Here is a 72,089-nt window from a genome sequence, read left to right on the forward strand (position 1 = left end):
TTACTCTATTCATTTTTATCGTACACCCACCTACCTTTTAACATATATATCTTACTTTATCTATATTTTATTATACTCACCCAACTTAGCTTTTTGCACACTATCTCTTTTTTTTCTTAATATTCGTGTAAATAATAATTGTAAAAATCATTATGAAATGAAGGTAGTATAAAGTATTTATCTGGCTTTCATCGAATCTTCAAACAATAGTTCAAAATATGACGTGCCATCTATCTATACCTAGTCTATAAAAAGGATAACCATACATGATTAGATGACACGTGTCACCTCCTTCTTTCATCCATGCATTATTTATTTATTTTTTTATTAGATGACATGTGTCACCTCATTATTTCATCCATGAATTTTAAATTTTTTATAAATTATTTTTTTTCAATTTTTTATGTTGTTGTTTGTTACACGAAGCGTTTCACAATTCAACACATCTTCCACTTCATCTTCCTCATCCAACATCAATTCATCATTGAATTCATATTCATTATTCAACCTCTACTACTTCATCTCCCTCTTTTAACACTTAATATTAATTCACTATATATTTCCTCCGATTTTTAATACTTGCAACGTTTGGACTTTTTACACTGTTCACATATTCTACTTTGACTATTATTGGTTATTTATAAGTAAGATAAAATATAATCATGTAAGATCTTGTTAGATTCATCTCAATGTGTACTTTCAAAATATTAATTTTTATAATTTTTGCTTAAAGAGAATTAAAGATATTAATTATCAAAGTTGTGCATTGACATGCGTGAAAATAACAAACATTGCAAGTATTAAAAATCGGAGGAAGTAATTTAAATATTTTTTCAACTTAGAAATTTGATCACCTCTATATAAATCATATACTCTAAGTAAAATCACAAGCCCTAAATAAAATTAACACTTTAAAAACGGCGTAACAAACACTATATAATTGCTCGTTCTTTGAACGGGTTCCAAAGCTAGTTAAGAATAATTTGGCGAACGCTAGACAACTATTAGAAGATGAGATCATGATCTAGTTCTAGTTCTAGGATGTTTACCCGACATGTTACAAGCAAGCTGCCTATTGATACAAAGTTTGATATAAGTGTTTTGTAAGAGTAGTAATTGAGTACGTTGTTAGAATATACTACGTACTTAATAATCCATATGTGAGTGTTGGTCCTAGTTGTTCCACGTTGAAGACATAGAGTGCGAACTAAAATAAAGGATTGGACGACTAGCTATTTCATCTATTGCCGATCAATTGATTTTAGGATGGAATCATGTCAGAGTTGTAGTATTTAGCCATATATATGAGTTTGTGATACGTATGTTTTTATGCATGATTTCATTTGAAATTTACATTTCATAAACAAATGTATGTAAAATATTTTTCCATATATAACCAAAGCCGGCCTCTCTTATACGAAGTATATATATCTCTCCGTCTCTTTTAAACTTTTCTTTGCCATGTGATAGTTAGCTTGATGTTTGTGTACTAAAATTTTTTCCACGTGAGAGAACGATGGAGGAAGATGCATGTTTGAAAGGGGAGATCGAGGAGATGTCGAGAGATTGCAAAACGAGCCATATTACGTCCTACATAGTGACCAAACAGCGATTGTTCCGGAGGAGGTCATTAAGGGAGAAAAATAATCGAAATATAACTAAGGGAGTGTCGGGTAAGGAACCAAACAAAGTGAAACTAGTTGGAATTGTGTTTTTTTCTTACAGAATGCATGCTTTTTACGGAAAACGCTTTCCGCCAAATCAAACAGAGCCTAATTAAGGCTACAACCGCTTTATTTTAACAGAATACACTTTTTCAAAAAATAATTTTCCCATTTTCCTTTGTTTGGTTCGTTAAGGTTGGAAAACAACTTTTACAAGGTATGTAGAAAACAAATTTTCTTTTACAAGGTATGTACTACGTATATGATATTTATTTGACACGGAGACGATAATTCTTTTATTCCTTATTCATCATAACAAAGTAAATTAAGATCGAAGTTAGGGTTGGTCTATGATTAATAAACCACAAGCAGACAAGCATATGCAACTTCAATTTCATATATGACATACATACAACAACATAAAATTTATTTCATTGCAAATAACAATATAATATCTCTTAATTATATCCTTAATTAATAAAAGAAATTAAACAACCCGGCCTATTCCCCAAACACAAAAAAGAAAATTAAAACACTAAGGCAAGGTACATTTGCTTGCATGTCAATATAAACCAAAACCAAAACCAAAACCAAAAGAAATGAGCACATGCAACCTTCTAAACATGCAACGTAAGTACTTTAATTTAAATTTACAATCTAGTAAATTAATCTTAATTTAGGTATGCTGTGTAGCATGAAACCTTTTAATAAAAGCAGAAGCCTTCCAATCAATACCAGGTTCAGCCACCCAAATGAAACCACCTTGATCATCACCATCAACCATTCTCGACCGTGTTATACTCATCGCTTCATCCCCGGACTCATCTGTACTCATCATCTCATGATGACCTCGTCCCATCCAACGACCTCGAAATATGTTTATGAAGAAGAACAAGCAAGAATACTTACCCCTCCCATGCCTATTCTTTCCCATCTATCTCTTCTATCTATCTATAAGAGATCTCTCTCTCTCTCTCTCTATATATATATATATATATTTGATGAGATGTTAAATTAATTAGCCCTTAATATACATACACAAGCTAAGAAAGGAAGGAACATTTTGGGTTTTGGTCCTACTGTCTACTACTCTTATATAAAGAGAGGCTAAGCTCTTGTTACTTTATTGTTAGGGTGTAAGGAGATTATTGTTAATTACTTTTTTAATTAATTAATGTTAATTGGATGCCCTTAAGCTAAGTTTTAGCAGTGGAATCTTTTTTCTTGTTCACAAAGCTATTCATTTGGACCGATAACTCAAAGGAAAGATATAATTAAAGATCAATTTGTCGAGGGTTAGCCCACATGCACCCGGCCCAATTTCAACGTGGGTTTAGTCGACGTGTTACCTCCCTTTATCCATCACTTCATATTGTTTCTTCATACCAATTGTCTGTTGTTTCAGTGATAATTGGGGCTGAATTTAGTAGGGAGAATCCCGTGTTCGAACCCCCGCAACAACAATTAGACCAGATCAGTACATAATATAAATCAGAAAATTAGACAAGATCACGTGAAGAGAACAAGACCTAAGTTATAGTCAGGTCCAACCAAGTTCAATAACTTTACACTATCAAATTTATTCTCTTGTATGTAATCAGATATGATCCAAGCTAATGGTCCAAGTGCATGAGTACGTAATGCCCGAGGTTGTGATATATCAGGGCCGGATCCAGGAATTTACAAATGGGGGTCCAAAAAATTTCTTAATTTGCTTTATAATTTCTCGTATTTGCTCATTTTAGGGAGTTAAAGTTAAAAGGTAAGTAGTTAAAATATTATAACACTATAATAAATATGTGAAAGATTTAGGAACTTTTATTTTTGGGTTTCATAACAATAAAACACAACACCTAATCCAAATTACAGGGTTAACTTGGTGCGATTTCAAATAAAATGGGAAAAAAAATAGTATATACGACAAGTTTTCATACTTTGAAGGAGATTTTGTATTACAATTGTCGGTGAACAAATTGCACACAACGACGCTAACAAAAAAAATAGGAATATCATTTTCAATGTATGGGGCATTACGTTATTATATAATTAAGCCTCTTAAAAGTTCAAAAAAAAAACATGCAACTATAAGTCTATAAAAATAGAGTATAACCACTCTTCGAACCTTCTATCGTCTCAACAATCGGAGCAATTGGGGGAGTACTATTCATCAACGACGTCGTAGCTGCAATTGCCCGTTGTGCAGATTGAGGTACTGGGTTCTTTCGTGGCCTACCTCTCTTTCCTATTTCAATGGAGAAAGTGCAGTTTAGCCAACACCGCTAAACGTGCGCCTGGAGAGGAAAGGTCGAAAGTTCGACTCAGTGTCGCCGCCACATTCTGAAGCTCCGGTCAGTTCTACGAGTGTAAGTAGTGCTCCGATAAGGCCAGTTATGGCGTCTAGAAGACTGATTATGAATGAATCGCCGATTCTTGAGGTTTCTCAACAACAACCAGCATCTCAACATGAAGGGAATCGTCTTGCCGCAAAGGGTATGAAATTGTCGTTTATATCTCCTTTGATTAAGAATGGTAATGTTACTGCCTGTTTGCAACAAGTAGATGTTGATTGTGAATCTGATAAATGGGCTATGGCCATAATTTTGTATATTGTTGGGGAGTCACCGACAATTAAATACATTGCTAATTTTCTGAACAAACATTGGAAATTTTGTGAACAACCTGAATTTTTTTTATCATGTAGAAGGCTATTTTGTGGTGAGATTTCAGGAGATGGAGGAAAGAAATTTGGTGTTATACTCCGGTCCTTACACAATTGCTAACAGGCCAGTAATTGTAAAAGCTTGGTTGTCTAATTTCAACTTCCATAATGAAATCCTGAAAGTAGTTCCTCTTTGAATTCAATTACCAAATCTTCCATTGAATTTTTGGGGCAGTGCCTCTCTTAGTAGAATTGGAAGTATAATTGGGAACCCTTTGTTTGCAGACGAGTGTACTACTAAGCAATCACAGATTTCTTTTGCTAGAATTTTGGTGGAGGTTGATGTTACAAAACTGTTGAACCACTGCATTCTAGTGGAAGGTCCTGATGGACAAACCATTGAACAATCTGTCCAATATGACTGGGAACCTCCTTTTTTGATAAATGTCAAAAGGCAGGGCATAAATGTGAAGAGAGAAATGGTCCTAAGCCTCAGAGATCGAAGAAGGTTTGGGTTAGGAAGCAAGGTAATCAAGCTACTCAAGGGGCTACTCATAAGCCAACTCCAGCTACTCAAGAGGCTGCTCATAAGCCTACTCAATAGACTGCAGCATACACACAGATTGACTTAAAAGAGTAATAGGTAAAATAGTACACCCTTTGCAGGGTGCCTTTTGTCCAGAGCGTTTAATCCAAGACAATATCCTTTTGGCTCATGAATTATTTCATTCATTCAAAAATAAAGTAGGCTTATTGGGTTGGATATCCATAAAGTTAGATATGGAAAAAGCATGTGATAGATTATAATGGAACTTTATTTTCATTACTCTAGCAAAGTTAGGTTTTGACCACAAATGGATCAATTGGGTCCGAAAAATGCATTACTACAGTCTCCTTTTCAGTTCTTACTAATGGGTGCCCAGGAGAACAATTTTTTCCAACATCGAGAAAAAATTGTTTAGCACGATCTCCAGAAAGTTGCTTTGACGGCTCCAAATTAATTGGAGTTTCTCCAGGTAATTTGAAAATGAGAATCCATTTTTTAACGTGTGCAGATGACACAATGATTTTCGCAAAAGCTTCGCTAGAAAGTTGCGTTCTTATTAGACAAATTCTAGATAAGTATTTCTCAATGTCTAGCCAATTAGTTAAATATCATAAGTTCGCCTTCCAATGCACCAAAAACATTACGGATATTCAAATCCAAGAATTTGAATCCATTCTAAACATGAATCACTCAGATTCATTAGGAAACTACCTAGGGTGTCCAATCATTGACAAAAGTGTCACTGAAGAGACATTTGCCGACATCTCTCGAAAAATAGATTCTCAACTTTCTAAGTGGAAAGCTAATTCACTATCTCAAACAGGGAGGTCAGTGCTAATCTAACCAACCTTAGCTACTAAAGCTAATTTTCAAATGCAAAGCTTTTCTCTTCCTAGTCAAATAAATAAATCCCTTGATAAATCCTATAGAAACTTCTTTTGGAATAAAGATCCAACTAGTAAAGCTCCCAACTTAATAGTTTGGGATCGCATTTGCAAACCAAAATGTTATAGAGGTCTTGGTTTTAGAAAATCGGAGGCGAACAATATAGCAATGCAAATGAAACTTTTATGGAAAATCTTAATTGACCCACAAAATCATTGGGTTCAACTAGTATTTAAGAAATATTTGAAAGATCGATAAATGTATTTTTGAGTACATCCCTTCTAATTGTGTGTCGTGGCGATGGAAAATATTAATGAAACTTCGTCCTTTGATTCGAAAAGGACTAAGATGGCAAGTGGGGAATGTGGCTAAAATTCTTTTTTGGCATGACAATTGGGTTTTCCCTTATCCACTCTCAAATCTAATTGCAACTCCTTCCAATGCGGATCAAGTTAAAGTTATAGAATTTATTACGTTAGACAAGCAATGGTATATACCCAAGCTCAAAGAAATAATCCCTCTCCATGTTGTAGAGTCCATCACTTCAATCCCCATTCCTAGTAATGATATAGAAGATAAATTGTTTTGGGCTAATGCTGAATTTTCTACAAAATCCGGAGTTTGGTTAGCACAAGGTTTGGGACCTTTAGCCCCTCCAAACGTAAGTTATAGATGGATTTGAAATCTCGACGTTCCTCCAAAAATAAAAAAATTTCTTTGGAAAGTTTGTAACAACGGTCTTCCTTCTAAAGAACGTTTGAATAAAAGTCATGTTTTTGTTCCACTTGAACGCCCCCTTTGTAACCATCATCGAGAAGACACCTTACATTTATTGTTTTCTTGCCCCTTCACAATGAACCTATTTGCGATTTCGGATAAAGAAGAGAAATGGCCAAAGCCAGTTGCGTTTGTACCTTCATTAGACTTGGTTGATAACTTAAACCATTGTAAAGCTACTCTAGGGGTAGATCCCCTTGCAAAAATATCATTTGTATGGTGGACCGTATAGTTCATCCGTAATAGTATATGTTTTAGAAATGAAATTTTCACTCTTAGTCAAGGGGAAAAACTAATTTAAGAAACTTTACAAAGACTGGTCAACTACAAAATTTGTGGATCTAGATAATTCTGTGTCAACTATCCCTCCTTTGAAGTCTAAGTTAAAAGACAAACGTGACTTAAATAAAGAAATCTTTTGGCAACTTCCTTCATCTCCCGATCACTTCAAATTAAATTTTGACGGTTCCCTCCTCTCAAATGGGAACTCAGCTTTGGGTTTTGTTATTCGAAATCATCTTGGCACCCTTCATCTAGCGGGAGCCAATTTTTTTGGCTCTGATCCGGAAATTTTGTTAGCGGAAGCTTTGGCTCTTCGAGAAGGGATCAAAGGAGCGCTCTTTCTCGGGATCAAACACCTTGTAGTTGAAGGCGATAATCTTTGCGTCATCAACACTATTAAGCAACAATGGAAGATTCCTTGGACGATTTTCAACATCATTGCCGATGTGGAGAAGGAAGTTTCGAAGTTTGAGTCGATCTCTTTTCACCAGTGTTTCCGGGAGGCAAATCAGGCGGTAGACTTTATGGCTAATAATGGCCATAACTACCCTACCATGATTTATTGGTTTAACTCTTGTAATGATTTGTTCTCTTCCAACATCCGAAAGGATGAGTTAGGTTGGTGCTATATAAGGCACTAATCTAGTTTTTGTTCCTTATAAAAAACTAGTTGTTGGACCGCGCGCTAACGCGCGCGGTCCCCCAAGATATCGGAATTAATTACCGTATAAGAAAAATTTATACGGGAAAAAATCGAGGGAATTAGGTAGTCCAAAAACAGCTACAAGGGATAGCATTCCGTATTCCAATATCGGGTACATTATAGGAGTTCAAATAGCAGGTTAATGCAAGCTAGATAGTACATTATAGGAGTTCATGCTAGAAAAACAACATTACATATTCCTGAAATCGGCATTGCAAAGCAGAACATAAAGAACTCGGCATAGTGCTCGAGTCATAATATGTACAAGAGTAGTTATGTTCATGTTACAAAATATTTAAGGGGTATTTGTTGAGAACACCGCACTACGAGCTTGTTCCCTTCAAAAACCTTTAGGTAATGAGCCTACATACCCACCTTCTATACTATTGCAACAGAAACTAATTATGTTGGCTAAGAAGTGTAGGAGCCATAACCATTTAACCTTTGAAAATGTTTATCCACTATTTTTTTCATAATAAAAAATTAATCAAAAAATGTTAAAAGTTATTTCATACAAAAAACAATGAGTAAAAATGATCTCGGTATACAATAACTTTATTGTACATCTTATGCGTGTAAGACTTTTTGTATGCCAATACTAATGTAACATTAATTAGTGAGTACCACAACCATGCATAAGTAATGTTTTATTTATTTATTTATTTTTATTATATTTTATTTTGACATGGGATAAGAAACAGGAAAAATAAAAAGCACTAAATAACAAAAACTAAAAAATATGAAAACAAATAAACGAGCGACGCCGCACAAAAGCATAAACGGAGTAAGGGCAAGACGAATAACGAGCAGAGAAGCAGAGGCAAAAGGAAAGGAAAACCAGAGGAGAGAGGAATGGAATAAATTAGGAGAAAGAAACAAATTTCTTAGGAATCAGAAAACAGAAAAGTTAGAAAGTAAAAAAAATAAATGTGGAAATATGTAAGCAACAAGGTTTGAACCTTGGTTGATTGAACAAGCATTATAGAGCGTGCAAAGGGAAGGAATGCAAAAAATTTCCTTAAAAATAGTGAATTTCATGTACTTGTGACTCAAAATACTATTACTATGCATAGTGTTCAAAATGTGAGTATTTGAAAGGTTAGAGATAAAATAAACGGTTTTTTCATGAAATGCCCCTGAGGTTTGCAAGAATGCACCAAATACCCTCGCGTGTTTTGAATCACATAATATACCCCTATTTTTCCGTACTGTTCATGAGATGCACTTGGAGTTAACGGACGTTAGTACTCCGTTAGCTGCAATTTACCACTTTGCCCTTAATTCATGTTTTCCAACATAAATTCAAAACAAAAAAAAATTCTCAACTTCTTCTCTTTCTCTCTTTCTCTCTCCTCTCCCCTATTCTTCCTTCTGCTCTCTGGTTGCCCGCGTCGGCCATCTCCGCTCTCTGATCGCCGACGGAGGCCGATCTCCGATCTCTAGTTTCCGGCGATCCTAACTCACGATTTTGAAGTAAATGGTTCGATTTCCATCAAATTGCAAGGATTTCATCTGCCGTAACTAAAGGTCGCCGGATTTGTTTGTGCGTTCTTTGGCATTTTGATCGAAGAATTGACCGGATTTTGATCGGAGGTTGGTCGGTGCTTTGGTTGCTAATACCGGTAGCCACAGAGTAAAATTTAATTTACACTAAAAAAAGCCCCTGAAATTGAAAATTAAAAAACTGGGAAACATCGATAATCAGTAATCAACTAATCACCAATCCAAAAAAACCCTCACATAATTCCCAACTCCACAATCCACAAACACAACAACAATGGATTCAGAAGCAGCACGAAATGCAAAGGAGTGTTTAGACCTAGTATTTGAGATGTAAAACATCTTGAACACTCAACTTGATCGTCACACAATCTCTCTCCTAATCGCCCTTTCTGAATTGGGGTTCAACCCCGAAGCGCTTGCTGCTCTTGTCAAGGAGCTTCCTGCTGGAACGGTTTCATCTTCTTAACGAGGGTTTTTATGCTTCTCTCCTTTTTATACATTTTTCTTTTAAAATTATTGTAATTATGAAATCGACTTTTGATGAAATGCATGAATTTTATTGGTATCTTTGTTGAGTTTCTGTGTCTGAAATTGTTCTTATATTAATGGGTCTTCTTTTATTCAAAATTATGTTGTGTAGCTAGGAGTATTTGTACCTTTCAATATGCTAACATTTTACCCCTTATTATAGTTTTTGGGTGCAAATTTGCCTTAATGTTGCTTCAATTTTGAATGTTCTTGGATGTGGGTTTTAATTGAGAGGGGTTTAATTTTAAAGGGTGTATTGTACTATTGTTAAATCCTTTGGTTGCTTTATATGTATATAATTGATCGTTACCGAAGTTTGTACTTTTGGCGCTTATTATGTCATGGCAGCAGCGTCTGGATGCAAAGCAGAGGCAAACAATAGGTTTCCTTGCTTGGTCGATCTGGTATAGGAGAAATAAATGGTTGTTTGAGAAGGTGGAGGTTCCTAATGGGGTCTTTATGGAGAATGTAAGGAGGTATGTTGTTGATTATGGGGAGTACTCAGCTTGTATTTATGGTGGAACAAAGTGCAGCTCCACATCTAGTAGCAATGTGTGGATCCCCCCTCCCGAAGGTGCCCTCAAAATTAATCTTGATGCATCAATTTCAGATGCAAGCTTTGTTGGGATGGGGTAGTGGCCGAATGAGGGATGGTACAATCCTCTTTGCTGCTTCCCGTCGTGTCCGTGCTCATTGAAACCCTTTTGTCGCTGAATGCGAGGCTGCCCTCCTAGGACTAAAGAAGGCGAGGGACCATGGTTACCGGAACGTGATTCTCGAGTCAGATTGTCTGACCCTCATTAGCAAGATGCAGAATGGTGTTTTTATGCTTTCTTTAGTTGATAGTATCTTAGAAGATATAGCTTCTGTTTGTCGTAGTTTTGATTTCCTTGTTTGGTCTCATTTTCGTAGAGATCACAATAGTGACTATAATTAATGAGGCTAAGAATTATGTTTTTCTTGATGTCTTTGAACTTCAAATTATTGAGCAGACTATGAATGGCAAGCATTGCTATGATTGATGTCTAATTTTATAGTCGTTAGATTCAATTCCTATAATTTGGGTATTTGGTGCAAATAAGTTTACAAATAGGTGTATATTGTGCAATAAGTTTATAAATAGGGCCATGTGGTGAATTATAAACATGACTTAACGGAGGACTAACGGAAGGTCGGATTAGGGGTATTTGGTTCGCAATTTGGATGGTGCAGGCGTGTGCACGTAGCTCTAGGTGCACCGGGATTAAAACGACCAACATTAAACACAAAACGCGCGTTTTCATTAAATTTCCAGAAAAAAGAACAATGCCCTTGAACAAAAGAACACCCCTGAACAAAAGAACATTAAAGGCTCTGTTCTTTTCAGTTATGTTTATCGCGTTTTTATTTGATTTTTGTTATTTTTGCGATATATATTCTTCTGGGTTTTATGTTTTGAATTCAAACTGTGAAGAGGAGAGAGAAAGTCTAGGTTTTCTAAAATGGGTTTTAGAGAGAGAAATTAATGAAAATCCCCAAAAATTCGTTGATTTTTCTGCTTCAACATCAAATTAAATTGATTCTTCTTCTTCAAATCTGAATTCTACAGCTGATAATCAGATTTTGGGAGGTAAATTTTCAATTTTGTAATAACAAATGGCATGTTTTGATGATTTTGATTTTGTAATAGTTGTGTTTTTGATGATTTTGACTATTTTGATTTTGTAATAATCGTGTTTTGATGAATTTGATGATTTTAATGAATCAAATTATGTAATAACACGCTGATTTCGTTAAAATCGTTGATTTTGAAGATTTTGTTATGTAATTACGATTTTTTCCAGAAAAGAACAGTTTTACGTATTAAAAGAACATATGCTCGAATGAAAAGAACAGTTACATTATGCTCGTATTAAAAGAACAGTTTCATTATAGTAGAAAAATAGACCATTTGCGTTTCATAATTTGTTCTTTTATTTTATTGTGTTCTTCTTTTTTATTATTTTCAATTTTATTTGCATTTCATAACTTGTTCTTTTTATTTTATTGTGTTATTTTTCTTGTTACTTTTTATTTATCCTTTGTTATTTTGATTGCGTTCTTTTTCTTGTTTTTATACATATTAACCTATTATTTTTTCAGATATTATGAATAATGTGCTTGATAATTCATAACAGAATGATGAAAATGATGATTCCGAATCATATGTTATTGTGGGACAAAGTACTTGACTTGTTCTTTTAGTCTCTATATTTGTTCTTTAAGACTTTTCATTTGTTCTTTTCATAATACTCTGTTAAAAGAACAAAATAAAAACACGTGCACGGTTCTCATTATGCACTCCTTTAACAATTTTTCTTTTCTCCTTCTCTGTTCTTCAATTCTTTGATTTTACTTCCTATTTGTTCATTTTCTATTTTTCAGCAACTATATATATAATAATTGTACTTATGAGTCATAACCATTAGTCATTTTAGAAATACATTTTAGAGAGAGAGAGAGAGGGGAGAGGATTTATATTCTCTCAACATAAGAGAGATTTTTCGAGAGAGAAAGAGTGAGATGGTAAATGAAAGAGTAAAAAAAATACATTTTCTCCTTATTCTCTCTCTAAAATTCCTTCTGAATGTTTCTCGTTTGTTGAAAATGAGTGAATTAAGAAAAACACTAGTTCAATGTTGATGCTCCTGATAAATGTTGATCAAGTGTTTAAGGTACGTTTCCTTGTTTTTTCATCTAATGTTCTTTTCGGATTGTTATGTTCTTTTTCACAACTTTATTTTTACTGTGTCATCAACATAGTTTGTTCTTTTATATCAACGTACATAGATTGTTAAAAAAGAACATATAATGGTTTGAAAAGAACAAATAACACTTAAAAAAGAACATAGTCTGATTCGTGGTAAAAGAACACATATACTTTTTTTTAAAAATATAGATTTAGTTTTAAGTGCATCAAAAAATCGTCGTTTTGTCTTTTTAATTAGAACATAAAATCGTTTGAATAGAACAAATAACACTTAATAAAAGAACATAGATCTTATGTGTGGGATAAAAACAAAAATACATTTAAATAAAAATATAGATCTAGTTTTAAGTGCATCAAAGTATCGTCGTTTTCGTCTTTTTAATTAGAACACTAATTGGTTTGATAAGAACAAATACAACTAATAAAAGAACATAGATTTGTTGTTCTTTTCGTCCCTTTCATTCTGTTCTTTTGTTTGATAAGGAAAAAGAAATATGATGTTCTTTTTTCATGTGTTCTGTTCTTTTTTCTTTTTTTATTGTGGTTTTTTTTTTTGAGTTTTTGTTATTTTATTTTTCTTCTAATTTTGTTCTTTGTGTTTTGTAAAAAAGTTGTTGTTCTTTTTTATAATTATTTTGTGTTCTTTTTAATTTTTTTACAGTTTTTTAATATTTAATAATATTATCGATAATATGTATTTTTTTTTTGTTTTTCTATTGCATTTTTCACACGATGTTCTTTTTGAAAAATAGTTGTTCTTTTTATAGTTATCAGGAGAGAGAATATGTTATTTTTATTTTTGTACATTTTCTTTAGTTTTTTGACATTAGTGTTCTTTTCAGGTTTAGTTAATGTTCTTTTTGTTTACTCTAGTTCTTTCTGTTTAGTTTTTTATGTTCTTTTTCGTTTTTTTGTTTTTTGCGTTTTCTTTTAATGTTTTTGCGTTTTGGTGCAGGTGCACGTAGATCTACGTGCAGGCCCCTGCACCATCCACGCGTTGGTATTTGGTTCAAACTTAGGCAAAAATAGGGGTATATTATGTGATTCAAAAGACGCGAGTGTATTTGGTGCATTCTTGCAAACTTAGAACACTCTCACGTCTGTCAGGTCAGAGTCATTTACTTTCTCTCTCATACCATAGCGATTCAACCGGAGTTCAAACTACATTCGCAAATGTCAGTAATCCTTTAACTAATCTAATGTCATCTGTTTATTATTCGAAATTTAATTATTGATTGTCAATCGAATGAATAAATATACTCATATCTGCATCATCAAATCTATATATTTCCTGAAATTTGATCGAATCAGGGTTTAATCTATCTATTTCCTCTAATGTGGTCGAATTAGGGTTTTAATAGAAGAAAAGATGAATGGCGAATTGCCCAATGTGAAGACGTGGGTGATATTATATCCAGTATACATCAATTCGAAGAAAACAATTGCCGAAGGCCGCCGAATTTGCACTACCAAAGCTTGCGAAAATCCTACTTGCGATGAAATTGGTGATTGCTGCAAATTTCTCAATCTTCCTTACCATAAAGAGGTTTGATTTTATTTGTAATTTTGATCGCCGTCTTCAATTTTGCTTTTAATTTCGTCTGAATTTTATATTGATTCCGTTAATTTCGTTGAATTTCTCAATGTCCCCTATCTTTAAAGAGGTTTTCAATTTGTAGGCTGAGAAGGCGTATCCAAGAGACTTTATGCAGAGAGGGAGGGTGAGAGTATTGCTAAAACAAGAAGATGGGAGTTTGTGTAATCCTGAGATTTCGTCGAGTAAGAATTTCTTCATTGTGCCTTTTTTTTGGTTGCTTATTGTGGTGCTGTGTAGCATGTGTTGCAATTTTTTGGAATTGGAATTTATTATATTTATTGGCCTCTTGTTTTGTTGAGACATCAATTGAGCAGACGAGCAGTTTTAAGGCTGTATGCTATTGATGGCCATGATGGGCACAATCTGCTGGGAAATTTTGTTGTCGGTATATGAATTCAATGACTTGATTTATCTAGGACTAGTTGAATTTTGGAAGGGGTGTGAGATTGATTGATTTGTCGGTATACACGATAATGGTGATTGTTCGTGTGAAACACTGAACTTATTTGAAGGATGGGTTTTGCAAGGACAGCTAGTGATCTATTGAGCCTGTGACTTCATGTGTAGATACATCTGACTTATAAGGGCTTAGCCATTTAGTCTCTTTTCAAGTTGATGTTTTTAGTTGGTAATATTAGTGGGTTTACTAGTACTTGTGAAGTTATGATTCCTCTATGAAGGACACATGTCTTGGTCTTGAACACACACTAGTCAAATGCGGCTACAGGCAATACTCATCATGATGCTGATGGGAAACATCTTCAACATCCCAGTAATATTTAGTCCAGATTGGGTTCAGGAAGATCTACAAGCACGCAAGACGCAACCTTACCCCAAAATAGTCAAAACTATTAGGGAGCCTGTTTCAAAAAGAGTAATTGAAAATATTTTAGAAGAACAAACTAATAACTAATAAAGGCTTAAAATTTGAAACATCTTCAGCAAAAAACCACAACAACAATATCAACGATAATAAACGCAACCACAATCTTGCTCGCAATCATATAGTATGTCAAGTCTAGTACGGCATGAATAGTAAGCACAAAATAAGGAGAAAGAATAAATAGGATTACCTACTAATCAACACCCCTGAATCTCCTCCAAGAACTTCAATAAATCAGATCCTTCCTTATTTTTGATCCAATCCTTAGGTCTACCCCTTGTCTTTCAATTACTATAAAGATCTTCTGGCACGGTGAGAGTAACATCTATTGAAGAAAAGATGTGATAGACAAGACTAAGATGGTTTGTGCATGTTAAATGAAGGCACCCAGTTATAAGGTGTGATCATCAAATGCATAATCTTTGTCTTTCCTATGAGTTTAAGCTCCCTTAATTAGCCAACGCTCTTCTTCGTAGAGAAGAATAGTTGGCCTAATTTCTGCCCGCAAAATTTCCTTTAGGAAATTTTGCAAAAACTCTTTGTGGCCATGCTCCAAGTACCTTGTCAAAGAGCACAATGTCCTCCTCCTCCTACCATTATTTTGAATAAGCAACCCGTAATTTTGGTAGTGATCTACTTTCAGATTTACCGCTGTTCAATTCTAATTTCAAGGTCTGAATTTTCTCACCCTCCACAAAATTTATGCTTCTATATATATATATATATATATATATATATATTTCATTTTACTCCACTTGAATTTGAAACCTTTTTATAAAAAAATTTCTCTAGAGTTCTAAATTATCATTGACATCTTCTTTGGTTCCATAATGATCAACCACTTTGTCACTTGCAAACAACATACACCAGGGTACATTCCGTTGTTTGTCTTAGTAAGCTTGTCCGTACGTATGGCGTAAAGGAATGAATTAAAAGTAGATTCTAGATGAAGCCCTATGTTTTTTGATACGAATGAGCCACAAGGGCAACACAAATTACAATGGGGAGAAGAGGGGATTCAAACTTGTGACCTATCGTATATAAGCCCTCAACCTTAACCACTAGGCCAAGAAATCATCGGTGAAGCCCTGTGTTAATAGCAATGGACTTGTGTCTCCACTTGATGTTCTCACTCTAGTCTTGATTATAAATTCATATCTTCAATAGCTTGAGTTATGCAATTTGAAGTCCCGTTTCTTTTGGAGACCTCCTTAGTATTTCCTTGGTAATCATTCATAGACTTATATATCTTTCCCAAAACAATTGAAATCATATGTAGACCCTTTCTGCCTATCTCCTTGTTACTCCATTGAGCATTTCCACACCTGTATAGCTGCCATTGCAGATCTTCCCGACATGAAAGAAAAAATGATTTTCCAAGATAACCATCTCTCTCCTTCGTCCTTATTTTCCTCTTGGTCACCCTTTCCCGTAATTTCATGGTAGGGTTGTGTATTTTCAACCCCTATAGTTGTACAAATTTGATTATCCCCTTTGTTCTACTAGCATCTTAGTGGACTTGAGGGTGGCATCAAGCAACTTTGTTAACCAAATAAAGCCCTTTCCACCTTAAACACTTCCATAATTCTTTAAGTATCTCGTTCAGCCCCACTGCTTTGCCAGTATCACTCGCTAACTCTCTTTAACTTTGCTGTTTGTAATACCCGGGCAGAGCTGTATTTTGGTTCTTCGTCAATGCATTGAGCTCTCTTACATATTCATTGTCACTAGAACCATTCAGCAGCTGTGAGAAGTACCTTTGTAGTCATTCCTTGATGTGATCATTTCCACAAGGACCCATTCTTCATCCTCAATACACCTCACTTGTTTGGTTGTTCCAAGCCTCAAAATTTAAGCTTCCTTATCCTTAGCTTCTGCCACTGCTCTCTTCGCCTTTTTGTTGGCCATCTTACATCTTTCCTTGTTTGAATGTTTCCCGCCTTTTTCTCTTCTTACCTAAGACCTCTTTATTAGTCATTGAGCTCCCCCTGATACTCCCAATTTTTTTTACTGCTGTTCTTTTATGAGTTTCAACTTTCTCCTGCATTTGGTGAAATTATATGGTATTGTAGGAAATTTCGAATGTCTGTTCCATCCTCAGTGCGACAGTTTTGTTTTAGATTCAACCTAGCACTAGATTCAGTGCTCCCGTTCCGCCATTCTGAGTGTGAGCCGGCTTAAGTTTGTTGGTGCCTGGGCTTTTGGCTAGTATGATTTATGGTTTTTACCTCTATTGGCAAACATCAAGCAACGCATTCGTTTTATGTTCTATATACCTGAATTCCATCTTATAGCACTGGGCAGAGAATAACTGATTTGTCAGATGAAGTTTGAAGGCACGTGTTTTGGTTCCAAATCAATAATCTTACTGTGAGCACTTCATGTGGATTCAAGAGCAAAGAATGAAGTTGTTGGGCGCTTAATAGCATCTGTATTCCGATTCCCTCTTATGCAGTTGTGAGTTATGACCAGCTTGACTTTTTGAGGTTGACATAGTCTTGAAGATAGGGGACCACAATTTTCTATTCTTGAGATTGGGAGTTTTGGGGTAGGCTTTTTGATACCACGTCGTATTTTTCCATGTTTGTAATGCCTAATTTTCTGACGACTCCTTACTCCTTAGGCCAGAAGGCCAGATAAATCTCTCAAATATGCCAATGAAGCCCGTGGCGCTGATTTGTTGGTGGTTATTGATGTTGGACGTGTCACTAAAGCACATAGATGTTGATATTTTACTTTTATTTTTTCAAGAGGACCACATTAACTTTTTTCTTTTTTCTCAAAAGTACCCACATTTTGGTCTGTGTACCTTCTGCTAAATTTCAAACATAGATGTCCAGTAACCTTTTAGCCTCCATCAATTCGAGGTGTTGTTAGTATTAGATTAGGCTTTTAATCTACTCTTTACTACACCATGAACTAGTTGATGGTGATATCTTCTAACCAGTGATCAAAGAAAATCTCTCAACTAATGTAATACATTAATCTCTACACTCGTGCATGTTATGGCCTTAGGGTTGTTAAGAAATGTGTAACCGTGGCTAATCCGTAGACATATATTGCTCAAATAAAAATTTAAGAGAGAAAAACTGGCTCAGGACTCAAGGGAAATTCTAAAGGACCAAACGCTCGTCGTTGACAAAGGACCGCCTTGGTTACAGGAACAAGGTGGACGTGGAGCTTTGCATGTAGGAGATGGAATGAGATATGATTTTGGTTTGGTTTTTAGAGAGACTGTTGGTTGTGTGGGCATGTAAGGTTCAGTTAGGGTAGGATGAACTGAGGAAGAGGATAATTCTGGTGTATTTTTGTGGTGGAACCTTCTTTGTTTGATTGCCTATAATTGGGGTTATTTACATTTAAACAGCAACAAACTATCCAGTATAGATCTCAGCAACGAGAGGGCATTATATTCATTTCTTTGGGAGAAAAATAAATAAAGAAAGAGGTTATTTTTGTAGGATACTGTCTCTTATGTGTGTTGGTTTAGAATTATGTGCAGAAAACAAATGTAGATGAGAACAACAAAACGTATTTTAAAATTATTATTTGAAAGATTTTGTAAGTTGGAAAGATAATGGAAAGTATATAAATATGTAAGTGATCTATTTGAAAATATGTAAAGAGAAACCACCATTTAAAAGTGCAAATTTATGAGAAACCACCTTATAAAAGAATTCTTGTGAGAAGAGACCTGTTTCTAAATATGTTTTGTCGAAAACCACCTTATGTCGAAGTCCGAAATTTGGTTCTATTTTCCGGTGTTGACTACCCACGTGGGCCACAAGTGACCTACTACCCGCCTATTTCTTTCGTTTTCCTGTCATTTTTCCAATCCACTCTCATTCTACAACCCATCTTCTTCCCATCATTGCGTCCTCTAATATATAATGGTTGACTTCTAATCATCATTACTCCTTCAATCTTCCCTAACTGATTTTTGGATGGACAGAATCAAGATTTCCAGAATTGCAACTATGGCCACACATACTTGAAAGTTGCCTCTGCACTTTCTGTTATCAATTGCTAGCGACGGAAATTGACATTTTGGGGAGCGATATTTTGTTGAATAACTTGGGATTGACGGGAGATGAGTAAAAGCGAGAAGAAGATTTCACATAACTTCATCTTCATTGTTTTTTCTTAAACTTGAGTTTTCTCTCTTGTACCCACCAGTCAAACCACGAACGCAACAAGAAGCATAGAGGAGGGAAAATTTAGAGTGAAAATTAATTAATTATAATTAAATTAAGTTAAAATAAATTATAAATTAATGTAAATGGGACTTTAAATTAATTAACTGAATTGAAAAAAACGATGAAGATTGCATTTTTGTTCTGTCCCGGATTAGTTTTTGCACTTTCTGTTTTCATGTGTCCCAGATTAGTTTTTACACTTCTGTTTTTGGAAAGACTCCACAATTATTTTAATACCTATCTCTTCCCATTACCAAAAAGTTAGGATCTCACACTCTCTCACAAGCAATTAAAAAAATATTCAACTATCTTCTATCACATCTGTTTTTCAATAAAATAATACCCACTATCTCCTTTTACATCTACTTTTTCAATAAAATAATATTTGATAACCAAACAACAACGTATCTCCTAAAAATGTGTGCTTTGATAATTGTAAAAACTAATCTGAGAGTTTTTATTTGCATCTACATCATTATATGTGACCAGCTCTTTCACTTTTCTCCTCAGTTTTGTGGTTAATCGAAGTTTCTTGCAACACTTTTGAGGTTTGAGTAACTAATCCAAGTGTTGTTGTGTAGAATTGGGGAATAACAGAAAGCTACAGAGAAGTGAGAATGTAAAATGGAGGAAAAAGGGGGGAAAAGTAAAATAAATAAGTGGAAGAAGGGTCACGTGCGGCCCACGTGGGTGGGCAATGCCGGAAAGTGAAGTCAAACGCCGCAAACTGGCTTAAGTTGGTCGTTGACAAAATAAATTAGAAATAGGTTTCTTCTTACAAGATTTGTTTTATAAGGTGGTTTCTCACAAATCTGACATTTTAAAAGGTGGTTTTTGACAAATTTTCCTAAAGAGAAAGAAAGTAAAAGTTGGTTAATCTTATATAGTAATTTTGGAACAACAAAGTGAAAGAACAAAACTTATTTTGGATTCGTAAAAGAAAATAGTTCCATATATTTTATATTTACAACACTTCAAACGAGTAATTTGTTCCATATATTTTATGGCTATTTGGAGCAAGGTAAGGAAAAAAGAATGAGGGATGTTATTCTCTTTTGTTCTAATACTCATATGTGCAAATGTATGAGGCAAAATGATAGCTGACTGTGTTGTGAGAAAAAAGAACTCTGCCACCATGATATATTTTACTCTTTCATGCTTTATAGTTTATATTTCCTCCGATTCAAAATAGTTTGGAACACTTTGGTTTTTGCACTATTCACATAATATACTTTGTTTATTTTTTTAGGAAAAGTTGTTTTAAACAATCCAACCTTTCGACGATTTTCCGTTAATAATCCAACTTTTAGATTATTATCTAATAATCTAACATTTACATCCCATTAACTTTCAATGAACCTAAATGACTGGGAACATGCCAAGAAGGTCAACTTTAATCCCCCCCCCCTCTCTCCTCCCCCCCACCCTTCTCTGATCTCTCCTCTCACCCCCTCTAAGCCCCACCAAGAAACCACCACCAGTCCGCCACCATCAAATCAGCTATCATGGCACCTAATTCACCCAAAACCACAACTGAGAGGGTAATTAGAAGAGCATAAAGTCAAAGTTTTTCCATTTTGGGTCGATGATAAACCAAGGTTTTGAGCGGTATAGAAAAGGGTCTTTGAGGAAGAAAGAGAAAGATGAATATAAGCGTCGAAATCCAACTGGGAAGATGAATAGAAAAGTCAAAAATGGGTTGGGAATGATCCCTTTGGTTCTGTTTGTTTTGTTGTTTTTTTGGGAATTGTATATGACTTTCTAGATTAATTGAAGAAATTAGGGAAGAATGAGTAGATAATTTCTTGTAAACTTGTTTGGTTTGATCATGGTTGGTAAGTTGTGATCATGGCTGTGGAGAAAAGTGGACAAAACTATTCAATTTACATTAATTGAAGATTGACGACTACGATGATGATGATGTTGAGCTGGGATGATGAAATGAAGAGGATGGATCAGCAAATTAGGAATATGATGATGTAGGCCTCCATTTTTTCCGGCTAGGTAGAGAAAGAGGAAGGGTGGTTATAATGATGGTTAAATTTAAAAATATATTATAATTAATGGACTAATAACACACTGCCACGTAGCTTGGTAACCTGCTATATCGAGTTGGTGACTTGATGGGTTCAATAAAAATTAATGGGGTGCAAGGGTTGGATTATTAGATAATAATCTATAGGTTGGATTTATTAACGGAAAATCGTCGAAATATTGGATTATTAAAGTAATTTTTCCTAATTTTTTATGATCTATACTTTAGGAAAATATATTAATGTGGAATCTTGTTAGATTCGCCCTAATATATATTTTGCGAAAATCAATTTTTTATTAATCTTTACTTATCAATAATTAAGATATTAATTGTTCAAGTTATACATTGACAAGCGGGAAAAACAAAGTGTTGGAACTAAAAAGTAACGGAGGAAGTACTATGTATGTTAAGATGTTAACCTTATATCTTCTTTTGTTGTTACAACTTCAAGGACAACTTGTCCATTGTTCTTGTACTTCATTAAAAAAAAAAAAAAAATTCACAAAGACAGAAGATTTTTAACCTTATTCTAAGTTTTGCCGCATCACATATATCTCGTGTCACTGATGAAACATTTCCTTGGTTACTCTGTTTTTAACCCAAGTACCTAACTGTTCTTGGTCATCGTTTTTCATATAAGAAAATATAGTGTATTATCAGCTGAAAAAATTGAATATAGAGAAAGAGGACAAGCTTTTCTCATATCTAAATAATACCAGTTTCTTTGATCATCTTAATTGAATAACAAAGTAAAATAGTGCCCAGAGTTCGGTGTGAAGGTATTTTCTGAAGTCAAATGGTTTTCATGCAAGTTATTCCTACTAGTTGGAACAGTGCTTAATGTAATTAAGCATCAGGCGAGCTAGTGAAATGATATTACATTATTATATTATGAATTTCTTAGCAAGAGACATGCTATAGGTTTCTACATGTATTATTTAATGATGTAAGATTGTAAGATCTTCAGATAGTGGTTCTCTTTCGTCCTCTTTTTTTAATATTTACAATTACCTTGGGTAGCTTGGGAAGATGTTTGTTAGTGCTTTGTTTACAATTTATTTGACAACATGGAATCAAAACTCGGCCATTCTTACGTAACGGCCGTTCTATAATGGGTTTTGGATTTCCTGTTCGGTAAAACCCTGTTACGTAACGGAGCGACAAAAATCATGTCTTTCTCCCCGCGTCGTCCGTTATGTAACGGTGACTCGCCGCTTTAGACCTTTTTTTTCCCCGTTACACCGTTCTTTTACACAATTGACCAAAAATATTTTAGTAATTAGTTATATTGTTTATGAAACATGATATTTCGAGTGCTTATTTGTTCACAAAATATAATACTCACTCATAGATTTTGTTATATTGTGTTCATATAATACTTGTTAGAATTAAAATATAAAAAGAAGGCTTAGACATGCTAGTGTGAATTTTTGGAAAAAAATCACACCTCAACATCCGTTGTCCGTTCAATTCGTCCGTTACAAGCGATTTCCTCGCGTTACAGCGAACGCGACTGCGTCCGCGTTTTTTTTCTATGTTTGACAGTAGGATAGATAATCATTTCCATACATAAGATCAAGAATTATGTGAGTGTGAGCATGTATGTTACTCGGACTTGGGTTCTCATGTTTGACACGGGTATGTGTCCGAGTGTTTTAATCGGCTGCTTTTTTGAATTTTTTTTAATGATTTTGGCTCCAAATGAAGTGTCAAAATGATTTTGGCCCATGTCCGAGTGTCGAGAATCCGACATGGGTACTTGAGTTGAAATAAATAGTTTTGAGTAACATCGTTACTTTAAAAATAACTCGGTGTTAGAAGGCCTTTGAGGTTATAATCCAAGTTATTGGCAGTATAGTATGTTGGGTGCTAAGTCGTTGTTATTAGATGGTGTATTATGGAGGGTGGGCAATGGTAGTAATATTTTGGTCTGGAAGGACTTGTGGATCCCAGGAAGCAGTGTCATGTTATCTCCTCAACAAGGCCAAGTAGTTGACTTGGAAATGTGTGTTAGTGATTTAATTGATCATAATTATTGTGGTTGGAATGGACAGCTGGTGCATGAGCTCTTCATTGAGGAGGTGAGTAATAAAATCATGCAACTCCCTCTTTCCGTATCAATGCCTATTAACAGATTATATTGGTGGCCGTCAAAATTTGGTGAGTACTCTGCGAGATCGGGTTACTGGTTAGGTAGGATGGGCCGTTTGCGGGTGGAGATGGGTGGCATGGATGAATAAAATAAGGAGACATGTTGTACGATATGGGGCAAGGTTGTTAGGATCGGGATCCCACCTTGGATCGGTGAAGGGGGTAGGATCGAATCGGTAGAATCGGATCGTAGGATCGTAAGATCCTACAAAATTGTAAAAAGGAGTAAGAAAAATGCTGCTAAATGAATAAATAGTTAAAACTAGGGTTTCGGTTTGGTTCGCGAAACATCGCGGATTGGATCGCCGACGAACCGCGATCGGTACGTGCGAACCCGGTTCGAGATTCGCGGGGGTTTCCAGCGAACCAGGTAACGCTGGTAACGACAAATGTGGGTGTTGTGGGCAGGCATCGGAGTCAGTTGTCCACATACTATTTGAATGTACGGAAGCCAGATCGATATGGATGCATAGCAATTACTCGAGCCTCATTGAGGAAACACCTGCTACCTCCTTTGCAGCTACACTCATGTGGTTGGCTGGTAAAGTGAGCAGGACGGAGCTTAGGAGTATAATGGCGATTGCGTTGGCTATTTGATTCTGTCATAATAAACGTGTCCATGAGCAACTGCAGTTAAATGGGACGGTGATCGCTGCGAGCTTTGTGAGATTAGTGGAGGAACATGGCACATACGTGAAGCGAGTACAATGTATTCCTTCCTCTGCGATGCCTATCACAACGTCTGTTTGGGCATGCCCACCTCAAGGTATGGTAAAGGTCAACGTCGATGCACACACTGCGACTTCGTATGTGGGACTAGGGGTGGTCGTTCGTGGTGAAATGGGTCAAATCTTGCTGACTGCAACAAGGAGGATTGAGGTGTGTTGGGAGGTGGAAGTAGCAGAGGCAGCGGCTGCCAGTTTAGGGGCTCAAATTGCGAGAAGGTACAGGTTCGAACGAGTCTGGATTGAAGGTGATGCTTTGAATGTGGTTCGAACTATTGATACGAAGATGAAGGGCCCTTCACCTTTATGTTTGATTTACGATGATGAGATGAGCTATCAAAGCTATTGATGTTTTTGTTATATCTTATATTAAGAGGGAAGAGAATACAGTAGCCCACTTGGTGGTAAGGTGGGATACTCGGGGTAGTACTAAATCGATGTGTATGAACTCTTTTCCGCAAAGTATCACTACTCTTGCGGAACTTGATTTGGAATAATATCTCTGCCTAACTTTTCCCTCAAAAACAAAATTAAAAAAAGGTGAGCACTGTAAGTGCTTACAAGATAACCTGCTTTGCAGTTATCAATTAGTTTGTTTGGACCTTTTGAATTTGGCCGGAGTAGTTCTTTTTCAGGTTTTTACTTTTGTATTAGAATAGTGTGTGCATTGTGCAATATCAAGAATGCTGTTTCCATGAATGAAAAAACGAGTACCACTAACTAAATTAGAGCATAGAGAAGGGGGAGATACAAAATTGATCCAATATATTGATACGAACAATATTATTAACTGCCAAGCACGGTCCTGCTGTTGATTATGTCTAGAGCGTTTGAGATCAGGATTCAGGACATGACATAAGCATCTCTTTCAATGCTTGTACTATTAGTTCCTTGATAACAGGCAAGCATTCTGTGTCTTATGTTGATGTTTGGGATGACAACGACATATGATGTAACTTATTTTGCTTGTAAACATATCTCGTATATGGTATATCTGAGTGATGATGAAAAGGATTTCACTTTGGAAGATTGGTATAAATCATGCTGGACTGCACCCTTCTTCTGGATACTGAAATGTTAAGCTTTCATTTTCTTTTGGTCGACTTTGAGATATTCTTGAATTGCCTTGTGTTAAGTAGGAGCACTCACTTCTTCATTCTCTTCCCTCTGCTATGGTATTGGTTTCCCTTGAGACGGGTTCATTAACTTCTTGCTTGTTGTGATATGTATATATGATCAGCTCATATTGTGCACTGTGCTAGAATTGTTTGTTAAACAATTAGAAAGTTTAAGTGATTATGTACATTTTTCCCTAAATGCAATCAAAGGGAATGTGTATGCTGGGTCTGAGGGATTATGCTTTAAATGAAACTTGATGTCCCAGTGTTGATAATAAATGTATAGAGTGTTAAAACAATTGTTGCTAGTAAGTTAGTAACATACTCTGTAATGATTATGCTATTTTCCTCCATCCCTTGAAATTACGACTTTGATATATCATCCACTTATCATACTTTTGACTGCCACAATACAGGAAAACATTTGATGTTGCGAATCGCAGAAATGGTACCTCGGCATATTGGAAGAACTACTAAGAAACAAGAAACTAGTAAGAAGCAAGAAACTAGTAAGAAGCAGGATTCAGCCTCCAGCTCTAGTAATGCACCTGCTAAATCTGGCAAGGGTGGAAAGAAGAAAAAGTAAATCTAATTCTTTGCTTAATCAGTTTTTGTTGTTCAACATGACATTAGAAAAAGAACTGTAAATTGCCAGTTGACATTGTTGTGTTCAACTGTGACGAGTATTAGAAGTATTGTGTTTCTTATGCGGTGATGATACTGAGGGTAGTCCCCTTTTTTAAATGGAAATACTGAGGTTGATCTTGGTTATGTCTTATGTCTTATGTTTATCAGTATTATCACGGATAATTTCGCCTCAATTTCGTTAATGTTTGTTCTTCGGCTAGGAGAACTTCATCTAACTTCTGGTGATTTATTTTCATTTTGAGTTGCCTTTAACATGTGTAATGTGGATATTATTGTTGGGATGCGGAATTTGATTCATGGTGAATTGAGACTGAGACAACTAGTTCTTTCAGAACGATATAACGAAGAATGGAAAGTACAAGCAACAAAAGCTAGATGTTTTTTTCAGTCGAAAGCAATAACATAATTTTAGAGGACTCAATCAGCTTGTATTAATTCATCGTCATCATCTTAATTTACTAAAATACCATCTTTAAACAGAGGATCAGACGAGAAAATAACAATGGCTATGGCTCCAGTTGCTAGCCTTGTATGTGACTTGCAAGTTATCTGGGTTTACTTTAGAGTGTTTAGACAAATATATATGTACTAACATTTCAACTTGATTTACGGTGTATGATTAATCAATCAGAACTTAGAAGTCATAGTTTGGCATATTTTCGAAGATGTTTATCAGCATCCTTGGCATCGTCTGGCACAGGAAGGTTGCAAAGCAGAGTAACACGGGAAGATGATACCAAGGTTTTGCTGGGCTCTGTTTTCCAAAGTTGCACTTCCCATACCTGCTTCATCATATCCCAACAGTACGTGTGTTAACAAACAAGTATAATCTACAAATGTGTGCCTGCTACTAGTTACTACAATTAACCAATAATGATTCATCAACCGTTAATTAAGCACCAAAACAAGTATACATCATCCACTAATTAAGTACCAAAACAAGTATAAATCATCCACTAATTAAGTATCAAAATAAGTATCATCATTAATATTAGCATGACATTGACTAAATCCAAAGGTCGTGTTTACATCTCAGTACTTCAATCACAATCACGGCTGGTAGTTGCTAACGAGTCAATAAAGCCATCATCCATTCATCCCACCTACTCCCTATTGTTAGATGAGGGCTTCCCTCTATCGCACAATTGTGTCCCATTCTCTATACCACTTTACCTTATTGGTCCAACTCAGTAAATACCAAGTACTCCCTCCGTCCCTTAATACTTGCACCGGTTTGATCGGTGCGGAGTTTAAAACATTTGAATTGACTTATTAATTTAATGGGTGTTGGTTGATAGTGGGGTATTTTTTTAATATAGTTAGTAGGAAATGGCTAAGAGGTGGAGAGTGGTGAGTGGGGGTGTGAATTTTTAAATGATTTTTTGTAGGGAATAGGGGTGTAGGTGGGGTTGGTAAATAAGTGTGAGAAATAATATAATATTGGTATAAATTTCCATTTATAGAAGCGATGCAAGTATTAAGGGACGGCTCGAAAAGAAAAGCGGTGCGAATATTAGGGGACGGAGGGAGTATATTAGTAAAATATACTCTGTATTAGGGAAATGAAAAACAATAATGGGATAGAGGATTCAATCCGTTTGTAGACCTATATTTTTCTCCTAGTATGAAAATGGGTGGTAGGTGGAACATTGCATCTTAGAATAACTTTACTCTACTACAATGTGATCAGAAATTTGTCACAAGTCCGCAAAACAACAACATTTAGTCACCTACCACGCTCTAAACTGTTAGTTCGACAATTGACTAATAATATTTCGTACCAATTTAATCGACGTTATTGCAAATCTTACAATAAATGATTTTAGAGTTCACTAATATAATAAAACATTTCTACAAAGAATAGAAATGAACACCTGAATAGTACGGCCAAGTGTTAGAGGAAGGGCCTGAGCAAGAACAAGGTCACCTAGCTTAGCCCCCTTCATGTGGTTGATGCTTAGGTGAATGCCGGCCACCCGCTTTAGCCCACTTGCCATGTGTGCTCCCATGCTCGCCAGTGACTCCGCTATCAACGCCGATACTCCTCCGTGTAAAACCTTGAACGGCTGTTGAACCATATGTTCACATTTAATACATCATCTCGGGTTTTAAATTAATAATTAGTGCGTGGCCCGGGCGTTGCCCCGAGTTCTGACTTTTATACGGATTTATTTGTTGTAAATATGCGCCCACATAAATGGTGTCGTCATAGAATTATGGTGGTGACACAAGATTAGCGGTCGATTAGTAACATTCCCAAGCTGAAACCCCACATCCGAAATTCAAAACAAAGTCGGATCCTTTTCTTCATCATTAGTTGATTCATTACTCTGGACATTATTAGTTCATCGTCTACCCAATGGCACTTTTATACCCATTGGTGGTCTCTATCACATTTTCTCCTCACATGTAAGGAGAAAATGTGAGAGAGTTCACGGTGCACCCGTGTGCATGTATATTGTTCTATAATTACTAACCGTCAATGTTTCTCCTCTTACCCCGGGCTTATTTTTTTTTTGAGGCTTAATCTAGGAAAATAATAATTGTATATTTATAAATGAAGTAATCATTCCCTTTTTTTTGCATTCAATTTTATTCAATTTGTTATTTATTGTAAAAGAACATATATGTTTATATATATAGAAAATATAACATAAGTTGTAGTTGGTTAAGATGATAGGAAATGCAACATTTAACAAAGAGGTCAGGTGTTCGATCCTTGCTATCCTTGCTACATGTCATGATGTTGATTAGTGGTGATGTGGCGTAATAAGGAGTGATATACATCAATGACATTTCATGATGCTGATTAGTGGTGATGTGGCGTAATAAGGAGTGATATACGTGACACATATACGTTCTCAAGAACGCCTTTTAATATATTAGTATAGATAATAGAATATTTTTGTATCATTAATAATAACCAACTTTTTTTTTGGTGCGAAAAATGTTGGTAACAATGCTCAAATTAATGATCTCGCTTTTATTAATGTAACCACCGTTTCAATTCATCAAGTTATATTAATAACGAACTGTTGGCTTGTTGTGTGTTTTAAACTAAAATTGACTTCTAGTGTTTGATCTCATTGTAACTTATTTAAACTACTCGTAATATGCATCAATGTGTCTAGATATCCCTAGCTACAAGTCTACACAACTCAAGAGTGTTCTTTGTTAAACGCAAATATTTCACTAATATATTTATTTAGTATAAAATATTAAGTCAATTAAAATTACATAAACTTAATTATGGGCCGATCAGAACGTGTCAAATAAATGGGAACGGAGAGTGTAATTATTTATCAATCATAAATACGATGTCACAAAATACAACAAACTTTTGAAAGAAATTAAAAGATAGTGATTATTAGGAAGGCAGTATAACGTACCACTTTTCTAAGAAAGCTAATAAAAGTATAAACTTTTCAGGAAAAAATATCAGCTAGCTGAATTATTAGTAAAAGCAACTAAATTTAATACTAATTTCATACACAAAAAACATCAATAAATTAAGAAACAACATAAGAATGAAGAGAGATTATAATTGCAGAGAAAATGAAGAAACCTGGCAACATTTGTGAGTGACAAGAAGACGGCCGGTGACTTTAGCGGGAGAAACTTCATCGATTTCGAAGCCGATAGCATGGAGTGGATAATCAAGTTCTTCAGTCTTTGAGATTGATGATGGAGTTGAAGATGTTAAGGAAGAAGATGAAGATGAAGATGATGATGATGATGATGATGATGATGATAAAGAAGAAGATGATGAAGGTGGTTGGTATTCCATTTGTGTTATCCACCGGTGGCCAACTTTGGAGACTTTATTTATAGATGGATGTTAATTGTTATTATAATAATGTTATGGTGGTTGTCACTTGTCATGAACGTGACACTTTTTATTCTTATTTCTTAGTATTTTCGTACAATATGTAGTTGTTTCATGTATCTTTCTCGGTAAAACTCAATCTAAAATGAGTTTTTTACTATTTACTTTGTACTACATACTTAGTATATACGGATTTTTCATGAAATACCCCTCAATTTTCACGAAATTCACCAAATGCCCCACAACTTTCAGAAATTCACCAAATGCCCCTCACCTTTACTATAATACCCAAACTAACCTTACACTTAACGGACGTTAAGTCGCCGTTAGCTGCTTTTTACTCTTTTGCCCTTATTTTTCTTTTGCGCCTCACCCAACCACTTCCTTCTTTACGGTTAAAAAAAAACGCGACTATCAAAATTCTTCTCTCTCTCTCCCCTGTTCTTCAACATTCAACCGCAATTACTGCTTCATCAATCACTCAAAAACCTTCAAAATTTTGGTGCACCCTGATTCTCTGAGTGCAAAAGCGACGTGGCTACGAAACTTTGCCAAATTTCTCATTCTCATCCCCAAATTCACCGCCAACCTTCGAATCTCGGAACCCTAATTTTATTTGTTCACTTCTGTAATTGTTCTTCTAGAACTCGAAACATTTCAGTGTTCAATTTATTCGGGAAAATTGAGGTAAATTTCATTTATAAATGCTCAATCATTTTCGTTCAGTTTTTGCATCATAGTTATTTCACTTTTGTTGTAAATTTTCTGGAATTTAAATAATTATCTAAGTTCATGGAGTTTGATGGTGTGGTATCTAGTTAGTCCGCTAATTTGACTTGATTTTTAGGCACTTTTTATGTTTTGCGCGTTGAATTTTAGGTGTTGTTGAATTGAATTGGTTTATGCAATTTGAGGGGTAAATTTTGGTTCCGAAGCTCTAATTTTGCAATTTCAGGAGTAATTAAGGCTTTTAGAAATCAAATTGGTGCATGAATTTGATTCATTTATGATCAATTAAAACGATAACTCGATTCACTTAATATATGAGCTGATTAATTTTTTTGAGCTAAATTTGATCTATCAAGAAGAGCATTGCTTTTTAGTTCAATATTCCTTCTTGTGATGTGGATAGCAAGTTGACTTGGTTAACAAATTTTGGGTTTGAAACTGGATCAAAACCTTAATAATAATATTTTAAAATGTTGACTTTATTGATTGTTATGACATCCATTACTCAAGTTCAGGAGGAAAGCTTATCAACTTGTTTTTGATTCTTACCAGGGTTGGAGATCGAAAATTTAGGTTCAGTACGTGTCAATGGAAAGTCTGACTTAAATGTTCCGTTATTGGAAGCTCCTATAGTGTGACAGTGTTAACAAGATGACAGAATTATTGTGCTAAATGATAGTTTGTATTTTTAATTTGAGCATGGCTTTATTTGGAAGACTTCGAACTAAATTAATGAAGACCTTTGTTGCTGTGCATACTTGGTTTTGTTCATTATTTTCGTAATTATTTGTTGAGAGTAAGCCCGGTTACTTTGTTTTATAATCATAATATTTGTTGGTGATTTATTTGTTGGTGCTGCTTCTGCTTGCTCCTATAGTTCTCTGGCTTCTGTTGTGGTGTATGATGGCTGCAGGTTCTGTTGTTGCAGTCTGATTTGCAGACTTCTGTTGTGTGTAGTCTGGTTGCTTTGTGCAATTTTTGTGTTTTTCTGCTTCTGTGGTGCTCTTGCAGGATGCAAGCTTGCTCATTTGTTGTGTTTTTCTACTTATGTGATGCTCTTGTAGGATGCAAGCTTGCTGGTTAAGTTTGCTTCTTTCATGCTTGCTGTTGTAGTGATGGTTGCAGATTTGCAGGATGTTAATTGTAGTTTCTGCTTCTTGTTGAGTCCTTGTGTTGTAGTTGTAATAAGCACATACACCGTACCAGGTCGATCCCAAAATCCAGCCGTTGGGCTTTAAGAAGGTAATTTTTACATTGGGGCATTTGGTGAATTATATTTTAATATAGGAGTATTTGGTGAAATAAGTTACATTATAGGGGTATTTGGTGAATTAGAAAGTAAGGCTAACGGCAGACTAACAGCGCGTCATTAGTAAGGGTAGTTTGAGTATTATAGTAAAGGTGAGGGGCATTTGGTGAATTTCTGAAAGTTGAGGGGCATTTGGTGAATTTCGTGAAAATTGAGGGGTATTTCATGAAAAATCCGTAGTATATACTTCCTCCGTTTATGAAAGTTCTTTACGCTTTGAAATATTTGCCCAAAATATGAAAAAATTTACCGTAAATTCTCTCTATTATATACATCAAAACATTACAGGTAAGATCTTGTTAGATTGGTCTCGGTATGTATTTTCAGAATATCAACTTTTATAATTTTTCCACATAAGAAATTGGATATATTGGTAGTTAAATATTGCATTGAAATCCGTGCAAATAGTAACTGTAAAGAACTTTTTGAAACGGAGGTAGTAATGTGCAACGCGGAGTGCATTGAAGATATTGTTTTATGATAGCTAGAGCAACTTTTCGGGTGTATAATATCAAATTTGAAGTTTTTTTTTTTTTTTTAAAGGGAAGTAAGATGTATCAAATTCTCGGTAAAACTCAATCTAAACCGGAATAAGATGTGTTTGGGCGTTAAAAACAACCTGTTTCACCAACTAGAAATCCAAAATTTGAAGTTTTGGGCTGAAAATTGGGGCCCCTTCTGTTTCAGGGCCTGGGCGGCCATCCCTCAAAACAGAAAGAATTAACTTATTTTGACAAAAGACCTTCTCTTTTTGAACTTAGCTTTGATCTACTCATTAACATGTTGAACCAACAAGTTCAGAAAGAGAGAAAATAGTGTGGATTTTTTGTATTTTACCACCTAAAAAATATCTAAATTTGTGTTTTATCACTTTAAAATCTCAAACTTTTACTTTATCACCTAAAAAAAGTAAAAAAAATAACAAAGTTAACGAAATCGTTAATGAGCCCACTTCCCGGCTAGTAAGTATTTCCCTTATAAAATTCCACGGAATTTTTAAACATCTTGTATAATACTTCCTCCGTCTTTTAATACTCGCAACGTTTGGACTTTTGGCACTATTCATATAATCTACTTTGACTATTCGTAGTGTTTTTTATATAAGATAAAACATAGTCATGTGAGATCTTGTTAGATTCGTCTCAATGTGCATTTTCAAAATATCAACTTTTTATAATTTTTGCATAAAGAGAATTTAAGATATAAACGATCAAAGTTGTGCATTGACATGTGTAAAAGTAACAAACGTTGCGAGTATTAAAAGACGGAGGAAGTATAAGTTTGTAATTTTATTAATTAATTTGGAGATTTGAAGTGCAAAAATAGGTACTGAGAATTGAAGAGCAGTAAAGAAGAATATGAAAAATTGAATGAGAAAGAGGAGTGTTATAACAGAAGCAAAGAAAGATTAAATAACGTAAATAAAGAACGCAGAGATTTAACGTGTTTCACTAACAATGTGTTAGCTACGTCCACGGGCAGAGGGGAGGAAAGTTTTAATAATCTTGAGGAGTATAGATTACAGAATAAAACTAGGTTATGACCTAGAGAACTTATATATTACTCTCTAGACAGATGCGGAAAAACCCAGAAAATAGGCCAAAACAGATAACCCTAGTCCAGAATAACATATCCCCATGCTGGGGCGTTGCAGTAAGGGGTTTGACCGATTCAAGGCATTATTCTAACAAGGAGTAAAGAAAAAAATCGTATAAATTGAGTAAAAAATTGAGGGGGGGGGGGGGGGACTTAATTTTAAGGCAACAACAACGATGTCGTTAACTTTGCCGTTAAAAGTGGTAAAATAATTAATTTTTTTTTAAAAAAAAGGCGGTAAAACACAAATTCGAATTTTTGAGATGGTAAAACACAAAATTAATAAAAGTTTGAGATTTGTAGGTGGTAAAACACAAATTCGAAATTAGCCGGTAAAACACAAAATTTCCAAATACTAATTCTACAAAAATAAAAGTTTCAGGATGCTCGACGGATCGTAGGAATGGAGCTGCCTTCCACAAATCATGACGATTTCCTCTATAGGTGATATCATAAGTCGGGTAAATTTACTGTTAAATCTGCATATGCAATGCTGACTACAATAGAACCTCGTCAGATTTTTATAAAAAATAATTATGGTCCCTCAAGATTAATTCCTCCTAAATGGAAGCTGTTTATTTGGAAACTTCTCCATAATGGAATTGCAACGAAGTTTAATTTTCATTCTAGAGGGATTCAAGTGGACGTTAACTGTGATTCTGTGCGAATGGAGAAGAAGACAGTCAACACATTTTCCGATTTTCCTCGATAGTGCAACAAGTTTGGAGGGATAGGTTGCTTGCAATCCATTCAGAAATCAATGAAATTATATCCTTCGTGGATTGGTTTCTGTTCTATATCTGGCTATTTCAACGCCATGATGGGAAAAATAGTACCCAAAGTATCTACTTCATTGGTACTTAATGGGCACTTTGGTTATTGTCAAGGAATAACCGCGTATTCAGGGATGAAATAATCACCATTGCCTCGATTTCTGTTTTAATAAAGGAGGGTCTGGACCAGCATGGTGTTTTTTAGTAGGAAACCTGGCAATCAGGTGCAGTTTCTTCATCCTCCAGAAACCGAGCCCCTTATTCCACCAGGTTTTTTCACGGCGATAATTAATCATATCGATATTGAGAGATCAACTGCGATGATTCAAGTGGATGGATCTTAGCATAAGCGCAACTGCAATGCAGGTATGCGGTTGGTGTGGGAGAATCACCAAAGAACAAATGGAATGGTAATGTGTGGTTCTTCTTCAGGAACTACGGAGACCGCCTTACAAGCCGAAGCGATGGCTTGCCTCTTTGGTATGAAATGGGCGCGGCATGCAAGGACGGAAAATGTTACTATTCTTACTAATTCTCAGCAACTGGTGAAATTGCTTGTGGACGAAGTTTTTCAAGAAATGCATGTTAGATGGACCTTAGAAGAAATCAAGATCGTAGTTAGGGATTTCTCATGGTGTAGTGTTAATAAGGTGGAGCGGCGGAGAGTGAGTGAAGCTCATATTCTTGCAAATGCAGCTTCACAAGATTTAATTTGCTTTTGTACGTACTTTTCCGTAATGTTGTTTAGTTAGCTTATGTAAAAGAAAAGTACAAGTTTGTAAGAATTTTTTTTCCGATTCACCAACAAATCGCCAACTAAACTGGCGATTTTACTAGCTAAATCTCCAATTCAATTGACGATTGTACCACCCAAACTTCCAATTGAATGGGCTATTTTACTAGCAAATCTCCCATTCGGTTGCAATTGAATTGGTGATTTTGCTTAAAGTTTAATCACCAATGGTCATGGAAATGGGCATGTCCCCACATTAAATCGTCAGTTTTTCGTTGATGTGGAAGGCAGATTGCAAGCTTTGCTAATATGATTCTTTTTTGTTGCAAATGAGTCACAAGGGCAATACAAATTACAAAGGAGGACAGAGAATTTGAACATGAAACCTATCATACATAAACTCTTATTTTTAACCACTGAACTAAGACCTCATTAGTATGGTTATAATTACGGAGTAGTACGTAATAATGTGATAACCCGACATATAGCGTCATTTACTAGTTTAATGGTCGAAGTATCCAAAATGATATATGTATCGGCGACCCGGTATATAACACACAAACACACACCCTAAAATTGTCCATGCTGCTTCAATCCCTCATCTACGTTTTCGTCAACATAATAAATAATCCCTTTCATAGTAAAAATACCATGAAAATGCAAAAAACGCATCAAACCCAAGAACTAATAACATTCCTAAAATTAGAGGATACAATCAAAGGCAAGGTCATATTATTGATAAATTGCTGCACAATTTTTCTCCTCTCTACAACAGGAACATCAAAGAAGCTTCAATTCAGCTTTTATTCAAACATTTACAGTCTAATTATTTGAACAGTTGAATACACATACGCATAATTCTTTCTACAAATTCTACCTAGTAATGAAGGATAAAAGAAAACCAACAAATTTATACCATACACTGAAAGATTGGCTTGATCTCGTATGAATTAGAAATGTAAAACGCGTGTCAATTCAATCAGAATTCCTCGACAATCCTGCTTTGCATGACTATGATAAAGAAGTGCATCCATTAAATAGGAATTCCAATCCTATAATTTGGCATATTTGTGAAAAGGTTGTGAAACATCCTTTAAATGATTTGGAACAGGAAGGTTGCAAACAAGAGTAACCCTGGATGACGATATCATGTGCTCTCTCTTCATGCTTGTCTGATTGGCTTTCCAGAATCCTACCTCCCAAACCTAATCATTCAATTAATTAAACACATTATCATCATTATGGTAATCACAAGCAACACTCAGATGAGATAACACATTCCCAAGACCGTAAACTCATCATAATTCACTCCTAGAATGGGAAAACGGAAAAAGTCACCAAGAATTATCAAGAGACCGTCTCATAGAAGATATTATCGTTCGGTTTTTAGTCTTAAAGGTTTGGCCTTCGCTAAGCACAAGGAGAGTAGTAACGGTTTTTTTTGGTGCGAATGAGCCAAAACGGCATTACATATTACAAATTACAAATGCAAACCTATGACCTATCGTACATATATGGTCTTCAGTCATTACCACTAGGCTAAAACATCATTGGACGAGGATACTAATAACGTAACCTATCAAGAAATAGTGATCAGTGAAAACAAAATCCAACTAACAATTAAGAGGCATAAACAAATCCTTTCTCAACACTTAACCCATAAGCTAGATTTAACTAAGGGAGAATGTTAAAGAAGGCAAAGGAGGTTAGCTGTCTTTATCACTCTCCTAGCTAGCTTAAAATTGCCGTGAACGTAACCAAAGGGTAAATCCTTTTCATGTCTACACTTTAGTTAAGTGGCTATACACATGACTAGGTATGAATGAATTCTCAATTCTAATCCTCATGTCAATAAACACCAAAGATGAGAAAGCGTCATCTTATCTCGATCCATTGCTAAAAGACAAAGGCCGAGGGCCATAGCTAGCTAACCTACAAACTAGAGAAAATGTTCGTCTTCTCTTGAGATATCTTAGATATTTTGTAAGTTCCTTGTAGGTCAATATTTAAAAAAGAGCGGTGAGTGTACCGTGAACTTAGCGCAAATAGCAATCTACCAAGAACATAATTAGGCTCTTTAGACAAAACACATGCAGAGGATAAGAGTAAACATATCCTATGTGATCTAGATCTATTATTAAATGTAATGTAGTATACGGAGTAGTATCTGAGTATTCTTTATCCTTTGAAAAATCTGACACATCCTCGGTACCAAGCCCAAAAAACACTCATTTGTTCTAATAAAACTATTAGCAACACTTTTTGGAAAGTACATGGATTAGATGCAGCAATTAAACACATTTACTCCATATGTTTCCGACCCTAAAATATATCTTTGCATTTTTCTTCAAGTTGAATACTAAAAGCGTCTAAGCCACTCTTATGAGCAGGACAAGAATGGCGGCAACCACAAGATGGACAACACTTACACGACTGTAACCACAAAATCTCAAGTATTGGCTCTAATGTTCCAAGCAATCAGATGTTTTATTCTTCTTACTTGCTCAATTGTGGACCACTGGACCTACACACAATTGTTCGGCTAGTTTAGACTGATCAACATCTGGTTTCAATCAAGAAATCAACAAACGCCCATGTATTCTGCTCTGATATGATATGATATGATGTGCCCTTGTCTGGTTCAAGGCTTCAACCCTTTTTAAAAAAAATGTTGCTAGAAAACAAATGTAACACCTGATCATATTCCCCCCCAATAATATTCTTAATACAGTTCAATTAGAATTCGACAAAGCATCAGATATGATTAGTTGAGACTTGAATCGTGCAATCCCATGTACATGAAAATCTAATCTAACAGTTTGTTTATAGATAATTGGAACCAAAAGTCAAATTGGTGCTACATTATTCTATCATTGTCATTTATCAACCTCAACTGGTCACAGTTTTGAAAAGATAAAAATTTTAATATAGTAGACCCGCCTCACAAGTCAAAAGTCACAAGTACGTACGTTGAAAGACTATCCTAATCTCTAACACCAAACATATAAATAACATGATGTTTGAACTTTTCTACTCCCTAACTCAATACAGCTTACAATACCGTTCTAGCTATCCTAAAATTTTGAGTCGTCACACGCAAGAGTGCAGGACCCAAGCCAGCCTTCTGGATACTGTACCTAACTCTAAGTTAACCCAATTGTATAGTACGTTTTACCTTTATGTCAACGAAGAAATAAGAAAATCACCACATAGAAGTTGTAGTACTCCCTCTGTATTTATTGAAGGGATACACTTGCCTTTTCCAGCCGTATTTATTTAAGAGATACACTTGCCATTTTTATTAACTTATCAACCCCACCATCGATTTAAATAATATATCTATACCCCACCCCCACCCCCACCCCCCACTCCCTAAAATGACATGGTCCCCACTTATTTTTCTTATTAAAATATCTATTCAACCCCACTTGTTTTATTACTTTATTTCATTCAATTCTTTATCTTAATACCCGTGTCCGGCCAAGTGTATCTCTTAAATAAATACGGAGAGAGTACATTTTAGGAAAGGCAGTCCTTGGGTAAGAAATACTCCTACTTTTAGTGCTGTACTACTCAAAAAAAAAAAACAATTTATTGCATAATCACACAAGTACACAACCAAAGACTGTTTGGTGCGACATTGGTCAGCTAGCTCGATCATATTCCTAGAATCCTAGCATATGTAAAAGAAGAATGTTATTCGGTAAAATGATATGGAGTGGGATTTGATCTGAGGTTCTAGGTACCACTGCCTAGATTTTAACCAACTAAACTAATTGGCATATGACAATTTGATAATAAAAGGTTACTACCTGAATAGTGCGACCAGAGCTGAGAGGGGTGGCTTGAGCAAGAATTAAATCACCAAGTTGAGCACTCTTCATATGGTCGATGCTCAAATGGATTCCGGCCACTCTTTTCATCCCACATGCTAAATACGCTCCGATACTCGCCAGCGCCTCCGCTATCATCGCCGATACTCCGCCGTGCAACACCTTGAAGGGCTGTCAATCCCCATTAATCACAACCAATCAATCCATTAACTTTCACACAATTCATATCATTTTGCAAACAAATTTCATCACGCAACAATCATTCATACATGATTGCGTTTTCAATACGATTACACGAAAATTTGGCAATTTTTTTTCCATAAAACACAAAATAAGAAACTAAAATTTGACAATACATAACAATAACAATATAATGATGGTCGGCTACATGAAGCAAGAATTTATCTAATGGGTCCGCTACATTAAAATTTGTTTCGAAAGTTTCACAAAAAAAAAAATTAAAACAAAAGTTTGACGATTATATCGAAGCCTTAATCCCAATAACAGGGTCGGCTATATTGAAATTGATTTTGTGATTATTGGAAGATTAAGAAAAAATTGAAGGGAGTAAAAACACAAAAGTAGGTGAACCTGGCAGCATTTAGGGGTGACTAAGAGGTGGCCGGAAACACAAGAAGGTGTTATATCATCGAATTCGAAGCCGATTGTGTTGAGGGGAGCGTCTATATCAGCCGTGTCAAAAGTGTTTCCGGGAGCTGTAGAAGCGGCGGAAGGCGTGGCTGATGGCGGTTGTTGCGGTTGATTCTCCATGACCCACTTTTGTTGTTATGTGACTTTTGTGTATACTGTGTCTCTGTCCAGGTGCACTTGTTTAACAACCTTGGAAGTTGGAATGGGAAAGGGAGTTTGTCATAGTGTTTATATATGAGAGGAAGGGAGAGAAGGGGAAAAACCGGAAAAGGGATGTGCCATTTCACATTTGTGATTTGTCTCACGTAGTCAACCAACAAGTTATCGGTTCATCTTCTTCAACTTTAATTAGTACTCTCTCCGTTTCTTTTTGTTTTTCCGTTTGGAATTTTTCACGCGTTTTAACGAATAATTAATTTGCATTGCAATTTTTTTATTTAAACGAGATAAATTACGTTTATTTATAATATTTTCACTTTTATCAAAATTCTGATATTGGGAAATGAGAAAAATTTAATGTCCCAATGAAAAAGTGTGAGAGATTAAATGACCCAATGAATTTGATTGGTTAAAATAATGATTGGACACATTTTGATAGAATACTAAGTTATTTATGTGATAATATAAAAGGAAATGTAACAAACATTTTGAAATACCCAAAAAGGAAAACGTAAAAAACAAAAAGAGACGAAGGGAGTAGCTTTGATAACGCATTCATATTTATTGGAAAAGCTTTTATTCTAATTGTAGCTTCATCCAACTAAAATTAGGGGGAAATACAACTTCCATCATTTGCATATAATAACATTAAGCTTTTACAAAAAGAACTAGGGTAGACCAGACCGAGACATAGCACCACCTACATATACTCCCTCCGTCCCGGAATACTCGACCCGGTTTGACCGGCACAGAGTTTAAGGGACTTGAATTGACTTATTTAATTTAATAGGTAGTAGTTGATAGTGGGGTATTATTTTAATGTAGTTAGTGGGAAATGTGTAAAGGGGTGGGGTTGGGGGAGAGTAGGGTTGAATTTTAAATTATTTTTTGTATAGAGTAGGGGGTAGGTGGGTTAATAGGGGTGGAGTGAGAAATAATATAATATTGTTAGAATATTTCCATTTTTAGAAACAGGTCAAGGATTAAGGAACGACCCGATAAGAAAAACATGTCAATTATTCCGGGACGGAGGGAGTACAAATTACGACACAATACCAGCACGGGTAGGCACGACATACAAGTGATACAACATTGTTATTGTATTTGTCTAGACTACGGCCTTGTTCTCTTCACTTTGTCATTGTTATTTATTGAATCAGAACAGACCACACCAGACCAGATGAGACCAGGCCTTTCTAATTATTTATTATTACTTATTATTATTATCATTATTATTATTATTATTATTATTATTATTATTATTAATATTATAATAATAATAATTATTATTATTATTATTAATATAATTAATAATTAATATTGATAATTAACAATTCAAAATTAGTAATTAACAATTAATTAATAATTAGTAATGAGAAATTAATAAATAATAAGAATTAATTAATAATATAAATTATTATTATTATTATTATTTATTATTAATTAATAAAAAAATTACTAAAAGAACTACTAATTACTAATTGTTAATTATTAATTATTAATTATTAATTACTTCCTCCGTTTCAAAATAATTGCAACACTTTCAATTTTTTCACTATTCATTTACTAACTTTCAAATAATCATTGTTTCCATTTTTTGGCAATTCACGATTCAATCAAATCTATTGTAATCCAGAAATTTGTGTGTCAGGCGGCCTGACCATCACGCGCTCGTCAGACCGGGTCTTTCCCCACTCGTGCGTGATATCACGCGCAATATAAAAAGGTTTTTTTTCCTATCTCCTTCATTCACTTCTCTCTTTCTGTAAAACAACGTTTCTCTTTCCTCTCAAGGTTCTATTCAGCGAACCCTAACCTTCATTCACTACTCCGCCGCTAATCTTCATCCTATTCGTTGGAGTTCTTCGTCACCTACGGCGGCATGGACTCTGAAAGTTCATCTTTATACGGCGGCGAAAACCAGGTATTTCCTCCTCCGCGATTTCTCAACTTTCCGCGATTTGAAGCTCCACCGCGATTTGAAGCTCCACTACGATTTCAAGCACCTCAGAGATTTCAACCTCCTCCACAATTTCAAGCACTACTCCGAGATTTCAACCGCGATTTGAAGCTCCTCAGCCACATGAAACTCCTCGCCAACTTCATCCTCATCCGCGATTTCAACCTCCTCCACGATTTGATAACTCTAAACAATTTGCTTCAACTAATAGATTTAATGAACCTAATCGATTTCATACTCCAAATCCCCTCATTGTGGTGCTAATTCTTTGCGATTTGTGAATCTTGCTCCGAAACCAACAATACAGTTCCAACAAGTAACTATTGAAACAAGCTCTGCAACAACAGAAAATACATCTGATACAAGCTCTGCAACAACGGGAGAAACAACCTCAACTTATTTTTCAGGTTAAAAAACTATTTAATTAATATAGTTAACTAAATACTTTTGTCTTAATAAATTGAGTGTATTTTTTTTTTAACTATTTGCTGTATAAATTCTCTGGTTCACTGCAGAATGAATTTTTTAAAAGTTTTAACGAATTCATTTAAATGTTTAACTAATAGAGAAAAATGGTTAAAATTTGATTTCTAATGCTACTTTTAAAATTTAATTTTTAACTAATTATGGTAAATTCTTAACTAATTGGTTCCGCTTCGTAACTAAGTAGTTTTATTTAACTAATTGATTATAAAGCGTACCTTTGTAGACACCTACTTTTGTCCCCATTCCCGAAAGAGAAGGTTCGATGATGAAAACATAAATCTCCACTTGACAACGCATCTCCTATAAAAATAATGAATCTCAATCCCCTTTTCATTTCACCCGAAACCTGCTATTTATAGAAACCTGCTATTTATGGAAACCTGCTAAAAATAGTAATTGCCGTAAAGGGTAGCTTCTAAAAGTGGCAAGTCATAAAAAGATAGAAACCTGTCAGAATTAGGTGTTGCACTCCAACATAAATCCTAAATGAGATAGAAAACTGCAAGAATCCTATTCCTAATATGATTCGGAAATAAGAGTTACGTATTAATTAAACGAAAATGATAAAGGTCGCAACATGCGACCTTTAAGCCGTGTCACAATGATGACATGACACGCTTATGTGTCATCATTTAAATTGGAATCTAAAATATTTAGTTTATATATCCTATTATACATGTTTAAAATAAAGGTAGGAAAATCTTAATTTTCTAATTTGTTTCTTTTTTTATACCGATTACCTTATTTACATATTTTCATAGTAAAATTTTTGCATTGATAGTAAAAATATTATGATGACTCATAGCCTACGTGGCGCCTATATGTACCAATTAAACTCCGACACGTAAGATTGCGACAACTAAATGTTGTCGCAACTTGCGACCTTTATCATCACCCTTAATTAAAATCCTAACGAGCCTAGAGTTCGTAACGGGCCCAGACGCATTCCGTCATGAAATTGATACGCACTAAAAAACTCGATTAAGTCTCAAACACTACGGATTTCAGGAATCCGAATCTGACTAAGAAAACAGCCCAGACCCTATTTTCAACGCCTGGCTCTGGGCGCCGAAATGTTCGGCGCCCAGGCCTGGGCGCTGAAAATACCTAGGTACGTGTTTTTTCCTAATTCTTTGTGGATTAGAACTCTGCAATTCTATCTTTCCACAAACTCTTCCCTATAAATACAGCCCCAAATTCGACGTGAAAAGAACACACAATTCATATTCTGAGTATTGACTCCAACCCCTAGCCTAAGCCTCACGCTGCGAAATTGTTCACGCGTTCTGTCATAATCGATCCATATATCGAAAAGAACGTATCCTGTCCCGTAATTTGAGATTCGTTAAATAAAAACGGAGAAATAGCAAAGTCAAAGTGGTTAGTTTTCTGAGAACCGTGACGCACCTCTCAAGGGTGCGTCGTAATGTGTCCCTTTTCCATGGTTTAATTGCTTTCCTCGCCCTTTTTATGAACTGTTAAACAAACTAAATCTGATTATTCTACCACGCCTAACAAATATAATATTTTTGAGAAATTGGATTATCATGCTAGGTCCCTTAATGCTATTTAAATCAGATAATCGTGATCGATCTAGTATTATATGTTGCATATTGCTAAAATCAACTCAGATTAGTTTAATAGTTAACGCATGTCCCTTCAATTATTTATGCTGAGCTAGTAAGGATATCCTGCCTCTGGAGTTATCGACGAGCGAATTACTCCTCTCGGTAGTTACAGTCCCCCGAACCCTCAATCTCTACCTTGCGGGTGTATGTTGAGAGATTCCCATACCAGGGATCACAAGGGAACCTACGGCCGTCGTGGTCAAACATAATTGCACTCCCTTTATGTCACGATAACCGGGTTTTGTCAGTTTTTCTCATTGTCGTTAAAAACTGAATGGCGACTCCTATATTACTAGTCAATTGGGTGTAAACTCACAGGAAATCCAATTACACTTGATTGAATAAAAAGAATCGTCACACCCACGAGGGACGAGGTCACGCATTAGCCTCGTGCTTTTTCGACCCCCTCACAGTGGCGACTCCACTGGGGATAGTGAAGGAAATACTCGTGCTTGTAGGTAATCAAAATAGCCGAAGGGTGAAACGATCCTACCCCGCGTTTATTTCCCCATCAAGTTGGGACGACCTGAAAATCAGCATATTAATGTGAACGGGCAGAACAACATAACAAATCTCGGCTCCCTCGGGAGTTGGGACTAAGGATACCCTTTTTCGCCAATAGGGGGTGCATACGCCGCGCATGTTGCCCACTCGGTACTTGTGCAGGTAGTACACCTATCCCGAACCCAATCGCTCGCTCATTAGGTCCCTCTCGCCTGCATGCCCCCTTGGCTTGCACTTGCGGGTTGGCCTTTTGAGCGAAATTCGTCTGTTGAAGACACTACCTCGACCGGGGCATGTGTTGGATCTACGATAGAAGCGGTACCAAGCCAGGCGCAAATAACTACCCATAGAAGCCTATCATAAACTACATGACATGTTATTATCGCCTCATGATGAATGTTAGTTATGTGTAGCGAAATATGTGATTGTGTGTGACAAACTATCCTAGAAAACCAACGACCTTAAAAATTGCCCAAACATTCATAGACTAATTTGCCAAAGAGTTATACCGAAATACGTGTTCCGCAAACCCGAATGATCGCCACAAAAATAAGCGACGCTCGGTATGGCCTGTAACGAATCCCACAAACGCAGCACAACGCGTAAAGGACGTTATTAGGCAAGCACGCAAATCGAAGTCGCGTAAACAAAAGTAGACACAAACAGAAAACGAGAATCAGCCAGGGACGCATTTTCAACGCCCCTGGATGGGCGCCAGAATTTCTCACGCCCGACGCTGGGCGCTGAAGTTGCTGCTTGGCCTTCTGATCAGGCGCAGCAGCCTCGGTGCCCGCGCAAAAGGAAAATACGTAGCACAAAAAATGTTCGTAAAAAGAATTGCTACGAGGGCATAAGAAAAGCACTCGATTTCAAAAGCGACTCGTAAAAAAATTAATAACTCTTTGCGTCGTTGTTAGGCCTCCTACGACGACAATGCTCGGCACTAAAAATCGAACATGCAAATAATTATGAATGTCACACGGGCAAGTGTTTCGAAAATTCAAAGAATGACCAAAAGAAACCAAAAAGTTTACCAATAAAAGAAAGAGCAAAAAAAATAAACCAATAGAGAGAGTCGAAGTCTAGAGTAAGTAATGCTTGAAACTTTGGGAACCTAAACTTTAGCTTATCTTATGCCTAGGACTGGTCCTGCCACTTGGTGCCGATTAGGGAATCAACGGTTAGTGCGTCTCGAAGATACATCGCCAACATCAGGTTTAGTGACTCCAAGCTCCGTCCGTCATCCCTCATTTCAAGGATCTCCGCTTCCCCAACCTCGATTCGCACCTTCAAACATGTCCATCGAAGATTTGCGAGACCAGATGGTCCAAATGACCCAACTTATGGGCCAATTGAAAATGGAAAATGAAGCTTTAGCGGCTGCGCAAGCCAAAAATGACCTCGATAACGAGAAGAGGATTGAAAAAATGGTCCTACAGCAAACCATGGGGAGCAAATACTTCTCCCTCGATCCTGAACCTTTTCCTGGCAAACTACCAGAAAAGTTCAGTTCATATGACTTACCAAAGTTCAAGGCAACGGACAACCCCAGTGATCATCTACTGAGCTTTGTGAATGCCATGAACTTGAAAGGCGTGGACAAGTCCATGTATTTACGTGCCTTTCCTTTGTCCTTGGAACCTGTGCCGCTCAAATGGTACTATCACCAGGACCCTAAGCTCTTCCCCACTTGGGAAGACTTTGTCAATGTCTTCATCAAGCAATACTCGTCGAACATGGATTTCCAAGTCACCATGCGCGAGCTAGAAGTTCTCTTCCAAAAGAAAAATGAGGGTTTCACAACCTACTTTGCTAGATGGAGGGACCAGGCGGCCCAGCTAACCAATAGGCCTCCCGAAACAGAATTGGTCCAAAAATTCATTGACAACCTGGACCGGCTTACAGACAACACCTTAGGTACCTGAGACTTGACACTTTCAAAAGAGTTTATGATGTGGGAATAAAGATCGAGGACGACCTCGCCAAAACCATACAAAGCAAACCCACATATAAAAACAACACCTATAATCGGGGTAACACATCCCAAGCCCAAGAAGTCCATGCTGTAGAAGAGACTCCCGCCCGAAGAAGCCCTGGAAGATGGGTCCGAGACCGAAAGTTTGCCCCACTCGGGTCGACTTTGGTACAAGCCTTTGAAAGATTAACCAATCAAGGAAAGTTGAGACCTATAGGCCCCACCCGTGACCCTCCTGTCAAAAGCAAATATTGGGTCGAAGGTACTTACTGCAAATTCCATCAAGGAAATGGGCATGACACTGAAAACTGCTGGAACCTAAAGAATACCATCCAGGACATGATAGAGGATGAAGTGATACCTCTCCCTAACGTTGGCAAACCCAACAACAACAAGAGCCCACTCGGCTCCTGTCACATCTCTCTCGACCAACCAGAAAATGAGAACTTCGACCCTACGGTGTACATTACACCTCAAGGTACGCCACTCGCTGTGGTCCCTATGGATCGAATCGAGAGAGAAGTGTGCGGTGTGTGGGATGATGATTCTAAAGATATCTACCTATCTCAAGTGTCGGGCCAAGACTTCTTTACTGAAACTTGGCCCGGGTATGCTCTCATCGACACCACCACTCAAGAACCCGAAGTCGACAACCTCACCAGATCAGGAAGAATATACCAGCCTGACATTCGCCCACCTCCTATGGACGATATCCCAGTCAGACAAGCTCCTGAGAATGGACGGCACACCACCGTCGCAGAAGTCATTGAAAATCCTCTTTTGAAACAATTGAAAAGAACCAAGGCCGAAATTACCATCTGGGATCTCATGTGTACCTCAAAAGAACATCGCGAAAAGCTTATTCGCTCACTTGACCTCATCTCAGTGCCTACAGATATCACACCTGACTCATTGGTTAACCACGTCACGAGAGACGCTGGAGAAAAGGCCATAGTTTTCACTGACAAAGATTTACCCAGAGAGGGGGGTACCCATAACAAGCCCTCTATCTAGTAGTTGGATGCAAAGGGCAAAACATCCCTCTAGCACTCGTGGATAACGGTTCGGCGGTTAACGTTTGCCCGTTGCGAACCGCCCATTGCTTGGGACTAGGAAGCGATGACTTCCAAAACTCCACACAAGGGGTACGAGCCTATGATAACTCTCGAAGGCCCGTGTTGGGAAAAATCAACCTTACCATACAAACCGGGCCTGTGGCACGCACCACGGAGTTTCAAATAATTGACATCAAGCCCACTTTTAACCTCCTATTGGGGCGACCTTGGCTCCATGACTTAGGAGGTGTGGCTTCTACCCTGCACCAAATGGTTAAACTTAACCATAACGGGGTAATACTAGAAATCCGCGCCCCTCCTCTCGACATCAGTTGTACTATGGTTGGAATGGCCGAAACTGCAGACGACCTTTATGGGTTTCAAATGGAAGAAGCAATCCAGTTCATTGAAGACTATGATCCAGCATTCCTAGACCCGCATGCATCCCGGGTCATCCCTAGAATGCTGCTAGCTCAAGGTTATTTCCCAGGAACCCCATTGGGCATAAGGAAGAAGGAATGCACATTCCATCCTTTACCCAACAAATCTACTCCCTTTGGCTTAGGCTATGAACCAACGGAGGAAGATATTGCTGACCGCCTGTCTGGGCTACGCCTTAACAAAGCCAAACAAACCACCCTCCTTCCCCCGTATCAAAGAACCCTTAACGGGATGTTCGTTCGGGGAGGAGAAGAACACCCATGCTGCGATTTCCCTGAACCCTTCGTTCAGGATGGCTTGCTAAAACCCGGATTTGAAATTTTCCATGACTGCCACACCTTGGATGAGGCACCCCACCTCACCAAGACTAAAACAGCTGAAATATTGGACAACCAGGCTCTATGGACATTGTTTAACGAATCGAGCCCTATGGAGGACGAGACTATGATGAATACCCTAGCTTTACAAGATGAAGGTTTCAATCCAACCCGGTTAATTTCTTCTGCATCAACACTAGAAGAGATCGAGAACGGATGGGTGAAGACATATCAGTGGGTCAATGCAAAAGGAATAGAATTCAAGATGAGTACCGGTGAAGGACCGAAGTTTTATGAGACTAAACCCCAGGCTTGAGCCACATAGAGCACCATTAGTAAAAAGCGCCTAGTAGTTCTTTATATTGATAGAAAAAAAACAGAGACTTTAGATGGTCCTAAGGCCCCTTAGAATATAGGTCAGTTTCATTTCAGTGTGTTTTCCTTACTTTCTGAATCAATAAAGGCGTAATATTTCTCCTAAAAATTTTATTCTAACACTAAAAAATGCATCAAATGTACTTGCAAAATACAAAAATAAAGAGGCGGCCCACTCTAGGCCCAACAAACAAAGCCCACTCGGTTTTGAAATAGTGCCATGGGAGCCAATTCCCGAAACCCACAAAATAAACCACACCATCCCATTCATATCCCTAAAACATAAAAGTCAACCAGTGTAACCATAAAAACCAACCCATACAACCCAAAGAAGTCAAAGGAAATCAAAATCCAAAACGAAAGCAAATGTTGCTTAAAAGGGGAATTAATAAAATATAACCCCCACCAATCCTTCAAAAACGACACGCACCTCAACCCACCTCCAAAGCCTACACAAAGATCTTCATAACTTCCGCACCCTAACTCCATTTTCAAAACTGTTTCGAGTCAGGAATAGAAAAAATTAATCCGGACAAAAATGCATTTCACGCTAACAGTCAAAAAAGCCTCCGAAATAACCTCAAAATTGACTTTAAAAACGAGCAAAAATCAAGGCACAAAAAAAGAAATAAATGCAAGAACATGTGAAGCAAAGCGTCAAAACGACCGCCATCATTTTCAGCGCCCAGGGTTGGGCGCCGAAATTTCTGACGCCCCAGCCTGGGCGTTGAAACTCTCTGCCAGCCAAAAAATTTCTTTTCTGAAGTGCTCGTCATTTTATCCGCACACAACGGAAAAATAACGAACACTTGGGGGTACAGTACGTATCCCAATAGGCTTACCAAAAATATAGCCATACAAATTAGTCGAATTTCATTTTTACGCGACTTATGGCAAAAAACGGCAGATGAAAATAATGATAATACTTCACTCATTTGACCAATTAAGTAATATGCTTCCACCTCAGAGCATATCTACCGAAATCTGGCATACTAGAACTTATTCTAAGCTAGAACTACGCGCGACCTGATTCTGACAAGATACGTAGGCAATCCTTACCAAGGATTCGGTCCAATGAAAAAAAAAACATAAAAACATATTCTTTGTGCAAAAAATGTTAGACATATAAAAACATAAAAAAGAGGAGAAACAAAAATAAATGAAAATGAAAAAATAAAAATACGCCTTTATTGAAAAAATAATAAGAAGGAAAACAAAGTGCTAAGAATAAAAACAAACACAACTGAAATAAATAAAGGGCACCTACACCCTAGCAAGAACTACACTACTCTAGTTCTTCCGGATCATCAAATAAAATCTTGTAGAGGGCAATGTTCGCAGGATCCACCCCCACAGTCTTCTGCGCAGCCCCAATATCAATCTCCATAAGAACCGGCTCCTGGACACTAACTTCTAAAGATGCCAAGGCTTCAGAAACATTCTCAGTTATAGCCCGCTCAGCCTCAAGGGCACAGACAATGGTGGGAGAAGGATTATTATCATCAACTAGACTAGCCACTGTTTCTACAAGCGGCTGAGCCTTCCTAACCCATACATTGTTCCGGCGACGATCTCCGCGAGAGCTTGCATTTCTTTTAACAACAGCAGGCTCCTTCATGTTAGGCATCTTTTTATGCCTGAAACTGGAACGGGGAGGAACTTCCATTCGCTTTCGATCAGGACGAGCTTTCACAGTCTTAATACTATAGGTACGTGGTTTGGCAGAATCAGGACCCTCATACTTAACACGAATACGAGGTATCAAAAGCTCAGCCGGCTCCCCATTTCGAGCCTTGGTCCTCACATCTTTATCATTGGAGCTCATCCACAACTTGTAGTTTTCAGAAAGACCCACAAAGCCATTTGTAGCTACGGCCCAACGCGGGAGACCATCATAATACTTAGCCCACGCTAGGACCCGTGCTTGTGAAAAGGCCGCTACCTTAGGTGGTACCGTGTTGGAAAAGGGGATAGTCTGCCTTAAACCATATTGACGCATGACTCGGTAAGGGAAAATATAAATGGGACGAGATAGCCCCAACAAAGAAACATAAACCGATACATCAGAACCCCCTGTCATAGTAGTCAAACCCCACCATGGTACCACCCACTTAATAGAACAAATGCCATAAGTAAAAAAGGAGGTCCATTCGGCCTCGTCCTGGCCTTGGTGCAAGTATTTTCGGTTACCCAAGGCTATAGGGCGATAATGTTTAGGATCGGCAGGAGCTTCCAAAAGTCTAAGCCGTTCCACGAGCCAAATCTGCAAAAAAAACGGGCACCATCAAAAAATAATAAAAGAAAACGGTTCCTGGGGCGCAGTTTCAACGCCCAGGACCAGGCGCCGAATATTCCAGCACCCAACCCTGGGCGCTGAAACTCATTGTGTACGCAAAAAAAACGTGTATACGTGCGCAAGGAAAAAATCTGCAGTAATAGGGGGCTTCCCTTAAAATGTTCAGATTTGGCATCCTTCTTCAGCTCATCCGCACTCAGCAAAGTCTCGGCAACAACCAACGGCATAATAGAATAGCAACTTTCCATCTGGCTAATCAAGGGGATCAACCTTATGTCACCGAACGCACCATTGTCATTCGACAGCAAATAGTGATTCAACAAGAAAAATACAAGGGCTCGAATATTCAATTTCTGTTCGGTCCTATTCTTACTAGGCCTAAAGTGATGTTTTACAAGTTTTGCCAAATTGACCTCATCACCTACAACAACTTCAGCAAGCATGTTAGCATCTAGTCCTAGGAAAGCCCCTATGGTTGTTTTACTCTCTTCAATAGTGCCAGAAGTGGCAGGGGTAGCATTAGTAGGATAACCAAGGATCGCAGCAAATTCATCTGGCAAAGGACATATTTCGTTGCCCCGAAAGCTAGGCAAAAACATGATGATCGGAGTCCCAAAAGCTTAGGGCAGCATGCAGAAAGTTATAATCAATGTTAATTTGTTGTAAGCCTAAAAGTGCCTCTAAGTGGTATTCTTTTAACAAAGCCTTTTCTGTGGGAGTAAGGGCCCGTAGCCAACGCCTAACAATCCGTTGGAGTGAGAAAGTAGGGATCGACATGGCAAAAGCAATGAGTAATTAAAATACAGCAAAAAAGAAAGAAGGAAATTGAGAGTGGTGGAAAATAGGGACGTATCTAGCCCCTATATATAGCTGAACGCACCCAGTGACATCCTGGTCCCATTCGGAAACGTGTTAGGAAATTCGAAAGTCAAATATCACCAGGAAAAGACTTCCAGCGCCCATGGCTGGGCGCCGAAATGTTTAACGCCTAGCCTTGGGCGCCGGAAATGCAATCCAAGGCCCAGATTTCACAAAACGCAGAACAGGAAAGGACTTAAAACTGTGTTGCTAAACACGAGGCCCTATTGCAAGTAGGATCAAGCCCAAAGCACCTTTAGCTCTCAAATAAGCAAATATAAACATTAAAACTTGGTCGAAACTTAAACTTGTCTCAGAAAATGCTTATGTACACTTTTCAAATCAAAATAAATATCATGGTCATTCTTCGAAACACCAAAAATGTGTGTCGTTACGTCGTTGGTTTTCCAAATATAAAAAATGTTTGTCTGTCAAAGGATTAATCCGGGCCAAGCTAAAACCGGATGTCGCCTGAAAACTGAAGTCGCACTTCACGGCTTCTCTAAAGTAGCACACTACTATAAAAGGTCGCTCGCACATACGAGCATAACCCCAAACATGATTACAAAATGCGAAAAACGACCGACGAGCCCCAGTGCTTGGGGGCTCGCGAAAAAATATACTCCAACAAGGAGCGCACAATCAAAATCACATTCTCGGACTACGCCATACACCATCTCATGTTTGGATACCTCAAAAAAAAAAGGCGCAGGTTCGACCTCAGAGAAAGGTCGTCATTGACACTTGTGCATGGTCCTCTGATCGAAGACCAAGTAGTGGCAAAAATCGAGCCGTAAAGACTAGCTCAAAACCACGAAAGCAGACGGTCGCAAGACAAAGGTTCGTCTAATCCCGTTGTCAACCCACGTTCAGGTTACAACTAAATCCGAGCATTCCTCGAAAGAATTTGCTCTTGCAAGAATGAATAAAAGACATTCTCAAAAGAAATCTCAAGAAAAAATAGGGACTTGCTCACCTCAATCGGGCAAGATCGAACCACGCAAATTACAAATCAAGAAAAATCGAATTCAGGGATGTCCACCTTCAGCGGACAGGGCTCGCCCACCTTCAGCGGGCGGGGTCTGCTTCACTAGCCGCGCAGGTCCTTGATAGGTTGTCGTACACCCGTCAAAAATAAAATCCTAACGAAACCTCCTAACAATGTAGTAGGGTAAGCAGGGTCGAATCCACAGAGAGATGGCTATTTAAATCTAGCTTTCAAGGTATGGCGAAACTAACAATGTCACGAAATTTAGGATTCAATGTTTAAACTAAAATAAATAGAAAAATAAACTAAAATATCTAGGGCAACGGTTCACCATATTCATAGTTCAGAATCAATCAAAACATCATCAACAACTCAAATATTCAAATTATCTAGAGCACAAGTTAATCCTACGGTCGGGTCTTAACACTCTCAATTCAACATATGCAGTACGATCGCTAACATAATCAGAATTGCTAGTTGTAGGTAAGCCTCTAAAATTCGATCTTTCGATTCTAAATCCTATTAGCATGATTTAATCAAACAATTGATCAGATTGCAAAGATTAACAATATAAACCTAATCAACTAGAAATATCAATGAATAATCAAACCATCAACAATAATAATAAGGATTCATAATATAAACATGGATTCCCAAACCCTAGAAAGCGAACTACGCAATCATGAAACGAACAATGAAAATCAATTCTAAGAATGAAAACATAATTAACAGCAATAAATAAAATAAAGAGAAAAATCAATTATACCTCAAAGAATTACATTGATGGAGTATGTAGAAAAACTAGGGTTCATGAAAGAGAAAAGAGAGAAAAAGAACGTGAATTCGAAATCTAGGGAATTGAAACCTAAAGGAAATAAAAGCATAAGGGATTAAAGCATTCCCTTGAAGTATTTATATGCTTCCTAAATTCTAAACAAAATAGGAAAAGATAACAATTACATAAGCTAAGATTTAATTGGACGATCACCAAGACGAAAGCATGAACCCGCGTGTGGAAGTAGTTGGGCGGAGAAACCAGCGGGCCCGCTGGTGGGTCGCTGGTTTTCGCGCCCAAGGGGAAGATTGGGCCATCGTTTTGGGCTTCGGGCGAATCGGATAGTCGAGCCATCTTGTTTATGTCATAACTCTTGTTCTACAATGCCTATAAGGACGTGTGACCTGTCGTTGGAAAGCTCTTGAAGTCTACTTTCTAGGCCAATAAAAATCGCCTCATTCCGACATGTAGAACTTGAGATATCATCAAAAGAGTGAACGCTTGTCCGTTTTGATGCTTAGAAAAATAGCGTTTAGCTTCGTTATTGACTCAAAATTATCCCTAGAGATATGCAATGATCCTCGAGTCAACATTCCATCCGTTCATCATCCAAATCAACTCATAACACTCCGAAAGCATCCAAATGACCGTAAAATCACCTGAAACATTAAGAAAACACAAACGGGGCGTAATAGAGTACGACAACGATAACTTATGCAAATGTGATCCTAAATGCAACTAAAATGATATAAATGCCTAATAATGCAACCTAAATGCGCCTAAAATACCCTATACAAATATGACTCATCAAATTCCCCCAAGCTAGACTGTTGCTTGTCCCCAAGCAACACTAAACCAAAGATAGAGAAACGAGACGCACATGACTTTCATAAAACCATGGTAAGACCAACCTAACTCTCGAGCAAACAATCAAACAGAGTTATTGAGACGGAAATCTAGCTCAGATACAAATAGAACCACAAAGCATCGTGATCCACAATCGAAACAACCAAGCTTAGCCACAAACTATTCTTAATCAAGCTAGTCGTCGCCGCATACCTTGTAGAATATAAATATATGATGCAACATGGGGTAAGATGACAATAGCAAGAAACGATTTTCATTCAATCACAAAACAAACATGCCGATCAAGAGGTCTTTATAATAAGCTTGTAATGGGGCTAGGTGAAAAGGAAGGGTAGGGTATAATTTGGAAAAAGTGAGAGTAAGGTCCAACTTGGGGAGCAAATGTGAACTATATGCGTCGGCGTGATAATGCCGCAAATCCAACTCCATCGAACCATGAAACCCAAACAATCAACCAAGTTACAACCAAGGGAAAACATAATATAATGTCAATGGTCTTTCTTCATTCCCCTTTCCTTGCTTTCAAATTACATACAAAAACGAAAAACATATTTTTTTTTTGATTTTTCTTTGATTTTTCGCCATTTTTTTTTTTTTTTTGGTATGAAAATGAAACTAGATAATGAAATCGAAAGTACATAAATAAATCTAATGCTAACTGTTACAAGCTTGGGTGCCAACAATAATATACACCATTTCCGAACCACAAATCCAAACATAGCCTCGAACCACGAACTATTGGCTTAGTGTGCCAATCAATCAACATCAATGAAACCATTACGAACACCGAAGCTCCCCCAAGCTAGACTCGGGACAAGTAACCAACGGGGCTAATAGGGCTCAATTTTGTGGAGTTAAAACAATAAACGGACAAGGCTACAACATGGGTATGAAAGGCAGGAACTGATGTTTCTAAGTTCGTCTGAAGGCTTCCTAAGAGAATGGCCTCTGTCATACGCGGCATGCGTGAGTTGCAACTAAACTACTAATGAATCTCAAGCCAAAATCATACGATAACAAGTCACATCAATCACACAAACACATAGTAAGGTGACCTACAAGATAATTGGCTAGCTATTCTTGACACGAGACCAACATCTTACCGCATACCATTCAATTGGTTCACACAATGCCAAGCAGTTATCAATGTATAGCATGACCGACTGAATTTCAGAATCATAACTACGTTCAAAAGAAGCTCAAGAGAGTCAAATAAAGCCCGAACAAAGTTTGAAAGTCAATTGCATAATGCAGGGTATAAAGACATGCAAATGCAAGTAAAAATGCAACTAAATTGAACAATAACACTAGGAAAGCAGTACATTTTTTTTCGTTGCACGTAAACTCCCACCCCTAATGGATGGTACAAAGCGTACAACACCTAAACAAAACAATAAAACTATACTAGAAAGCAACAAAGATAGATATCCCTCCCCCAAGCTAAGCAAAACACAGTGCCCTCACTGTGAAAATAGCAACAATATAACTCAAACAAGGGAGAGGGATGGAAAGTGCTCACTCGTGATGAGGCTCGTCTGCCGAGGATGACTCGGTAGAACTGTCGACAATAGAAGCAGTGTGGCCAGAAGCTTCAAACTGACGACGCAAAGAGCCATTATCCATAGATGTGGTGGATTTGGGTGATAGCTAGTTGGTTTAGTTGTTTTCATGATACAACAACCACGATTTAAAATACTCCAATCAACCAAGATGGTGCATAATTCAAGATTCCACGATCAATCCCAACAAGCAATCCAAGCAATGACAATATTCGCCCAATGCTAATAATTCAAACTCAACAACCAACAAACGTTAACCAATCTCAACAAATAATTCATATAATATTCACAACAACGACAACCATTTGAATTCAACAACCAATATTGTAATCAAAATTTCAATTTTCTTTTCAAAAAATGATTCAAGTGAATAAACTTTAGAAAAATTAAAATTTTAATATCTTTTATGCATCGCAAAGACCATAATTTAGTTGCGAACTCACGTGAATTCCGCAAACGAGCACCAATACTACAATTTGCCAATGCCCAAATAAATTAAAAACCCCCAAATTGATTTCAAAAGTTAGGGTTTTAAATTCATGAATAAATAAAATAATGGTGAAGGTGGAAGTTGGAGAGTTGGAGAGGAGGGAAAGGTGGCGTGGTGGTGGAAGGCTGACGCGCCGACCACCGTGGTGCAGGGGCCGGCGGCGGATGCTTCTAGTGGACGGCGTAGAGTGGGAGAAGGTGGAAGATTTGGTGGGCAGAGGAAGATGGCGAGGGGAGGGGTGCTTTGCGTGAGTGGAGGGGCGACGGGTGATGGTGGTTGGCGAAGGGAAGGCGGTCGTGCTCTGGCGAGTGAGAACTGGTGGCGCCGTCCGACTGTGGTGCAGGTGGCGGGTGGTGGTGTTCAAAGGAGGGAGAGGGAAGGCTGGCGGGTTGGTGTTGGTTGGTGCTGGTGGGCTGTTTCGTGGGTGAGGGAGAGGGTGGAGAGGCGTTGTTGGGTGAGGGAAGCAGTTAGGTGGTGGTGACAGTCGGTGGTGCAGGTGGCGCTCCGACCACTGGTTGTGCAGCGGCGGCGGAGAGAAGGTCGAAGGACGGCGGCTCTGGTGGTTGATTGGCGAAGGTTGAAGGGGATTTTATTATTATTATTATTATTTTTTTTTTTTTTGAATTTTGTTGGGAGGGAAGTCCAGCGAGGGCGCTGGTTCGCCAGCGTGTATGGCAGAAAGTGCAAGCGCGAGTGGAGAACGGCCAGCGAGCTAGCTGGCTGGTCGCTGGTTTGTGCTTGTGTTGGAGCGAGCTGCAAGCTTGTCGATGCATCAAAATTCTTGGAATTAACTTGATCGTGCACCTACTCATCCTAAAAAAAAATCAAGCACCACTAAACTCAAAAATTAGAATCGTTAGTAAAATTAAACACAAAGTAAATAAATAAATAAAGACGATTAACAAAAACTAATCTAAAAATAAAATAAAATTATGAATTCAAGTGAACCCAAAGAAAAATATTTTTGGCTTTTGTTGTTTTTTTCATTTTTTTTTATTTTCAATAAATTAACCAAATAAAAAAAGAACACTAAATTAATATCGAAAAAAAAAAAAATTGAAAAAAAATGAAAAAAATGAAGTGAGGGAAAATTAGGAATCGGGTTGCCTCCCGATAAGCGCTCGTTTTAAGTCATTAGCTTGACTTCACTCAAATTGTTAATCAGAAGAATCCAACGCCTTGAGTAATTTATCAAATGCCCCCGCAAACATGTCATTGAGCACTACGTATGGCTTGAGTAAAACCACATTCATTCTCGCAAATAGGGTGTTAGATAAATAAGCAGAAAAAATAAAACCAAAAGAAAAAGAGTCAAAAGTAGAAGAAAAATGAAAAGAAAAAGAAGAATATTTACAATTTCCCTCTAATTGCTCCTCGGGCAATGTAAACGATTTTGAATGAGCGTCAAGGTCGGTAAGGTCAAATGTATCATGGAATGGAGACCTATTGATAAAGTTCGAAAGACTTAACATGGGGGATGAAGGAACAAGATCAAGCTTCCGCGAGAACGGGATATAGGCGGGAGGAGATATAGGCTCAACATTAATGCTTTTACCTACAATTCCACCCTCGTGAATAAACTTATCACTAAAATCTTCAACCAAAAGTTTCGCAACCAATGGTTTCTCAACCAACGATTCTACAACCATTAGCGCTTCTTCATCCTCCAAAGTCTCCGTTATATCCAACTTTTCCTCATCAGTACCAAAAGTCAAATGGTAACCTTCCTCTAATGAACTAACATTCTCAACAAATCCACCATCATCATCATCATCATTATAAAGGATTTTCATGTCACAATAAGATGGTTCGAGTTGGAAATTTTTCATATTAAATCGAAGGAAAGGGTTAACAGTACTAACATATGACTCGTTATAGGGACAAAGAGAAGTATCAAGGTCATGACAATGACAATAAGAACAATAATATGGGGGAGGAGTGTGAGTTTGAGAAATAGGAAAAGAGAAATTTTGCAGAGTAGGTTCAACAAACATCGTCGTCTCCCACTCATATGTATCCCTAGCTAATTGTTCAATCAAATCCCAACACTCTTCTGGAGTCTTCTCCACAAATATATAACTACTCATGGAATCCAACACCAATCTTGTACCTTCATTCAATCCCTCATAAATCACCATACATAGTTCCCATTGTTCAAAAAGATGATTTGGACCAAGAAAATCTCCGAGCCTATAATAATACCTCCAAAACACTTCATTCTCGAATTGAGGAAAACAAATAGAAGCCATGTATATTTTTTATAAAAAAGGAATTTTATACACAAATCGAAAAAATATATACAATGTAGCCTCACCAAAAATGAAAGCTAAAAAGAAAAGTAAAACCGTCTCCCCGGCAACGGCGCCAAAATTTGATAGGTTGTCGTACACCCGTCAAAAATAAAATCCTAACGAAACCTCCTAACAATGTAGTAGGGTAAGCAGGGTCGAATCCACAGAGAGATGGCTATTTAAATCTAGCTTTCAAGGTATGGCGAAACTAACAATGTCACGAAATTTAGGATTCAATGTTTAAACTAAAATAAATAGAAAAATAAACTAAAATATCTAGGGCAACGGTTCACCATATTCATAGTTCAGAATCAATCAAAACATCATCAACAACTCAAATATTCAAATTATCTAGAGCACAAGTTAATCCTACGGTCGGGTCTTAACACTCTCAATTCAACATATGCAGTACGATCGCTAACATAATCAGAATTGCTAGTTGTAGGTAAGCCTCTAAAATTCGATCTTTCGATTCTAAATCCTATTAGCATGATTTAATCAAACAATTGATCAGATTGCAAAGATTAACAATATAAACCTAATCAACTAGAAATATCAATGAATAATCAAACCATCAACAATAATAATAAGGATTCATAATATAAACATGGATTCCCAAACCCTAGAAAGCGAACTACGCAATCATGAAACGAACAATGAAAATCAATTCTAAGAATGAAAACATAATTAACAGCAATAAATAAAATAAAGAGAAAAATCAATTATACCTCAAAGAATTACATTGATGGAGTATGTAGAAAAACTAGGGTTCATGAAAGAGAAAAGAGAGAAAAAGAACGTGAATTCGAAATCTAGGGAATTGAAACCTAAAGGAAATAAAAGCATAAGGGATTAAAGCATTCCCTTGAAGTATTTATATGCTTCCTAAATTCTAAACAAAATAGGAAAAGATAACAATTACATAAGCTAAGATTTAATTGGACGATCACCAAGACGAAAGCATGAACCCGCGTGTGGAAGTAGTTGGGCGGAGAAACCAGCGGGCCCGCTGGTGGGTCGCTGGTTTTCGCGCCCAAGGGGAAGATTGGGCCATCGTTTTGGGCTTCGGGCGAATCGGATAGTCGAGCCATCTTGTTTATGTCATAACTCTTGTTCTACAATGCCTATAAGGACGTGTGACCTGTCGTTGGAAAGCTCTTGAAGTCTACTTTCTAGGCCAATAAAAATCGCCTCATTCCGACATGTAGAACTTGAGATATCATCAAAAGAGTGAACGCTTGTCCGTTTTGATGCTTAGAAAAATAGCGTTTAGCTTCGTTATTGACTCAAAATTATCCCTAGAGATATGCAATGATCCTCGAGTCAACATTCCATCCGTTCATCATCCAAATCAACTCATAACACTCCGAAAGCATCCAAATGACCGTAAAATCACCTGAAACATTAAGAAAACACAAACGGGGCGTAATAGAGTACGACAACGATAACTTATGCAAATGTGATCCTAAATGCAACTAAAATGATATAAATGCCTAATAATGCAACCTAAATGCGCCTAAAATACCCTATACAAATATGACTCATCAGTCCTCAGTTTTCGAAAAAATAAAATCTTCAAATTCAAAATAGGTTCGCCATCTTCAGCCGGCGGGGTCTACGTCACAAACCGCGTAGGTCCTTATTTTCAAATTTCAAAAAAAAACATATTCGTCCACTTCTATCGGACGGGGTGTCCACCCTTAGCGGACAGGCTCGCCATCTTTAGCCGGCGGGGTCTGCGTCACTAACCGCGCAGGTCCTTAGTCGCTGCAGCGATAACTCTCTTTGGTTTTCCGTTTTTCCCAAAAACGATGTGAGTAGCCTTTGGTTTTTCCGTTTTTCCCAAAAAACGATGTGAGTAGCCTTTGGTTTTCCGTTTTTCCCAAAAACGATGTGAGTAGCTTTTGGTTTTCCGTTTTTTCCAAAAAAGAGCGATGTGAGTAGCTTTTGGTTTTCCGTTTTTTCCAAAAAAAGCGATGTGAGTAGTTTTCCCTTTTTTCCAAAATTTAAAAGATTGGTTTTCAGTTTTTTCCAAAAAAGAACGATGTGCTGGATTTTCCTTCGTTTTACGTCCCATAAAAACAAGGGGGTTTTCTCGTTTAACTAGCCTTGAAAATGAGAATCTTTAAAAACATTTTTACCTCGTGATTGGGCTTGGCCAGGCCCAATTACACTTTATAGCTTTGATTTCGAAAACATATGTAGCTACTTCCAATGACAAAGTGAGGGAGTTTCTACACTTCTTTAGATCCTTCCAATGACAAAGTGAGGAAGTTTCTATACTATCCGTTGACAAATCCCAATGACACGTGAGGGATATGTCAACACTTCAAGTGATGACCCTTAAGTCAAATGTTATCACTCGGGGGCTCGTGAGACCCTCGCCAAAACACGTCACCATGGCTTGTGCGACGCACTCCGTCTAATACTTTGACCATCGTCTTACTCCAAGACTCAGTCAAAGTGGGGGCTAAATGTAAACACCTACTTTTGTCCCCATTCCCGAAAGTGAAGGTTCGATGATGAAAACATAAATCTCCACTTGATAATGCATCTCCTATAAAAATAACGAATCTCAATCCCCTTTTCATTTCACCCGAAACCTGCTATTTATAGAAATCTGCTATTTATGGAAACCTGCTAAAAATAGTAACTGTCGTAAAGGGTAGCTTCTAAAAGTGGCAAGTCATAAAAAGATAGAAACCTGTCAGAATTAGGTGTTGCACTCCAACATAAATCTTAATGAGATAGAAAACTGCAAGAATCCTATTCCTAATATGATTCGGAAATAAGAGTTACGTATTAATTAAAATCCTAACGAGCCTAGAGTTCGTAACGGGCCCAGACGCATTCCGTCATGAAATTGATACGCACTAAAAAACTCGATTAAGTCTCAAACACTACGGGTTTCAGGAATCCGAATCTGACTAAGAAAACAGCCCAGACCCTATTTTCAACGCCTGGCTCTGGGCGCCAAAATCTTCGGCGCCCAGGCCTGGGCGCTGAAAATACATGGGTACGTGTTTTTTTCCTAATTCTTTGTGGATTAGAACTCCGCAATTCTATCTTTTCACAAACTCTTCCCTATAAATACAGCCCCAAATTCGACGTGAAAAGAACACACAATTCATATTCTGAGTATTGACTCCAACCCCTAGCCTAAGCCTCACGCTGCGAAATTGTTCACGCGTTCTGTCGCAATCGATCCATAAATCGAACAGAACGTATCCTGTCCCGTAATTTGAGATTCGTTAAATAAAAAGGAGAAATAGCAAAGTCAAAGTGGTTAGTTTTCTGATAACCGTGACGCACCTCTCAAGGGTACGTCGTAATGTGTCCCTTTTCCATGGTTTAATTGCTTTCCTCGCCCTTTTTATGATCTGTTAAACTAACTAAATCTGATTGTTCTACCACGCCTAACAAATATAATATTTTTGGGAAATTGGATTATCATGCTAGGTCCCTTAATGCTATTTAAATCAGATAATCGCGATCGATCTAGTATTATATGTTGCATATTGCTAAAATCAACTCAGATTAGTTTAATAGTTAACGCATGTCCCTTCAATTATTTATGCTGAGTTAGTAAGGATATCCTGCCTCTGGAGTTATCGACGAGCGAGTACTCCTCTCGGTAGTTACAGTCCCCCGAACCCTCAATCTCTACCTTGCGGGTGTATGTTGAGAGATCCCCATACCAGGGATCACAAGGGAACCTACGGCCGTCGTGGTCAAACATAATTGCACTCCCTTTATGTCACGATAATCGGGTTTTGTCAGTTTTTCTCATTGTCGTTAAAAACTAAATGGCGACTCCTATATTACTAGTCAATTGGGTGTAATCTCCTAGGAAATCCAATTACACTTGATTGAATAAAAAGAATCGTCACACCCATGAGGGACGAGGTCACGCATTAGCCTCGTGCTTTTTCGACCCCCTCACAACCTTATACTTCTTTTTAATCAGTAAACATTTTAGTTCAATTGGTTAACTAATTTGCTCAATTTTTTAACTAATTAGTTTCATTTATTAACTATTGCTTTCTTCATTTTACTTGTTGAAAGGGTATTTGGGACAATTTAACAGAGGATGAAATTAGAGGACCTTTAACTGGATATACCGACACAATAGATGAACTACATGAACTTTATGACAAACATTCAATACTTTCAATAAGAAAAAATACAACAAGGAGAAATAAAAAAACGGGAGAGATAAAGGAAAGATACTTATGTTGTTCAAAAGAAGGAAAAAGAAGGGAAAACACAAAGAACATCAAGAAAGAAGAAACAATTGTATCAACTGAAAGCAAAAAAGAAGGGTAGTCAAAGAACCCAAGACAACAAAAAATTACTAGAACAGGGTGCAATGCAGAAATCCGAGTGAAGTTACAGAGTGAAGGAAAGTTTGCAGTCTTTCATCATGACTTAACAAGAAAGTCATTACAACACTTTGAAAGGTACGAATTGAATTCAATGATGAATCTCATGCCCAACTAATTGAATTCCATGCTTAACTAATTGGTTTCCATGTCTGATTTTAACTCATTGGTTAATTAAAGTTCACTAATTGGTTTGAATATTTGACTAATTAGTCTGTATAATATACAAATAGGGTTGAAAAGTTCACTAATTCAACATAATTCTTAACTACTTACTTTCTCATTTACTATGGTCAGTTAACTAATTCATTTTCCTGCTTAACTAATTGAACAGAATGTCAAACTAATTTATTTGTCAGCTTAACTAATTGAACATAATGTTTAACTAAGACAGAATGTTTAATTCATTGTTTCACCTACTTAACTAATTCCTTTGCCTGCTTAACTAATTGAAAAAAATGTTTAACTAAAATCGAATGTTTAACTGATTTTATGTAGCTTAACTAATTGATTCAATTACTTAACTAATTGGTTTAACCGCTTAACTAAGTGTTTCAATTGCTTCACTAATTGATTTTCAGATCACAAAGATAAATTGATGAAGAAAAGGGGAAAGTAATTGAAGGACTCACTCTATCAGGAATCACACCAGCAGATTCTTATAGATATATGTGTAATGAATCTGGCGACTCAAGGGTGGTTGGGCACACATTGAATGACCACGTACATGAACTTTACGAGTAGATTGAAAATGAAAAGGATAGAAGGAAAATATTCACAAACTGTTGTGAATATGTTAATTCAGAAAGGAGAAGAAGATCCAACTTTTTTTATCGAGTCAAGTTGAATGAGCAAAATCAGGTTATCAGCATGTATTGGAGAGATGGGATGATGCAAGAAGACTACGATGTATATGGTGATGTTTGTGTGTTTGATATAACATTCAGAACAAACAAGTACAACTTAGTTTGTGCTCCATTTGTAGGTGTCAACAACCACTGGAGTAATGTGATGTTTGGTTGTGCTTTTATTGCTGATGAGAAGACAAGCACTTTTGTTTGGATATTGGAAGCATTTCTTGAGTCTATGGGAGGAAAATAACCTATAACTATCTTTACTGATCAAGATCAGGCAATGGAAAATGCTATTGAACAAGTAAGACACTACAAAAAAAAGCTCATATAGCGACGGACCAAATCCTTCTCTATATGTGCTTAGAGACGTATTATATTATATTGACTGAATTTAATTTTTTGAACGTATAAGAAACAACAAAATGAGTTGTGGCATAGTGGTTAAAACATGTGACGACCAAATAAGATGTCAAAGGTTCAAAACCTGTAACTAACATTTTTTCACGATAAAGAAAATTATAGGAGTTGACATGTCCAAGATGACGATGTGTCATGCATGTCATCCTTATATAAGAAGCGACATGTGCAACATGACATTCTTTACCTTTGAGTTTTAATAATAGTATAGATTAGACTCACATTCTCACAAAAAAGTTATTTTTAACATTAGTAGACATATAAGTCTTTAAAAAAAACACCAAACTAAAATTTGGTACGTATTGAACATCCAAATAAAAAAATATAAATCTTTCAAAAACATTAAAGGGAATTAGGGGTGTGAGGGGGTCGAAAAAGCGCGAGGCTAATGCGTGACCTTGTCCCTCGTGGGTGTGACGATTCTTTTTATTCAATCAAGTGTAATTGGATTTCCTGTGAGTATACACCCAATTGACTAGTAATATAGGAGTCGCCATTTAGTTTTTAACGACAATGAGAAAAACTGACAAAACCCGGTTATCGTGACATAAAGGGAGTGCAATTATGTTTGACCACGACGGCCGTAGGTTCCCTTGTGATCCCTGGTGTGGGGATCTCTCAATATACACCCGCAAGGTAGAGATTGAGGGTTCGGGGGACTGTAACTACCGAGAGGAGTAATTCGCTCGTCGATAACTCCAGAGGCAGGATATCCTTACTAGCTCAGCATAAATAATTAAAGGGACATGCGTTAACTATTAAACTAATCTGAGTTGATTTTAGCAATATGCAACATATAATACTAATTCGATCGTGATTATCTGATTTAAATAGCATTAAGGGACCTAGCATGATAATCCGATTTCCCAAAAATATTATATTTGTTAGGCGTGATAGAACAATCAGATTAGGTTAGTTTAACAGTTCATAAAAAGGGCGAGGAAAGCAGTTAAATCATCGAAAAGGGACACATTACGACGCACCCTTGAGAGGTGCGTCACGGTTCTCAGAAAACTAACCACTTTGACTTTGCTATTTAATTTCTCCTTTTTATTTAACGAATCTCAATTATGGGACAGGATACGTTCTGTTCGATTTATGGATCGATTGCAACAGAACGCGTGAACAGTTTCGCAGCGAGAGGCTTAGGCTAAGGGTTGGAGTCAATACTCAGAATATAATTGTGTGTTGTTGTGTGTTCTTTCACGTCGAAATTAGGGGCCTATTTATAGAGAAGATTTCGTGGAAAGATAGAATTGCAGAGTTCTAATTCACAAAGAATTAGGAAAAAACACGCACCCAGGTATTTTTTAGCGCCCAGGCCTGGGCGCCGAAGATTTCGGCGCCTAGAGCCAGGCGTTGAAAATAGGGTCTGGCCAGTTTTCTTTAGTCAGATTCGGATTCCTAAAATCCGTAGAGTTTGAGATTAATTCGAGTCTTTTAGCGCGTATCAATTTTATGACGGAATGCGTCTGGGCCCGTTACGAACTCTAGGCTCGTTAGGATTTTAATTAATACGTAACTCTTATTTCTGAATCATATTAGGAATAGGATTCTCGCAGTTTTCTATCTCATTTAGGATTTATGTTGAATGCAACACCTAATTCTGACAGGTTTCTATCTTTTATGATTTGCCACTTTTAGAAGCTACCTTTTACGGCAATTACTATTTTTAGCAGGTTTCCATAAATAGCAGGTTACGGGTGAAATGAAATGGGGAATCGAGATTCGTTTATTTTATAGGAGACGCGTTGTCAAGTGGATTTTTTATGCTTTCATCATCGAACCTTTCCCTTGCGGGAACGGGGACAAAAGTAGGTGTCTACAGTTAGCCCCCACTTTGAATGAGTCTTGGAGTAAGACGATGGTCAAAGTATTAGACGGAGTGCGTCACTCAAGCCATGGTGTATGTGACCTGCTTTGCGAGGGTCTCACGAGCCCCCGAGTGATAACATTTGACTTAAGGGTCATCACTTGAAGCGTCGACATATCCCTCACGTGTCATTGGGATTTGTCAACTGATAGTATAGAAACTTCCTCACTTTGTCATTGGAAGGATCTAAAGGTGCGTAGAAACTCCCTCACTTTGTCATTGGGAGTAGCTACAGATGTTTTCGAAATCAAAGCTTTAAAGTGTAATTGGGCCTGGCCAAGCCCAACCACGAGGTAAAACGTTTTTAAAGATTCTCATTTTCAGGGCTAGCTTAACGAGAAAACCCCCTTGTTTTTATAGGACGTAAAACGAAGGAAAATCCAGCACATCGTTCTTTTTTGGAAAAACGGAAAACCAATCCTTTAATTTTTGGAAAAAGGGAAAACCAATCCTTTAATTTTTGGAAAAAGGGAAAACCGAAAAAGTTATCGCTGCAGCGACCAAGGACCTGCGCGGTTAGTGACGCAGACCCCGCCGGCTGAAGATGGCGAGCCTGTCCGCTGAGGGTGGACGCCCCATCCGATAGAAGTGGACGAATCTGTTTTGATGTTTTGAAAATAAGGACCTACGCGGTTTGTGAAGTAGACCCCGCCGGCTGAAGATGGCGAACCTGTCCGCTGAGGGTGGACGCCCCGTCCGATAGAAGTGGACGAATCTGTTTTGATGTTTTGAAAAAAAGGACCTACGCGGTTTGTGACGTAGACCCCGCCGGCTGAAGATGGCGAACCTGTCCCTGAGGGTGGACGCCCCGTCCGATAGAAGTGGACGAATCTGTTTTGAAATTTATTTTGCTTTTTTGAAAATAAGGACCTACGTGGTTTGCGCCGTAGACCCCGCCGGCTGAAGATGGCGAGCCTATTTTAAATTTGAAGATTTTATTTCTTTCGAAAACTGAGGACCTGCGCGGCTAGTGACGCAGACCCCGCCCGCTGAGGGTGGGTGAGCCCATTTTGAATTTCTTATTTTGCCTATGTAGAAGGGCTTTTGTGATTACAACCTGTTGGTGGGTCGTAATATTTCCTGATTAGATGTGTCCTATAAGTGGGTCCACACTGTGTATATTTTTGTTTAACATTTTTTTTTTTTTGAGATATCCAAACATGATGTGGTGTGTGACGCAGTCTGGGAATGTGATTTTGATTACGCGCTCCTTGTTGGAGTCCATTTTTTTGCGAGCCCCCAAGCGTTGGGGCTCGTCGGTTGTGCTTTTTGCATCTTGTAATCATGTTTGGGGTCACGCTTGTATGTGCGAGCGACCTCCTATAGTAGTGTGCTATTTTAGCAAAGCCGTGGAGTGCGACTTTAGTTTTCAGGCGACATCCGGTTTTAGCTTGGCCCGGATTATCCCTTTGATAGACAGACATTTTCTATTTGGAAAACCAATGACTTGACGACACATATTTTTGGTGTTTCGAAGAATGACCATGATATTTAACTTGCCCTTTTTTTTTTTTGAAAAGTGTACATGAGCATTTTCTGAGACGAGTCTAAGTTTCGACCAAGTTTTAATGTTATTATTTTTTGCTTATTTGGGAGCTAAAGGTGCTTTGGGCTTGATCCTTCTTGCAATAGGGCCTCGTGTTTTAGCAACACAGTCTTAAGTCCTTTCCTATTCCGTGTTTTGTGAAATCTGGGCCTTGGGCTGCATTTTCAGCGCCCAAGTTCAGGCGTCAAACATTTCGGCGCCCAGGCGTGGGCGCTGAAAGTCCTTTCCTGGTAATATTTGACTTTCGGATTTCCTAACACGTTTCCGAATGGGATCAGGATGTCATGGGGTGCGTTCAGCTATGTATAGGGGCTAGATACGTCCTTTATTTTCCACCACTCTCAAATTCTTTCTCTCCTTTTGCTGTGCTCTAATTATTTACTGCTTTTGCCATGTCGATCCCAACTTTCTCACTCCAACGGACTGTTAGGCGTTGGCTACGGGCCCTTACTCCCACAGAAAAAGCTTTGTTAAAAGAATACCACTTAGAGGCACTTTTAGGCTTACAACAAATTAATATTGATTATAACTTTCTGCATGCTGCCCTAAGCTTTTGGGACTCCAATCATCATGTTTTTTCCTTTCGGGGTAATGAAATATGTCCTTTGCCCGATGAATTTGCTGCGATCCTTGGTTATCCTACTAATGCTACTCTTGTTACCCCTGGCACTGTTGAAGAGGGTAAAACAACCATAAGGGCTTTCCTAGGGCTAGATGACAACATGTTTGCTGAGATTGTTGTAGATGATAAGGTTAATTTGGCAAAACTTGTAAAACATCACTTTAGGCCTAGTAAAAATATGACCGAACAAAAATTGAACATTCGAGCCCTTGTATTTTGCTTGTTGAATCATTATTTGCTGTCGAATAATAATGGTGAGTTCTGTGACATAAGGTTGATCCCCTTGATTAGCCAGATGGAAAGTTGCTATTCTATTATGGCGTTGGTTGTCTGATAGATTAAAAAGTGATACCGCAAGTGCACGGTGTCTGTTGTTAGCAGATACTTAGCAAATACGGGTCGATCCCACAGGGAGACAAGTTCTATTAGTTTTTGCCCAATTATACGAACTATTTCAATAACGAAAGTTGAGTTTGAGTATTAACTACTAAAGCTAAAACAATAATAAAAATGCGTAATTTATCAATGAATTAAAGGTCTAGGGCGTCTGTTCGGTTCACCATGCTTATACCAATCCAATAACACAATTCAATTCGACAACGAATAAACTAGGCCGAGTAATTAAAGTACATGCTAATCCTACGGTCAGGTCTTAACACTTTCAATTCAACATATGCAGTACGACCGCTAACACAATCAGAATTGCCAATTGTACAAAGCCTCTAAAAACATGATCTTTCGATTCTAATTCCTATTAGCTAGATAATTAATCCATGAAATTGGCCGATAACATGAATCAACGATTAAGAACAAATCAATTGGAATTACTCAAGCAATAATCTATAGATTAGCAAACTTTATTGCATAACAATCATGGTATAAACATGGCTTCCCTAACTTAGCCCTAGAATATAACTACTCGCTCATAATTGAATTAACAAGCATGAAATACATAATGAAAACGAGATTCATAATCAAAGGACGAATTAATCTAAGAAACGAAAATAATAAGAAAGAATAAAAGCAAAAGAAATTATTGAATTACCTCTAGATTGATGAATTGAAAATTGAAAGCTAGGGTTCGACAATGGAATAAGAGAAGAATAGAAAACTAGAACTGACGTGAAAAATAATTCTCCGGGGGAAAAAAACGTAAAAAAATAAATAAAAGCATAAGGGAATACATTCAATCCCTTGAGGTATTTTAGTGTTTCCTAAATTCTCAACAAAAAAGGAAAATAATAATAATTACATAAGTTATCATTTAATTGAACAATCACGAGAAACGACGCAACGAACCCGCATGGAAGTAGCTGGGCGGAGAAACCAGCGGGCCCGCTGGTGGGTCGCTGGTTTTCGCGCCCAAGGGGAAGATTGGGCCATCGTTTTGGGCTTCGGGCGAATCGGATAGTCGAGCCATCTTGTTTATGTCATAACTCTTGTTCTACAATGCCTATAAGGACGTGTGACCTGTCGTTGGAAAGCTCTTGAAGTCTACTTTCTAGGTCAATAAAAATCGCCTCATTCCGACATGTAGAACTTGAGATATCATCAAAAGAGTGAACGCTTGTCCGTTTTGATGCTTAGAAAAATAACGTTTAGCTTCGTTATTGACTCAAAATTATCCCTAGAGATATGCAATGATCCTCGAGTCAACATTCCATCCGTTCATCATCCAAATCAACTCATAACACTCCGAAAGCATCCAAATGACCGTAAAATCACCTGAAACATTAAGAAAACACAAACGGGGCGTAATAGAGTACGACAACGATAACTTATGCAAATGTGATCCTAAATGCAACTAAAATGATATAAATGCCTAATAATGCAACCTAAATGCGCCTAAAATACCCTATACAAATATGACTCATCAAATTCCCCCAAGCTAGACTGTTGCTTGTCCCCAAGCAACACTAAACCAAAGATAGAGAAGCAAGACGCACTTGACTTTCATAAAACCATGGTAAGACCAACCTAACTCTCGAGCAAACAATCAAACAGAGTTATTGAGACGGAAATCTAGCTCAGATACAAATAGAACCACAAAGCATCGTGATCCACAATCGAAACAACCAAGCTTAGCCACAAACTATTCTCAATCAAGCTAGTCGTCGCCGCATACCTTGTAGAATATAAATATATGATGCAACATAGGGTAAGATGACAATAGCAAGAAACGATTTTCATTCAATCACAAAACAAACATGCCGATCAAGAGGTCTTTATAATAAGCTTGTAATGGGGCTAGGTGAAAAGAAAGGGTAGGGTATAATTTGGGAAAAAGTGAGAGTAAGGTCCAACTTGGGGAGCAAATGTGAACTATATGCGTCGGCGTGATAATGCCGCAAATCCAACTCCATCGAACCATGAAACCCGAACAATCAACCAAGTTACAACCAAGGGAAAACATAATATAATGTCAATGATCTTTCTTCATTCCCCTTTCCTTGCTTTCAAATTACATACAAAAACGAAAAACATATTTTTTTTGATTTTTCTTTGATTTTTCTCTCTTTTTATTTTCTATTTTTATTTTCTTCTTTCTTTTCCCTTTTTTTTCTATTTTTTTTTTTTCTGTTTATTTTGGTATGAAAATGAAACTAGATAATGAAAACGAAAGTACATAAATAAATCTAATGCTAACTGTTACAAGCTTGGGTGCCAACAATAATATACACCATTTCCGAACCACAAATCCAAACATAGCCTCGAACCACGAACTATTGGCTTAGTGTGCCAATCAATCAACATCAATGAAACCATTACGAACACCGAAGCTCCCCCAAGCTAGACTCGGGACAAGTAACCAATGGGGCTAATAGGGCTCAATTTTGTGGAGTTAAAACAATAAACGGACAAGGCTACAACATGGGTATGAAAGGCAGGAACTGATGTTTCTAAGTTCGTCTGAAGGCTTCCTAAGAGAATGGCCTCTGTCATACGCGGCATGCGTGAGTTGCAACTAAACTACTAATGAATCTCAAGCCAAAATCATACGATAACAAGTCACATCAATCACACAAACACATAGTAAGGTGACCTACAAGATAATTGGCTAGCTATTCTTGACACGAGACCAACATCTTACCGCATACCATTCAATTGGTTCACACAATGCCAAGCAGTTATCAATGTATAGCATGATCGACTGAATTTCAGAATCATAACTAAGTTCAAAAGAAGCTCAAGAGAGTCAAATAAAGCCCGAACATAGTTTGAAAGTCAATTGCACAATGCAGGGTATAAAGACATATGAATGCAAGTAAGAATGCAAGTAAGAATGCAACTAAATTGAACAATAACACTAGGAAAGCAGTACATTTTTTTCGTTGCACGTAAACTCCCACCCCTAATGGACGGTACAAAGCGTACAACACCTAAACAAAACAATAAAACTATACTAGAAAGCAACAAAGATAGATATCCCTCCCCCAAGCTAAACAAAACACAGTGCCCTCACTGTGAAAATAGCAACAATATAACTCAAACAAGGAAGAGAGATGGAAATTGCTCACTCGTGATGAGCCTCGTCGGCCGAGTAAGACACGGTAGGACTGGCGACGGTAGAAGCGGTGGGGCCAGAAGCTTCAAACTGACGACGCAAAGAGCCAATCTCCATGCCCATTGCCTCAACCTTCTTGTCAAGGCCATCAAAGTTAGCCTTGATATCCTTGGAGAACTGAGTAAAGCAATCTAGGAGCGTTCGAAACGCTTCCATGGTGACTAGGGCAGAGCTCGGGGTCGCAAGATCATGCACCTCAGGTGGATATGAGGGCTCATGCGCCGAAGTAGTGGTATCATGTTGTCGGAGATCGACGCTTGCTTGCATAGTGGCCGCTTTGTTGGTAATAGGGGTGAACAACAAAGCATTAGGCAAACTCAACCGTGTAGCAGGATTAGGGAGGAGTGAATAAGGGACCTTGCATGCGCCCTCCGTTACCCCTTTTGTATACCACATATATGTGCTAGTTTCACATGCCGATAACCAGTCAAAATTTTCCAACCTTTGATGAGTAAGGGGAGCCATGTTCGTCAAAGTTGCAAAAGAAGACAAGGGGACTCCGACATGCTCGGCAAAGAGAGTGACAAAACTCCCTATAGTGATGCTTTCCTTCTTCTTTTGGCGCTCTCGAATGAACGCATCAATGAGGAACTTCCCAAAGTCAAGTTGACCCATTTTGTCCTTGTCACCATGCACAAACCACCATAGCATCTTGAAATCTTTGGTTGTGAGATTACCCAGATCTTTCCTTGCATAAAGCACCTGTGTCATGATCCGATGCCAAAGA

At 37.4% G+C, this 72,089-nt stretch overlaps 3 protein-coding genes across 4 annotated transcripts; 1 reads left to right on the forward strand and 2 right to left on the reverse strand.

Moving 5' to 3' along the window:
* The first annotated feature begins 13,250 nt into the window (after window positions 1-13,250).
* Window positions 13,251-25,752, forward strand: LOC110792886 (signal recognition particle 19 kDa protein). Of its 2 annotated transcripts, none has more exons than XM_056839816.1 (4): window positions 13,251-13,383; window positions 13,627-13,822; window positions 13,956-14,055; window positions 25,398-25,752. In XM_056839816.1, the coding sequence occupies exons 2-4, from the start codon at window positions 13,646-13,648 to the stop codon at window positions 25,565-25,567; spliced, it is 447 nt and encodes a 148-aa protein (XP_056695794.1). In that variant the 5' UTR covers window positions 13,251-13,383; window positions 13,627-13,645; the 3' UTR covers window positions 25,568-25,752. The 2 variants fall into 2 exon arrangements, with proteins under 2 accessions (XP_056695794.1, XP_021853398.1); XM_021997706.2 differs by having other exon boundaries at window positions 13,306-13,451.
* A 283-nt stretch (window positions 25,753-26,035) lies between these two features.
* On the reverse strand, window positions 26,036-29,447 carry LOC110792885 (1,4-dihydroxy-2-naphthoyl-CoA thioesterase 1). The gene is made up of 3 exons (XM_021997705.2): window positions 29,195-29,447; window positions 27,504-27,695; window positions 26,036-26,411 (listed from the first exon to the last, which is right to left on the reverse strand). Exons 1-3 carry the CDS (start codon window positions 29,414-29,416, stop codon window positions 26,271-26,273), a joined length of 555 nt encoding a protein of 184 aa, XP_021853397.2. The 5' UTR covers window positions 29,417-29,447; the 3' UTR covers window positions 26,036-26,270.
* A 5,858-nt stretch (window positions 29,448-35,305) lies between these two features.
* Window positions 35,306-39,372, reverse strand: LOC110792882 (1,4-dihydroxy-2-naphthoyl-CoA thioesterase 1). Its single transcript, XM_021997704.2, has 3 exons — window positions 39,020-39,372; window positions 38,408-38,599; window positions 35,306-35,800 (listed from the first exon to the last, which is right to left on the reverse strand). Exons 1-3 carry the CDS (start codon window positions 39,197-39,199, stop codon window positions 35,648-35,650), a joined length of 525 nt encoding a protein of 174 aa, XP_021853396.1. The 5' UTR covers window positions 39,200-39,372; the 3' UTR covers window positions 35,306-35,647.
* Window positions 39,373-72,089: the final 32,717 nt, after the last annotated feature.

Source organism: Spinacia oleracea, chromosome 3, assembly GCF_020520425.1.
Source record: "Spinacia oleracea cultivar Varoflay chromosome 3, BTI_SOV_V1, whole genome shotgun sequence".
NCBI lineage: Eukaryota > Viridiplantae > Streptophyta > Magnoliopsida > Caryophyllales > Amaranthaceae > Spinacia > Spinacia oleracea.

Excerpts from the sequence above, each read along its gene's own strand:
- LOC110792886 (XM_021997706.2), top strand. Across the intron at positions 13,823-13,955 it reads ATCTTCCTTACCATAAAGAG|GCTGAGAAGGCGTATCCAAG; the intron begins GTTTGATTTTAT and ends TTCAATTTGTAG. Across the intron at positions 14,056-25,397 it reads TAATCCTGAGATTTCGTCGA|GAAAACATTTGATGTTGCGA; the intron begins GTAAGAATTTCT and ends GCCACAATACAG.
- LOC110792885 (XM_021997705.2), bottom strand. The coding sequence starts at position 29,416 with ATGGAATACCAACCACCTTCATCATCTTCTTCTTTATCATCATCATCA. Across the intron at positions 27,696-29,194 it reads TCACTCACAAATGTTGCCAG|CCGTTCAAGGTTTTACACGG; the intron begins GTTTCTTCATTT and ends ATGGTTCAACAG. Across the intron at positions 26,412-27,503 it reads CACTTGGCCGTACTATTCAG|GTATGGGAAGTGCAACTTTG; the intron begins GTGTTCATTTCT and ends ATGATGAAGCAG.
- LOC110792882 (XM_021997704.2), bottom strand. The coding sequence starts at position 39,199 with ATGGAGAATCAACCGCAACAACCGCCATCAGCCACGCCTTCCGCCGCT. Across the intron at positions 38,600-39,019 it reads TCACCCCTAAATGCTGCCAG|CCCTTCAAGGTGTTGCACGG; the intron begins GTTCACCTACTT and ends GGGGATTGACAG. Across the intron at positions 35,801-38,407 it reads GCTCTGGTCGCACTATTCAG|GTTTGGGAGGTAGGATTCTG; the intron begins GTAGTAACCTTT and ends TTGAATGATTAG.